The sequence below is a fragment of the Pinus tabuliformis genome, chromosome 5_1 (assembly GCF_031772625.1).
Source record: "Pinus tabuliformis cultivar Carrire ecotype Pingquan chromosome 5_1, CPIR1, whole genome shotgun sequence".
Lineage (NCBI taxonomy): Eukaryota > Viridiplantae > Streptophyta > Pinopsida > Pinales > Pinaceae > Pinus > Pinus tabuliformis.
Window position 1 is genome coordinate 962,800,730 of NC_142305.1, and position 72,089 is coordinate 962,872,818.

The 72,089-nt window shown below is 38.8% G+C and overlaps 1 pseudogene; it reads left to right on the top strand.

Annotated features, from left to right (window-relative positions):
• Window positions 1-8,962: 8,962 nt before the first annotated feature.
• Window positions 8,963-49,484, top strand: LOC149167960 (UBP1-associated protein 2C-like; annotated as a pseudogene).
• The last annotated feature ends 22,605 nt before the right edge of the window (window positions 49,485-72,089 follow it).

Sequence of the window (72,089 nt, forward strand, 5' to 3'; positions counted from 1 at the left end):
CAGTGGTAGCTACAAGGTGGGACCCTGAGTGACACTTATGCATAGTTCCTGGAGGGAAGGCAAGATAGGGCTGCAGGGGACCTACTGGGAAGTTCTCCACAGTTTTCAAGATCAAAGCATGAGAGGGATGCAAGGGACTTGCCAAGCATGATTGTGTAGTTTTGGAGAACAATGCAGGACATGCAACAGAGGGCCTGCTAGACATGACTACGTAGTTTTGGAAAACAATGCAGCACAAGTAGTAGAGGGCCTGCTAGACACGTCTGCATAGTTTCTGAAGGCGGTGAAGAGCAAGACAGTGGAGGATCAACAAGACACGTTTTCACAGTTTTGGAGATCAGTGCATACCCAAGTCTTGGTGCAGTGCAGGATTTCGACAGCCTAGAAGTAGGCTTGATCACTGTGCTTAAGAAATGCGCAGTTCAATTTGGACATGGAGGCAGTTTCTGCACATTTCTGGGAGGCAAACATGTTACTCACCTATGGGATTGTGCAGTGCAAATGACCTGGAGGACAACCTCAAGAAATATGAAGTTCTGAGAAGTAGAGCAAGGTCACTATGGGCTGAGACTACGCAGTGCAGCTTAGTCGGGATCCGGTGGAAGAGGGTTGTTCGGACGGATAGATTTTCAGGAAAATGGCTAAGTGTTGAAAGCAAGTGAACTTGTGGAGACTTGAAAATGTGATCATACACTTAGCATACTTCGATGACGAGACAAAATAGACCACCAATACAACAAGATAAAACATGCCCTTGGTGAGACTGTCCTAGAGGTGAAAGAAACAACTGCGACACTTGAAATAGACCTTCAGACGATCGTGACAACACTTGTGTGACGATGCTGACAACTTTGTGTGTGAGTACGATGGATGTTTACATAGCGAAGACAACCCAAACACACAAGGACAAACCTTTAAACTCACTAGAACAAGATCACAAGCATGACAAAGAAATCAATATGCCAAAAGATGATCGCTGGTCAAAAAATCAAAAGGGTGAAAAGACTTCACAAGAGCTTGTGGGGTGAGCTCAAGTGTTTGCAACCATCAAAGGAAAAATTGAGGAAGGCTCCGAAATTTTGATGTAAGCCAAAAATTTGGAGGGTGTTGTAGCCGCTACAACAAAGGGATATCCTCGAATGGCACAATGGGAATCACTATTTCCCACTGATGTCATCGGTCCCCTTGACATTCGACACCAACACAAGTTTTCATGTAAAGGTGGTACCATACTTAATTACCATTGTTGTTCTTTCATTTAGTCGAAGATCCCCGCATCACTAGGAACCTCAACCAACAATTCTTACATCATGATATAAGGGAGGTACCCAAAGTTGAAGACCCATACATACCTCAACACCTCATTCAGTAGTGCTTCACATTTTTATGCATGGGTGAACGAAATTTAGTCTATTTGTCAAAGAAGTGCCCTTGAGGGCATCAACAATTATCATCATCAACCATCAACATGTCAACCACCATAATGTTGACTGGACAAAACCATTTCTTGTCTGATTGTAATAATTTGTCACTAGTCATGATAACGAGCATGGGACATGCCCGCCTTGTATAGACATTTTTTTAGTCTTCAGGTTTTCTTTAGAGCATGGTCATCCTTTATATTCAGTCAAGGGGTGTCGCTACTCATCTCCATAACAAGTTATTCTCTCTCTCAAAAAGTTGATTAGATTCTCCATCAGAACATAAAACATGATGTATTTTGGCTATATGTTTTCTCCTAACCTCATACATTAGGGGGAAACTGTTAACACCATAAAATCGTACACATGTTTGCACAATCCAGAAGACGCTAAAAAACGTCCAACGAAATGCACAAGTGAAGATTTTCTAGTTGAAGACATCATGGAGTTTAAAAAAATAATTTCTCCTAAGGTGAAAAGTTTATAAGGTTAAAAAATTGAGGACAACACGACTATTTCTTTGATAGTCGAGCATCGCGTAGAATTTTCTTCGAAAGTCATGCAATCGAGAAAATGGATGACTCAGTGAATTCAAGACCACTTCACACACTTGGCGGCAATTCCCTAACATGATCTTAGTCCAGGACAACCGAATTCGAGTCACCCTAAAGATATGCAACCCTTAATGGAATCATCTTGTGCTACTCATGAGTCATTGTCATGCATGAACCAAGAGAGGGAAGATGGATTCAAAAAATTCTATATAAACAGACCATGGGAGAAAAAAAATATGAGACATTGTTATGATGTCCAAATTGCTATCAGAGAAAACCAACATTCCATTGTTGAAGCCAAAGAAAGCAAGAGCACTAGCATGTTGGCCATATTGCTTCTAAGCAAGCCAACATCCTAGTGAGAGGAGAAGAGTCCACCATTGGAGAGTCTTCATAATTATTTGAGAGAGAGAGGAGAAGATTGCAAAGAGATTGAGGAAAAGAAACTCCTTGCTGAGGATTTTTGAGCACCATAGCTCAAATAATTCTCTTCAGCTTTTTAAGATTCATCTATTGTATTCAACTTCTACCACCAACAGTTAATAATGTTGAAAATGCAACAAGATGATGGAGCTTAGTGGAAAGGAGTTGCCTTCACTAAGTGGGCCCGCAGGCTATTTTTGGCGCAAAGTCTATTTTTAGACATATGGATGATGGTCTATGAGTTGCAGGATGCTATTTGTGGATGATTGGTCATGTTGGTAAAAATAGATGTACTTCTATTTTTAGACATATGGGCGGTTTCTATTTTTAGACTGCCAAGCTAAAAATATAACAGTCGAATATTATTCGCTCTTAATAATATTTGGACTATAAAAATTATCTTATCCTCTTGGAACACTTCAATTCAAGCTATGGATGTGGCACATGCAGCTGCCAGAAGGAAATACGCTTTTCTTATGGGTCAGTTGAGCTATTGCATGATGGACTTCAGTTAGAACTCAAGTGGTTGAGTTTGGTGGAGTTGATTGAGGAGTTGATGGAGTTGTGTTCAGTTTGACTTGGTTGAACTAGTTGTATTTAGTCTAACTGCAGAATACACTAATGATGAGTGATGTGAATTAGTTATTAATTAATTCACTAATTATTAACTCATAAATCAACTAAAGAATACATCAGTTAACTCAGTGCATGGACAGTTCAGTGGAGACACATGTTAGAGGTGAGTGAAAGGGCAAGACAGTTGTCAGTTGTGACTATAGTTGTGCATGAGATTTGAACAATCAATGGATTGAGTATTGCCAATGAGGATTGCGTAGTTCAGCCAAGGGAAATACGAGTTTGGATCCGCCATTCTCATCTATTCTCTTGCAGGATTGCGCAGTGGAGGTAGGAAAACAGTGGAGGAGATTTGAGGCATCAGATCTGAGCTAGTTTGTGTGTAACAGGTGGAGATAGTACTGAGTACTTGTGAGGAGTATTGTACTATGTATTGTTACATGTTCTCAATCATTATAATATACAGATAGTGTGGGGTTTTCAGCTGTATGCTTTCCCGGGTTACATACTGTGTTAATGTGTGCATGCGATTGATGTTTCATTGTTTTTAATTCCGCAAAATTGATGATCAACATAGAGGAGGTTATGTATTATGCATGTATTTCGCAATAGTGTATAATCGGGATAATCTCTGTGAATAAGTGTCATATTATTCAAAATTTCTACATAGTATCAGAACAGAGTTGATCATCAGATCTATTATTCAGAAAGTGTTTACATTTTATTTCTTCAGGCAGAGTTTGTAATCGGGCCAGGTAGCTTCTGGATTCATCCTTCTTTTGGAAGGTGAGATATCTGGTAAAATCCCATACAGTCAATCTCTGTACGAGAAATACTTTGTTCTCATGAATTTTAGATCAGAAGCGGTTGAGTTTTGAGCTGGTGGAATTCAAATTTGCAGCAGTGTTTTCTTGGTGTCAAAGTTGAAATGTCTTTCAACGGATTGTGATTGGAGTATGCTCTTGAAGGCAGCTCAAATTATATTGCATGGAAGGACAGGATGGAGGCGGTGTTAGATGACAATGGGTTGAAGGAGTTCATAGAGGCTGAGGTCCCAAAACCTACTGATGTTGCTGAAGCTGTGGCTTGGCAAAAGAAGACAGCAAAGTGTCGAAGGATTTTGTTGGAGGGCGTGAAGGATCACATTGTATCCAGCCTGCATGGAAAGGCTTCTCCATACTTGATGTGGAAAGCGTTGACAAATATATTCCAAAGCAAGAGCGACTAGAGGAAGTTGACGCTCAAGGATAAACTCAAAAACATTAAGTGTGAGAATGGAGACAGTATGCCCAAGTATCTCACGAGGTTCACCCAATGACGGGATGAGCTGGGAAGTGTGGGGTCACTGTCGATGATGAGGACTTGGTGAGCTTGGCTCTCCTTGGTCTTCCGAAGAGTTGGCATTCCTATCAGGACTCTGTCAATGGTCAGGAGATATTTCCAGGATGGGAGAGACTTTGGTCGGATCTTGTGCAAGAGGAGATCGCGGAATACCAGGGACAGATCTTCATCAAAGGCATCTAATGAAGAAAATTACGCTTTGGCTGCGAAAGCAAAGAAGGGGAAGGAGAAGGGTTCTCTTTCCGAATCCAGTTCTTCCAATGATGGGAAGAAGGTTGACAAGTCGAAGGTGAGATGCTTTCGTTGTCATGAGTTGGGCCATTATGCTACTAATTGCCCAAAGAAAAAATCCAAGAAGGGATCTGGGGAAGGATCTGAAGGTGAGGCACTTGCTTCACAGTTTGAGTTGGATTTCACACTCTTTGCATGCATGGTTTCATCCATGGTGGGAAGTGGTTGGTTTCTTGACAGTGGAGCTTCTTTCCACATGACCGGTGACAAGAGTTTGTTCAGTACTTTGGAGGAGAAAGATCTCCAGATACTCATAGCGATGGGTAATGATGAGGGAGCATGGAGCTCGCCTATAGGCACAGTTATTTTTCAGGTATAGGCACAGTTATTTTTCAGAGGGAGCATGGAGCTCGCCTTACCTTGACCGACGTCAAGTATGTACCAGGACTGAAGAGAAACTTGGTGTCGATCGCGATGCTAGAAGACAAAGGCTGTGATGTAGTCTTCAGTAAGGGAAAGGTTTTCCTTAGACACATCATCACTAGACAGGTGAAGCAGATTGGTTCACGGGTCAAGAACCTGTATGCTCTTGAGGTTCAAGATGCATGCAAAGCCTTGAGTAGCGAGGCGACTGATGGAGACTTGGTGGTTGAGAGGGAGCGTATATTACCTCTCAACATGCAGAGCCAGAAGAAGTCTCAGACGATTGTGGAGGAGCCACGATTGGTGTAGCAACTTTAGGAGGTTGTGGAGCAGCCACAACAAGGGAAGCTGAGAGGAGATCGAGTAGAGACATCTACTGATGCAGAGACCTCTAGTAGGGGGAAACTTCGAGCCAGGTGGGCTGAGGGATCACATGCAGCCATACCTCCAGGTAGGAGGTGGGGTGATATAGAGTGATCGTCCTAAGGAGGAGGGGCAGGATCCTTGAGGTACCGAACCTCTTGGATGAGACCTTGCTACGAGAGCCCCGATGTGGAGTAGCAGGAACTGACTGATTGGTAGAGACAGATGCGGATGGAGTAGCAGAGAGAGTGACAGTGTAGGGAATCCCAGGACAGCGCATAGCTAGCAGGCTGCAACAATGCGAGAGGCACAAGTGTTTTGCACAGTGCTAGGTGGCACAGAGAAGTGTGAAATGGTGTGAGATGCATGGAGATGTTGCAGTAGCGCAGATGTTAGAGAGGGAGAACTTGTCAGCAGCAGGTAGAGCTTCAACATATGAGTATGTTCCTAGCCCAACAGAGTGGTCAGTTGGGAGTTTGTTTTTGTTCCAAGTGTTGTTGGAGCAAGTGGACCGGGCAAATGTGTTGCATGGAGAACATTCCAGAGTTGCAGGATAGGGGTTGCAGATAATCCATATCTTGTTGAGAAGGAGTGTTGAAAATGCAACAAGATGATGGAGCTTAGTGGAAAGGAGTCGCCTTCACTAGGTGGGCCTGCAGGCTATTGTTGGCGCAAAATCTATTTTTAGACATATGGATCATGGTCTATGAGTTGCAGGATGCTATTTGTGGATGATTGGTCATGTTGGTAAAATAGATGGACTTCTATTTTTAGACACATGGGTGGTTTCTATTTTTAGACTGCCAGGCTAAAAATAGAACAGTGGAATATTATTAGCTCTTAATAATATTTGGACTATAAACATTATCTTATCCTCTTGGAGCACTTCAGTTCAAGCTACGGATGTGGCACATGCAGCTGCCAGAAGGAAATACGCTTTTCTTAGGGGTCAGTTGAGCTATTGCATGATGGACTTCAGTTAGAACTTAAGTGGTTGAGTTTGGTGGAGTTGATTGAGGAGTTGATGGAGTTGTGTTTAGTTCGACTTGGTTAAACTAGTTGTATTTAGTCTAACTGCAGAATACACTAGTGATGAGTGATGTGAATTAATTATTAATTAATTCACTAATTATTAACTCATAAATCAACTAAAGAATACATCAGTTAACTCAGTGCATGGATAGTTCAGTGGAGACAAGTGTTAGAGGTGAGTGAAAAGGCAAGACAACTGTCAGTTGTGACTATAGTTGTGCATGAGATTTGCACAATCAATGGATTGAGTATTGCCAATGAGGATTGCGTGGTTCAGCCAAGGGAAATACAAGTTTGGATCAGCCATTCTCATCTATTCTCTTGCAGGATTGCGTAGTGGAGGCAGACAAACAATGGAGGAGATTTGAGGCATCAAATCTGAGCTAGTTTGTGTGTAACAGGTGGAGATAGTACTAAGTACTTGTGAGGAGTATTGTACTATGTATTGTTACATGTTCTCAATCATTATAATATACAGATAGTGTGGGGTTTTCAGTTGTATGCTTTCCCCAGGTTACATACTGTGTTAATGTGTGCATGTGATTGATGTTTCACTGTTTTTAATTCCGCAAAATTGATGATCAACATAGAGGAGGTTATGTATTATGCATGTATTCTGCAATAGTGTATAATCGGGATAATCTCTGTGAGTGTCATATTATTCAAAATTTCTACAAATAAAGGGAGCTTTTCCCCTTATTTTGTTGACTTGTTTGCTCCATTGAGAATTGTTTGTGTGTTTATCTCTTTGTTTTAGTTTATGTTTGTATATGCATTATTTTCACTATTTGCAATGCTTTGTTTATCTAAGTTTGTTCACTAACAAAACCAACTCTGGTTGCGATCCTTTGCAGGGAACAACCAACTACTAAGGAGGTGTTTTTTGGTACACCATTGCCACAAAAACACTACCACAAAGACATAGGCCAAACTCAACTTTATTATAAAACATAGGTCAAACATATATAAAAAATTAAATAGTCTAGACATGTAACTCTTACATTGTTGGATGGTTTTGGATTAACTCCACTATTTTATTTCCCCGCCAAAATGGTAGCTTTTCATTCCCTTAATTCTTAAACAATTGATTTCCATTTTCCCAGTTCCTTGCTTTTTTCTCTCAATTTCTGTTATGTATCACGCATTTGAAGTTGATAACCCCCAATAGTTGTGATAAGGGTATTAGGGGCTCCCTTATCACAACCCATAAACCATAATTCATTTAAACCCTTAGCCAAGGGGTCCCAAGGGTGTAGTTGTAGGGGAATTGGGACCAAATTTGGGGGTTCATAACATTAGGAGAAGTTGAATGGTATGACCAAAAAGGTGGGAGGGGTATCTTGTTGTGTATTGAATGGGGAAAGGGGAGGTCCAAGCATGGTTTAGTAATATCTATAATCCTAGCATTAGAGAATGAGAAAACCTGTTAGGACATAATGTCATATGGGCTAAGGGGCCTAGAAGGAAGCAAATGAGAGCAATTGATAAAGGAACCCCCAATAGTGGAAATAAGAGGATTAGGGGCCCCATTATCACAATCTATAAGCCCTTAACCCATAACCACTAAATTCCCTATCCCCTTAACCCTCAAGCCATAATCCCTTAACCCATACACTCATAACTCATAACCCATTAACCCCTTGACCCATTAAACCTTAAGCCACTAACCCCTAACCTAAAATCCACAAACTCCCTAAGCCCTAACCTCTTATACTCTTAACCTGTCCCTTAACTCCTAACCCCTAACCCCTAATCCCCACTAGTAAATATGGGTAACCTGACGTCGTACTTTGAAAGTTGGGTCATACTGTCAAATTTTACTTGTAAATATTTTTTGTATATACTTATTTAAAAGCAACAACATTTGTTGGATATCTGACAAACACAATTATCATCAGATATCCAATGATAATTTTATTCGTTAGATATGCGATGCAATTGAACGTTTTTCAGATATCCGACATTTGCTCAAGTCAATGATCTATCTATTGAAACACTAACATTTGACAAAGTCAATATTTTGCCAGTTGGAAAATGTCTCTCTGGTAAACCGTCATCTAAAGTCTAACAAAATGGCTATTTTTTTCATAATGCAAAAAATGTGTTATTTTGTTAATTGCATTACAAATAGTTAAACACTATTGAGGATTATTTTCGTAACTTTTTACCAACGACAGATTGGCATATTAGAAAACACAAGATTAATTATGTTAATAGGGTTAATTAGGGTAATTAATTTCAATTTCCCTACCTTTCTTTTATTCACTGTTCTGGCCTTCAAAGAATCGATGGGGAACTTGCACCCCGCTCCCAATTTTACTGCGAAAACTGTGAACGAAGCCAATACCCCACCTTGTCCGGAGATCGAATCCTAGTAACAACTTGGATTTCGCTCTTATAGTCACAAACAAGATTTGTCGAGAGTGAGAGTGAGGAGAAAAATGAGAAAAAGAATCCAGTGCCGAGATCGACATTCTGGACCATCGTTGGATCAGTTATGCTTTGATTTTTTCTTCCATTTTATAAATGGGTTTTTCGTTTCACACGCCCTCGCACTTTATAGTCAATCGTTTTCCCCACTCTTCAATTCAATATATAATGGCGATGGATTCTTCATTGGAGGTTTTGACTCTTTCAAGTCACAGGAAGGGCGAGGGGATTTTGAAGAACCATCTCCAGCTTGTGAAGAGAAAGGGGGCCACATTGGCGGGATTGGGGTAAGTAAAATTGTTTTCTCTGAAAAAGCCATGAATTTCATGCCCAACATCATTGCTATTTGCATGGATAATTATAACGATGAAAACTATGAGGGCGAGTTTGCTGAGATTCAATTTGTTTTATGTTGAGGGCGAGTTTGCTGAGATTCAATTTGTTTTAGGTTTTATAAAGCTTGCAAGATTGATTCGATGGTCCTTGATATGATGGGATGCGAGATTTCGAGGCATTTCAATTTATATTTTCTCGTGTAGGTATTCTAATGAAACTAGTGAAATTGTGTTTTTTAAATCTCTAAAAGATGACCTTGTCGAGTATTTGTCAATGGAACTTTGGAATGTGAGCACATTGTTGTTTGTTTATTTATTTATTTATTGGTATTATATGTAATGAAATGTAATGTTCACTCGTGAGAATCAAAATAGTAGACTAGTTGATAAGTTCGTTTTATGATTGTGATGATGATGATCTATCATATTCACTTTGATAGATTATGTGGGTGCTAATACACATGGTCGTGTACGGGTTGTTGGAGGACAGGTTCTTGAGAATATTGGAGAATTTAATTGATATGATAAGTAATGATCAATTGTAGTCTTCAAACCTGGGTTTGTAAGTTTGAAATAATCATTTATGATTTTTTAAAATTATTTTTATATTAGTTAATATTTGGGGATTTTAATAGGATTAAATCATTAATATTGATATTTTTTTAGAATATTTATATAATAATATTTATTAATAGGGCTATAAAGGGTTATAATTTTTTTAATAAAAACTAATAATTTTATTGTATAATATTATTTTATTAAAATAATTTTTAAATTATTTAATTTTATATATATATATATATATATTTATAATTTTTTTTAATCAATTTTTTTTCTAATTTTTGCCCTTAGTCAAATTCGCTGTTACTCGTTAATGGCTAGTTAGCATCTCTCTACATCTATTTATTACAATGTCTGGATCTCGTTCCTCATCTTGTTCTGAAGATGAACCACACTGGCTGGTTCGAAACGCGTCAACGAGAATATCTCGTATGTGGTTTTTTCCAAAAGATGTTGTTATAATTATTATGGATCACATAAGTCTTAACTCAAAAACATGCCATAAGTGGTTAATATACTGATTTCTTGTCGTTTGTAGCAAGACATCTTAGCATATGATTCATAGCTTTCTAAAGTACCAAAATCAACCATACATTTGCTAAGCACATGTTTTTTTTATAAATAGTAAGCATAATTTTTCTTCTAATATATTCTTTTGTCTTATTTTATCTATTTAAATTGTTATGTCAGTCCATAGGACTCAATTATAAAAATTATATGATATTCAAGTCCTTAAATGCATTAATCCTTGGTAAATAAGATATTCAAAAGTCATTGTTTTCTCTGTACCTTATAGGTATACTGATGTATCTTTCGGACCATTGTTGCTTGCGATGCAGGCCTTTCTCTAATTTAAGTTTATAATATGTTAATGTCTCAAAAGAAAATTTTGATACTTACTAAGTTCTGGTCTATTGTACTAAGTTGTTATAATCTACTTTGTTTTGTAGTTATTTCTTTGTTGGACTGCGTGTCAATTGAATCATAAAATTTTTTCCTATATAGAGGCCTTATGAGGTAGATCTTTCTTATCAACTAAAGGTCATTAACTTTTGATATGTGACGATTGCTATATCACTGAGAATTTTTAATCAAGGGTTTATAGTATGGGATCTAAGCTATTATTGAATATACTGCATTGAATATTGGTCTTAATTCATTTTTTGTGCATTTGGACAGGGATAATTCTTATTGGGAAGTGATATTTTTTATCAGCCCCAATGATAAACTACATAAATTTTGAGAAAGTTCACTAAGTGTTTTTAATTTTATTATTTCATTAGTATAGATCCATCTTGTTTCTTAAACAAGAGGGATTAAAGGTGGATGTTAAGATGAAATTATGCTGGTTTATTTTATTATTATGATATATCACTTTGTTTTATAATTTTTTTACTGCTTTTCTTTCATTTAGTTTATTAACATTATGTTAGGTTAAGTATCTCATCCACACTTTTGCTGTAGAGTGCACATTGCTTCTCTTGGTACAATTATGTTTTTGTATAAAAAAATTCCTTTTCCTAAAATAGATCAATCTTATTTTGTAAAATGTTAAGCTAATTTTCATCTTGACATGGTAAATGTTTTATAAATTCCCAAGGTTAAGTAGCCAATGGGTGAATGGTGGCCACTAAAAGTTACTTGTCTTATTTTAGGATCTTTGTTCCTAACTTTCTAGGTTCATCGAGCTTTCTTTAGTTGTTTCTAGTTGATTAATTCACCCCAAATATCAATTAGTTATAGTAGATTAATTGCTTCCCTTGATTCTTTCATAGGGTCTTAAGACTTCAATGCTTTCAATTGAATTTGGTTAATTCTGTTCATTGCAGGAGTCTAGCTTTGAGGTTGAACCCTAGTGATGCAGTGAACTGAAAAAATTAAAGGAGTATTCAATATCTTTTGTTAAAAATCCTACTTTAGAATGATAATCAACCTCTTCTTCACTCGTCTTGATATTTTTGAAGCCTGATTCACCATCCGGAAACATATACATTCAAAAAATGTTGCTATAACATTTTTTATTTCCTAATAAAAATGTCATAATTTATATTTAAAGATAGAATCGAAATTGCATTCATTAGGTGCTAGAGAATTATACCCATAGAACAGAGCAAAAAACTCTGGTTTTATAACCAAAGATTCTGACCACCCATAGGCTAAGTATCAAGATTCTAAAACCATCTAGTGAAAAACATGTGATCCAGATCTTTTTAACTTCAAGGATGCATTCAAAATTGCATATAAAAGAGCATATAAACCAAGTAACTTAACACATGGAAAGGAAGAAAAAATAATAAAATAACCATAAGATTAAAGGCACACAAACGATTTGATTACAGAGTTCACCCAATTCGGGCTATGTCTCCGGGCCCTGCTCAAAGTGGCGAGGCCTTCTTCCATTAAGTGGCATCATAGAAATCAGTGACAAGCAACTTTGCAAAGATCACCCTTATATCTCCAATTTAGATGATGGCATGAAAATAGAGACCTCGACTGGAGAAACAGACTACATGGTTGGATTCCTGGCACAAAAACGTGCAAAATAGATTATAAACTTGTCAAATTCTATCATGGGCACCTTTGGCCCTCTAAGGGAATATTTTCATCACCTTGTGGATTCCTGTGCTCAGGGTTCCACTACCTCTACGGCAGGGTTCCTCTGCCGCTTAGGGTTCCGCGCCTGGACCTCTGCCACTTACGTTTCTCTACGCGGACCTTTGCCACTGGTCGAATGAGGAATTGTATGGTTTTTATATAATAAAGAGTGCAAGCATTTCAATAGATGGGTCGTTGGCCTGTTGATCCGCAATACTGTGATAAGGCGCGACAGGTATGGAGGTTTCGTGTTCAAGTCACTTTCCTACGATATACGATGCATTTGTTTTTAACAAACACAGTTACATGTTTTAACGTTGGTAGTTACAAATGGTTTGTGGTTTCGACAGTTATATAACATGCGGTTACATGTTTTAATGTCAGTGGTTACAATATAACACGCAACGTTGTTTAATATATATTTTGGTTGTGGTTCCGAGGGGGGTTGAGTGGGCCTTCTGGGGGTGGCCCGCCCCCACATTAATCTATATGTCATATATAATATCGTTGGGTGGGGTGGTGGGGTTGGTGGCCTGCCATAAAAAATTATATATTTTTTGGTTTTTGTAACATAGAAGTTCAAATTATCCCGTCGGTTTTTAAGGGATATTAAAAAAATTAAGTAGGCGGAAAATTCACTTGTTTCGGTGGCTAAATTTTGTGCGCCGAGACTTTGCCGAATTGTTGCCTCATTAATGATTGCTAATTGGCCAAGTATTGACCCAAATTTTCACCAACTGTAACTTGAGCATACAAAATTTAATTTGAGTGTCGTTTGCACCGTTGGAATCAGGGCGACAAGCACTACGATATGGTCCTAGTTTCAATTCCATCTGAGGACTTTTATTTTTGAGCTATTTTCAAGGCCACTTCTATTTCTTGATCCACCTGGATCATTCCTCCCCACTGAGGAGCTTTTGGTCCTCCAAAAGCATAAACACATCCTGTACACTCCCTGTGTCCTTGTTAAGCCACACTTCCAAAATTTGCATTGCATGAAAATCTGGTACATTCTTTGCAATCACATACAAAACCACACATGACTCAATCAACCCCATACTTACCAAGAGTTTATAACACACCCTCTTTGGTTAAGTTTACATTATAATAGAAACTAATACCCCAACTATCCACAAAAGGCTAAAAGACATCATCGTTTCTTTAATAGGCAATGGAAAACACATCATCACTTTTACAATTACTCGCAACACACAATTTAAAAAATGTGGCCATGAAAAGCTACTATTTTTAGTAAAACCATCTCTTACTCAATAAAGTGGACCACCATGAATGTGGCATATTCGTTTGTTGAACATGTTCGTTAGCTGGCTTCTTTAATGACTCTTTCTGGGCATGGAGTATCTGGCACGTGGTTCTCTGGTGTCCAACCTCGTTGCAGTGACTACAATAATTCTTTCTCCTCCAAAATTTTTGGATTACCTTAGAACACTTATTCCTGGTGCGCCTCTGATGAGTGCTCATGGAACCCTCACTATCACTAGAATGTGATGAAGTGCTCTCATCATCTGTTGTTGTTTGGTCACTGGCTATCTTGGAGCATTCCTCAACTTGTTTTTTGACATATCCAAGTCCTGCATAATGAGGCAATTCCTCCACATTGATGGGATTCACAATGCCTTGACCATTAATTCTGAGGTACTTTCCTTGATACCCCATTTTCTTCAACAATTTTGATCTAATTCCTGTAGTATGTTTCTCAAAAGCAGCGAAATCATCATCATAAAAAGTACATGAAATTGAAGAATCACTTTTTACCTCAGGCTTGTTATGCTGCAACTTTTCTAAGGCCTCCTCCTTGGCTTGTAACTGATGTTACAACTTTTTTTTCTCCTTATATGCTTCTTGTAGGAGTCTCCTTGGTTTAGAATTCTCCGCCTGAATTCCTTTGGTTGATTTCTTTGAGTTCTTGGAGCCATGTCGTATTTGGTGCCCTTTTCATTTTTGGTACAACATCTGCTGAAATCTTTGTCTCATCACCTGAATCAGAACCCAAGTCGATGGGTCCATCTACTGCAATCCCAAGAGTTGCAATCTTCATTTTGTCACCTGATTCTAATCCTAGGTCAATCGGTCCACCTTCTACAAATATCGTAGTTGTGATCTTCTCATCATCCTCTGATTCAGATTCTTGGTCTTGCTACACAATTGCAACTTTCTAGTACTTCTATTTTCTGTCGTTCCTCTTAGGTCTCAATTATGGATGCAATTTCCAACAATTCTCCTCATCATGCCCTTCTTTCTCACAATGAGTACAAGAGGGCCTTGCTTCTCTCTCTTGGCTGATTTTATCCTCTTTGGGCGGTCATCTTGCTAATGCTTCTCCCTACTTTCAAGATTACAACCTTCACACTAGCTTAATCAAGAGACTTAGGTTTGAATAATAACAATGAATGACATAAATAACTATGCAAAGAGCTAATATATTTCATCAATGTCTCAAACGTGTCCAGTAGAATATTCAATGCTAATACTTGTTTTTTAAACTCCTCTGTAAAAATTTGACCTTTTATTTGCTTCAAATGCTTCCATTCCATCACGGCCTTCTGTTTGTAACCCAATGGGTAAAATTATCCTCTTAAAGAAGAAATGAACTCAGACCAAGATGAATGAAGTTTATGACTACTCTTACCACCTTGCTTCAGTTTTCTTTCCCACCAAACAAGAGTAGTGCCACTCAATCGAAGGGATGCTAGTTGCATATAACAATACACTTCAACCTGTCTTATCTAGTTATTTATTTTTTTTGCATTAGATTCTCCACTAAATACAGGTAAATCAAACTTGACATCCAACTTGAAAAAGGGATTTTTAGATGCATTCCTATGATTCCTGTTAGAATGATGAGAAGAGGAAGAAGAAGAACTTTCACTAGAGGATGGAGAGGGAGGAGGCTCTTCTCCTCCACCTTCATGATTTACCGAGGCATGATCATTTGGTTCCTTCTTCTCAGGCTTGATTGTATTCTCATATTCTGTAAACAACTTGTCAACTTTCTCTGCCATGGTGAAGAAGATCTTGCGATAATTTCACTCTTCCTCCAATCGAGCTTCCTCATGTGCCATGTTTTGTCTTTGTGGTGCACACCCCACTTTGGGATCAAAGGATTTAATTTTTCCTTCACCTCTTTGGAGCTTGTTACTGGTTAGCATTCACTCATGCAATCTCGCATCAATGAGACTTTCTCTTGATACCAAACTTGATGCAGATCTTTTAAACTTCAAGGATGCATTCAAAATTGCATATAAAAGAGCATATAAACCAAGTAACTTAACACTTGGAAAGGAATTAGAAATAATAAAACAGCCATGAGATCAAAGGCACAAAAACGATTTGATTACAGAGTTCACCCAATGTGGGCTACGTCTCTGGACCCTGCTCAAAGTGGGAGACCTTCTTTCATTAAGTGGCATCAAAGAAATCAGTTGCAAGTAGCTTTGCAAAGATGACCCTTATACCTCCTATTACACAGTATTTTGTCACACCTCCTGTTCACTTCCTGTTCCATAACCAAAGTTCCAAAACATTGAAAATTGTGCATCACATCCATCATGATATACAAACCAAAACCTCCCTAAAGAAACAAAGGAAAATTTCCTTGGGTCAATTCTGAAGAAGGTTAGCTAAAACCCTAATTTTTATGGCCAATGCATTTTTCTCCACTGCTTGCTCGTGCTGATGGTAGGTTTCTCTGCTTTACCGTAGCACTGCCAACATGGGTTTTGATATGAAAACCCATGCTAAACCTCTTCTTATAGGTTTTCCCAAACTGGAGGAGAAGCTTTGTGCACTAGAAACTTTGAGAACAATGAGATGGATATTGGTTGTTGTTGATATGGTTGAGCTCTCCCATTTGGACCTCTTGATCTTATCATTATGGGATTTTCCCTTGAGATGTGGACCTTCCTACCTCTTTTTTGGATCCCTAACTCCCTCTCCCTTCCTATAAATAGAACTCCCTTCCATTCCTAAATGGTTGGTCATTGATTTCCTGTATTCCTATACTGAGATTATGCCCAAATGCTGAGTATAGGAGTGCTTGAAGAGTCTTTGCTTGGACTTGGAAATCCACTAAAAGGAGGTATCCAACATCAAGGCATAGGTTGTATGCTTCCATTTTTAGCTTATTAATATATACATCTGATGTTCACTTTCCATAATTGTGTAAATGATTTTAGCTTAATATTCCTTGATCTATTAAGTAGTTTATGTTTGATGTATGCCATATATGCTCTTGTACCTTGTATTTCTCTTTGGTATTTCTTGTAGATACTCGGATGTGGAGAAAAAGTAAGAAGCAAGCCTAAGCAAAGGAATCAAATTCATCTCTAAAGGATTAAGCGATTAGCATCAGAGTGAGGTAGGCTACTCTCTCTCTGCATTTATTAAACATAAGCTAGGAAAGTGTATGTTAGTTTGTTTAGTTTGTTGCTAGACCCACTCATTGGGTTAGAGAGACCGCCTCTGTTCGTAGAGGGTATTTACCTTCACAACAAAATGGTGACTCCACTAAGGATGAACCCATAATATCTGGTTTCATGTTGATGATGTGGGATTCATTATGGCCCTCCTTCGACAGATCACTTCCTGTCTACTTTAGCTCCTTATCCAGGAAGATAATTTAAAAACTCCCTTTCAGTACCTTAGAGCTTGCATGCCTCAATGGGAAGCTCTTCACATTCGAGACAGGTTTACATCATTGACCTTTGATCGAATGATTCCACGGGTGTTCGGCTTCAGCTTCATTATTCACATTTGTGGATTTGGTTGATTGTACCTTGAGAGCCATTGTCATTATTGGTGGTTTCTCTCATGCCTGTTAATGGTTCCACGGGTGATGGTAATCAAGTGGTTTTATATCATGTTCGAGTTTGAGACATCTGTTCACATGTTAGAATTTGTACATTGATCGAGTTGAGATATGGCGCAAGAACCTGGATTCTGTCTCATAAAATTCAGGTTGCACGAAGTTATGAGTTCTTCATGATTGTACACATGTTTTCCTCTCTACAACTGCGACCATGCCATGGGTCCATATATATGATACTCTTTGTTCGGATGGCTGCGACCATACCACGGATCCATACACATGATCCCTTCTATTCGGATGGTTGCATCGATACCATGGATTCATGTATCATCAGATGCCTATTCATGTGTCACTAGGCATGATTATCAAAGATGTAAGATGTGTATATGTATATGTATATGATTGATTTGCAGGTCTCTTGATGGTGTTTTTCTAGTCCTTTGCACTGACTGTAAAGAATATAAACCATCATCCCTAAATGGTTCTTATATGCAAGCGGTATCACCCCCGCCACATGTTAATGACGTGGCCACTTGTTCCATGCCTACATCTACTGATGATCTAGTAGGTGATGTAGTACATCATGTACTGGAGGCATTGGAGCCTGATTTTTCATTTGGATCCCTGGACATGTATCCCTTCCAGAGTGTTGTTCTCCCATCTGATGAGAACCTCTTGGAAGCCATGGCTTCTTTTGGTCTGTGATCAAAGGTGTTAGACTAGAGTTCCTTGTATTGTGTCGAGCTCGTTAAAAATTAAACAAGGACCATGAGGCACGAAAACGTGCAAAATCGACTATAAACTTGTCAAATTCTGTCACTGGCACCTCTAGCCCTCTAAGGGAATATTTTCAACATCTTGTGGATTCCCCTTCTCAGGGTTCCACTACCTCTGTCTCTTAGGATTCTGCGCCTAGACCTCCGCCGATGGTCGAATGAGTAATTGTATGGTTTTTATATAATAAAGAGGGCATACATTTCAACGGATGGGCCATTGGCCCGTTGGTTCATGGTACCGTGATAGGGCGTGATGGTTAGGGAGGTTCCATGTTCAAGTCGCTTGCCTACCATATACGATGTAATTTTTTTTAACAAACATGGTTACATGTTTTAACATCGGTGGTTACAAATGGTTTGTGGTTCTGACAGCTATATAACACATGGTTCCAATCAAACAGGGTTACATGTTTTAACGTCGATGGTTAGAATATAACGCAACAACGTTGTTTTAATATATATTTGGGTTGTGGCTCCGGAGGGGGTTGGGCGAGTCCGCCGAGGTGGCTCACCCCCCCATTAATCTATATGTCATATATAATATCATTGGGTGGGGTGGTGGGGTTGGTGGCCCGCCACCCAAAATTATATATTTTTTTGTTTTTCATAACATAGAAGTTCAAATTATCCCATCGGTTTTTAAGGGATATTAGACAAATTAAGTAAGCAACAAGTTTGCATGTTCTGGTGGCTGGATTATGAGCATCGAGACTCTGCTAAATTGTTGCCTTGTTAGTGACTTCCACTTGGCCAAGTTTGACCCGAAATTGACCAGCTATAAATTGAGCATGCGAACTCATATTTGAGTGTCTTTCACACCATTGGAATCAGGGCGACAAGCACTACGATCTTGTCCTAGTTTCACTTCCATATGAGTATCTTGAATTTTCAGATATTTTCAAGGTCACTTCTCTTTGTGGATCCACTTGGATTGACATGATTCTAACTAAACTGCTTGAAATAGACATCTAAACACAATTCCAACTATAAAATAAAGAGAGGAGGGAAAACACAACCTAAATGTTGCTTCAAAATGATAACAAGTACCAAGTAAGCCCAACCACATAAATTATAAGTGAATTAAATAGAGTAGGATCCCTAAACTGAAAAACTTGTAAATGGACATAAGATGACACATCACTAGTGTCTACCTTGAGAAGAGGATTGTACACCCTAGTTAATTTTTTTGACCACACAACAACCCACCTCAAATCAAAGCCTCTCCTTTGAAAGCTTATCAAAATCTTCATTTAACTCCCTAAATATTTTCATGCAATATTAAAAATTATAGGTGGAGGCAACTACATTCAGTTTATCCCTCAAAGTCATGCAATTTATTACAAAATAAGAATCACCATACAACTGAGATCAATACATAACTTAAAACTAGCAGGAGAAATCATCAGTCTTAATAATTCTAATAACTCAGAACAAAATGCTGTTGGAGCTTGTCAAGGTTATCAGAATGATTTTGGGCCCATTATGTTCTGTGATGAAATCATTCTTCACAATGACATTTTTATCTTGTTCTATATAGAGATAAACATAGTGAATATTGAGTTAAAATAACTAGCCAAATAAGATTTAATAATGACTTTTCATATAAGATCTACTCTTCTTGAAAATAAACGTGTAATGTTATCTTGCATTACTCTCATGAAGGGGCCTTTAGAATTTAACGTAAATCATGCCTACATTTAATCCTTAGATTTATTTTTCTAAAGGGTTGGGAGAGGTGTGTCTTTAATAGAGGATGATCAAGAACATACTTTGTTATTCATCTATTCCTTTTGAGAAATTTTTACAGATCCTGAAGAGAAAATTTAATGATAGGGTATTATTTTCCAAAGTAGTGGAAATAGATAATAAATATTTAATGTGAAAATGTATAAGAATGCATCATAAGTTGTAACTGGGTATTTCATATTTTTTTGCTTTAGAGGGTATACCATGGATCTTTGTTCAAATGTTGGCTTTGCAAATTTTGCATTTTGAAAATGGTTCACGTTGTTTGCAATTCCTCCTCTATATGGTTATTGTTGTAGTATTAGCATAGATCCATTTCAACTTCGGATATATTAAGTGCGAGAGGTATTTAAACCTCAATTTGTAAACCTAGATATGTTTGTATGTGTGTGTATTGCACGGATACATATATGGATACAACATTCAGAATGGATATGACAAGTTTCTAGAAAATGAGAATATGATATAATTAGGATATAATAGACAATATATGATATGATTAGCTTGCAACATTCCTAATGATATGATATGATTAGGATATAATAGAAAATATTAGGAATGTTGCAAGTAAATAACCTAATCATCAGAATTTTTTTTGCATGGATTGGCTTGGACAATTGCTTCACAAAATATGCGTGAAGTGAGTGCATGATGATTGGGTGCTTGTCATTTGTATGAATATAAATATTTTTCATATTGTTGTTTATTTTGCAATGCTTTTATTTTATGGCCTTGAAATGATGTGATGCTATTTGTTGGCTTTTGTCACAATGTATTGTTAATTACGTTAGTATTGGTCATGATTTGTACCTGAGTTTCGTGATATTGATTTAACATAAAGGTTGTTTTTAATATTCACTCAAAGGGAAGTTAACCATGGTTCAAAATCCAACCTGTTTTTTACAACTGCAAAGTCCAGACTATGTAGTCTCTCTTGGAGACTTTATAAAACAAGCCATGCTTTTGAATGGAAAATTGTTTACTAATAATTCCAATTGTTGTTAATATTTTAGGCATTCGAACAATATGGAGAGATTGAAGAAGGTTTTGTTATCATTGACAAGGCAACTAGAAAGTCAAGGGGATTTGACTTTATTACATTTAAGCATATGGATTCTGCTCAAAGGGATTTGTAGGAACCTAGCAAGACTATTGATGTATGTGTCAGTCTTGGTTCCAAATATTTGTACATTTTGACTTAGAAGTTTACTATGAAATGTTGATTGTATAGATACTTTTAAAGTTGTGTCTGCTTTGGAGACCATGTGACTATGTCTGTCATTGATATGAGAGTCATGCTGTAATGTGTACTTTTATTTTTCAATAGTATATTAGTGTTGCCCAAAGGCATGTGCAAGAAGATGATTTTAACTTTCATGTATTGCAAGAAATTTTAGTCGATGGAACACCCACCATTGTTCTATCTAGGTGCAATGTTATTCATGTTGTTTAGTTGCTTCTTTCTTGTGATATGATTTCTAGTGAAAAGTTAAGATTATTGGAAACTGAGTATTAATATTGGAAATTTAGTATATGCAAATTTATGAGTTTTATCCTAGTGGAATGTCATTTAAATTGTTCCATGCCATAAGATGATTTGTAAAAAAATCATAATATTTTCGGAAACTAGGCAATAGTTTTGGAAGGGCTTCTATTTTTGTTAGTTGTGTGTCATTATGTTGGCAATTTGACTAGATGTTGCTTCATTCAGAGTTTAAGAATAGTTTTGTAATGTGGGGTGATGACTCTGCAGGGTTGAATTACTATATGTAATCTAGCAACTACTGGCACCAATCCAACACAAACTACCGATTAGTCATATAGAGGCTTTACATTGGTGGCCTTTGATATGAGACATCAACCGAGGCACTCGTATCGATTTTTTCACCGTATGGAGAAATAAAGGAAGTTTTTGTTGCATATGAAAATAATATAAACAAATCCAGGTAATTTAGTTTTTGGCTAAAAATCAAAATATTAAGTGGAAACTTTAGTTTCTTATATTTCTGCCATCTAAAAGTTATATAAGTTATATATATATATATATATATATATATATATATATATATATATATATATAGCTATATATATATATATATATATATATATATATATATATATATAGATATATATATATAGATATATATATATCCATATATATTTATATAGTAAATATTGTTTTATATTTCTACTCAGAAACAATTTTTTTTCAAACAAGGGTTTTTCATTTATGACATTTAAGCCTGATGAAGTGACCAAAAGGGCTCTTGAGGATTCAAACATAAATATTGATAAAGGAATGAAACTGTGCATTTTTTAATGCCTCTATATATTTTTTTTTTGGGTAGTTTAAAGGATAGACTTGACTTCTTTGGAAAATTATAGTTGGGAATATGTACTTGCTTTTTCACATGTAGGGAAGGTTAGTTATAGTAAAACTTGAAGTTGAGGGCCAAAAGGAGAAGGCTACTTCACAACCTATACCATCCTCTCAAGTACAATTTGGACCACAGGTACAACCAGGTTATGCAAAAATTAACCCAATCTTTCCATCATATCTAAGGTCACAGCTACCTCCTCTTACTCCACAAGAATATCCTACATGGCTACCTTCATATGCTCAACATTCTTCTTAAGTTACACAACCTTTATATGGACCTACATTTGCAGGAAAACTTGCATATATAGGGCTATATCTTGCTCATGGAGTTGTAACACCAATGAAATACAACCCCCACTATAATCAATGTACATTCTTTCAACCTCCATAGTCTGGTCAACCCAGATTGCCTACAATAGGTACCAGAATTGTTCCTATCCTTCCATACTATATTGGCATCTCATGAAGTGATTCTTGATGACATGATGATCAAAGATTGTCCTCCTTATTGAGGATTAAGGCAGTTAACCATGGTCTTAGTACTTGAAGGTCCAATTTTATAAGAGAAATAATTGAAATTCTATTTTAATTTTTTGTGCTTAAGAAGAGTCACTTTTTGGAGGTATGTATATTTGGGAAGCCCACACTAGTCCTGTTAGCACTCCAGGAAACTCTTCTAGGTTGCAACTCGGAGATGCCTGGTAACATATAATCTTCAATATTGTTCTCAGAACTATTGGAATGGATGATGGTTTGGTTCAAGTCAGATGACCATTTCAACTCTATTCCCACTCAAGGCATGCATGAACACCCTCAACAACACAAGGATTTAAACCACTAATGCTCAATAATTTGTAGATTTAATGGATAGATGGAGAATACTAACTGTATCAGCAGATTACATATATAAACATAAATGAATGACTAGCTACAGGCAGTAAAAGAGAATACTGATTGTACTGGTAGATGCATATATGACCACATATGAATGGTTAGCTACAGGTAGCAAAAAGGCTTTTCAAATCTAAGTTATCAAATCATAGATAAGATAACAGTTATCTGGCCTTAGACACAAAGGAAACATGAAAAAACTGTTCAAGTGCAAGCATAGAACAGTAAAGAGAATGGATGTTGAACATATGATGGCAAAAGAAGCTTGTATTGCTAGAATAAAGATGAAGAGCTTGAAGGAACAAAGTAGCAACAGTCTCCAGAAGTTGAACCCTTGTTACATCTTACTAACAGCTATTTATAGCATGTTTACAATGCTCTTGAGCTCTCTAGAAGGCTCGGAGTCTTTATTTGCCTGATATGCATTGTTTAATTGCTTTGATGCCCTCTAGGCAAGCATGGCTTGGCAGGTTTTCCTCCTTCTGACAAAGGAATAACAGTTTTAAGATATTTTGGCTGGTTGTTGTGTTGTCTAGGAGTTCTCCTGTGCCAGAGAGCTCCACGATCATTCTGTTTGTTCTATGGATGTGCTGCGCTATCTATTGATTCTTTCTGTCCTCTGTCCTTGTCTCTTAGCCTCTATTGGGTGGTGGAAAGGGTCTGCGTGCCTTTGTTTTATCTTTCAACTACAAACTGTGACTGTTTCTATTATCAACAGAAAGCACCATCATACTGCAAAATCCCGCTGTTCCCTGTCCTTTTCAGACTTCAAAAAGTCCTCAAAGATGGTTTATATCCTCTCAGGTCCACCCTTGTCACTGTCACAAGTCGCATTTGGCCCTTTCCATAGTCTTCCCTTTATATTTTGAAATGTATTAAAAAAAAAAATGTATACGAAATAGCTTTGGCGCAGATCTCAAATATTATATATTTTGCTTCCTAGACTCTTTCGGGTCCGGGTCTCATCGCATATCGCAAACCCAGGTTCCCTTTGTATTTCGTTTATACAACGAAAATACACCAAAAACCATTGAAACCAGCCCTCTGCGGATCTCAAAATATATACGTTCCTAGCTATAATGTCATCAGGTCTAGCTCTTCGGGTCACCTGTATGTATGTGCGAAGGTCCTGCCCCATGGTAGTACGCTGATGCGATACAGCGATGCGGTGCGATCACAATCGCTGATCGCTCATTCCTCGGGCCTTATATATATATATATATATAACATAGCTTCCGATCATCGAAGATCACTAATCGGTGGTGTCATGCACCCACATTAAGCCTGCCCGGCCGATATGCGATTTGCCACTTAGATCTTGGTCGTTGATCGACGATATCTAATGGTGGTTGTGTGCTACCCAGTTTAATCCTGTCGTAATTCTTTTTTTCATGTTTCTAGAGTGTTTTGAGCCTCCTGATAGTGCATTTCTGCCCTTCCAAGGGCTTTCCTCTTGCGCCAATTTTGATCATTAGATGATCTTTGAGCCAAAATTGAAAATGTCAAGGGCATTAATGGATCCATTGGCATGTTTCTAAGAAAGTTTGGAGACTTCAGAGCCTATTATGGATCCATTTTTGGGCCTTTTGCCAGCAAGGCTATTGGCTCCTTCTGGGGACGAAATCCTTCCTGTGAGGTTTCAAGGATCTCAGATCAATGCCTTTCCTGTAAAACAAAAATTAAATCTTCCTTCTAGTGTTCCATTAGGCATGGATTCTTTTTAGCATAAAAATAAAAACTAAAAGAAAAACATATTTACAATACCAAGGCTTTAAGGCCTTAAATGAAATAGAGTTTTAGGAACCGCCTATTTACTGGGCTACCAAAAGTATCTCATCCTTCTATATTGTGCAGGATGAATGTATTGTTGTGCTGAACTTGAGCGATGGAAAAAGGACCTGTCCACAAGGATTCAAACTTGCCATGATTACCTCTCTTTTCCTTAAATGCATCCCATTTAAGTACCCAATCACCAACTCGGAACTTGTCCACTTTTGCCTTCCTGTCAAAAGTTTCTATGATTGCCTTCTAATGAGCATTTGATTTCTCAACCAGCTACTCTCTTCTCTGATGTAGTTTAACCAGGTTATTCATTCTTCTTACCATATCATTATCTTCATCTTGTTCTTCTTGCAAGAACTTAGCCACAGGGAGAATGAGCTTGATGGGGAAAACAACATCAGCACCATAAACTAGTTTGAATGGAGAATTCCCTATGGAATTTTTGATGGTAACTTTGTCAGCCCATAGTGCAAATTTCAACTTGGAATCCCAGCTCTTTTGTTGTCGTCTAACAACTTTTTGATTACCCTTACTAGACTTTTTTTAGATGATTCTGCTAGGCCATTGCCTTGAGGATAATATGAGGTAGAATGCACCACTTGAATGCCCATGGATTCAGTCACATCCATCAATTCTTTTGCCTTGAAAGCTGTTGCATTATCAGTGACTAGTATGGTTGGGCAACCAAATCTAGTGAAAATATTCTCATTCAAGAATTTTATGACAACCTGATGATTGGCATTCTTAGTGGGTATAGCCTCAATACACTTGGTGAAATAATCAATGGCTACTAAAATCCATTTGTGTTGGCCACTGGAATGTGGATTGATTTCACCTATAAAGTCTAAGCCCCACTGCGGGAAGGGACCATTGACATGTACTGGCTTCAGGGGCAGAGATTTTAGCTGCTGTCTTCCTACAAACCTTTGACACTTGTCACAAGCTTTTACAAAAGAAAAAACATCAGAGAATAGAGTAGGCCAATAATATCCAGCCCTCAAGATTTTGTGAGCTGTGGTTTTCTAATAATGAAGCCCCCCACAGATGCTAGAATGGAACTGGTGTATGACCTCCACAGATTGTTCTTTATCTAGACACCTCAAGAGGATTCCTGATGGGTCTTTCCAATAAAGCAGATTCTTATCAATGCAGAATTTTGCTGATTTGAGTTTAATGGCACGAGCTTGATTTGAGCTAAGCCCTGGAGGGACTTCTAGCTTTTGCAAAAAATGAACTATGTTGTAATACCATTCACATGTAGCTAGATTTTCAGCCAAAGACTGATTTTGATTTTGCTCTTCTATTGTTCCCTCTGTTTGTTCATTATCTGAATTTAGACCTATAAAATTTATATCTAACAAGCTGCAATTTTCTTCAGCCATAAGCTTAGCCAAGCCTTGGCCTTTGACAAGCTTAGTGGGCTTCACCTCTATGTCAAATTCTATGAATTTTGCAATCCATTTTTCCCTCTTTCCATCAATATCTGGTTGAGTTAAGATATATTTTACTGAGGCTGAAGGTACATATACAATTACTTTGGAATTCATAATATAAACTATGAATGCTTTCAAAGATTTAATGAGATCATAAGCTTGTTTTTCAATAAGGCCATACCTTAATTCAACATCCCTTAGAGTTTTGCTGAAAAAGGCCACGGGGTGCTCTATGCCTTCCTCATTTTTCTACAATAGAACCGTTGCAATTGTATTATAAGAGGAAAAAGAGAAGATGCAAAACCCCTTAGTGTAATTTGGGCTTATTAGAGTGGGAGCTTTCATGATAGCTTGCTTGATGGCTTCAAACGAGCTTCTTGAAGCAGCTGTCCATTTTATTTCTGATCCTTTCTTCAGCATGGAAGTGATATTCTTTACTAGCTCTGCAAAGTTTGGAATGAACCTCCTTACAAAGTTAATCTTACCTAGGAAGGATTGGATGTCCTTTTTTGACCTTGGGATAGACAATGTCTGAATGGCTTGAACACTTGCTGGATCAATCTTCACACCTTCAGAAGAAACAATATGTCCCAGAAGTTTGCCTTCTTCTAGAGCAAATTGTGACTTCTTTGGGTTTACTGAGATTCCAAATTGTCTGCACTTTAGGAAGACCTTATTTAAATGTTGTAAATGGTCTTTGTGGCCACTAGAGAAGACTGTTATGTCATCAAGATAAATAAGGACAAACTTGTCCTTCTCTCCCACAAAGGCTATGTCCATGGCCATTTGAAAAGTAGCCCTAGCATTCATTAGTCCGAAAGGCATCTTTGAGTACATGAAAGTGCCCCAAGGAGTAGTGAAGGTGGTATTTTCCTGATCTTCAGGGTGTACAGCTATCTGATTGTAACCTGAAAATCCATCTAAGAAAGACATGACTCTAGCCCGTAAAACTCTTTGCAGCAAGTGTTCCATCTTGGGCAGGGGATAGTTATCTTTTTTAGAGCACTTGTTTAGATTTCTAAAGTCGAAAAAAAGCCCGATTTCTCCATTTTTCTTTCTTACCACCACAAGGTTGGATATCCACTTTGAATACCTTAGGGGGATTATGATTTTTGCATCCAACAGCTTCTTGGTTTCTTTCTCAATCAAAGGTAATAAGAGAGGACTGATAGGTCTTAACTTTTGCTTAAAAGGTCTGGTGTTCTTTTCCAGCGGGATCTTATGCTGAATGATGTATGCATCATAGGTTTTAAGATTACTGTATTCCCAGGCAAAAATGTCAGTGAATTGCTTCATGAGGGTGCAATACTTGGAATTCTGGGCAGAGGACAAATGCGTGGACAGATTTATGTTTTTTGGATGGGTTGGGCTGCCTATATTATATTTACGGACAACAGACTCATTCTCTGTTTTGGCCGCATTATAGGGCACATCATTATGATCGAAAAGCCTCTCTAGAGGCACCAATCCTTTTGGTATGTGATTGCTGGGCAGTTGGACGATGCTTCTTTGGCCGATTTCGCTTTTCAGCTTGGACTGGCCGCATTCTTCCATGGTTTCATTTTCCTGATCGATGTGCATTTCAGAAAATTCCCCAACGACTTGCAAAAACCTGTTAATTTCCTCATCGTCTTCAAAAACCCTCCAATATTTGACATTGTTAGGCAGAGATGGTCTGTATTTTATCTGAACTTCATATGTCAATTTAGGAGGCCAAGGAGGAATAAACATGCTAGCAGAGACAACAAGGGAGTCGGCAAGCTGGTTCTTCATTCTTGGAATATAAGAAATGTTGAAATCATTAAAAGAATCCTTGAGCCTCCATACCTCATCTCTGTATGCCTTCAGCCTTGGATGCCTAGCTTGGAAAGTTTTATTTACCTGCTGAATAATGAGGTTTGTGTCTCCAAACACATTCAGGCCTTTGATACCCATTTCTTTAGCAGCGATCAAGCTCGGAATCAAAGCTTCATACTCAACGATGTTGTTTGTGACCTGAAAGGTCAATTTGAAAGATAAATGAATATATTATTGTGTTGGGGACACAAGGACTATGCCCGTCCCTGCAACTTCTTTAGAGCAAGCTCCATCAAAAAACATATCCCAAATCTGTGGGTTTTCTTCCTCTGCGATCTGGAAAACTGATTTCTTGAGCTGCATGGAGGCCAACTGAGATTCTTCAATATGGAGAATGCATGATCCAAAATCGGTGTCAACAGTGTAAATGGGATGATTAGTGGGATTCTTCTCATCGCTGATGATATAAGCCAACTGCGCCTCTCTGTATAATCTCTTGTTCTCACCTCTGAAAATTGGGACAGTAGCATAAGACAAATCATTTTGTAATGATCCACCTAGTCTCTTGATCCAACCTCTAGAAAGTAACATGCCAAACTTGGGGGGTACATATGCTACCACAATATCCATCATCATGCTTTTCATGGGTAGCTGAGACAAAGTGATGGCTAGGTCTTTGATTAATCCCAAACATTTCACTTTTCTAGAGTCAAAAGAGAACAGGTCATGATAAGGCTTGGTAATGTCTAGACCCAGATCATCCATGACAACCTTGGGCATTAGATTATGGTTGGCTCTAGTGTCCAGACGACAGTTGTGAAGGATTTTATCATGAATAGTCAGAGAGACATAGAATGATGGGGAGTTTTCTTCACAATTTTCAATCATTGGGCTGAGAATAACAATTGTCTTGTCATCTTGGAGATTCACATAGTCAGTGGAGGCTTGGATGGCTTTAGGCTCAAGGGCCTCGAGGATGGATCTTTTGAAGGACTCATTCTTGAATAGTTCAATCAGAGGCATGGGTATCTTTAGCTTCTGAATTTCTGATTGAAAATTGAAAGGAGAAGGAGAATTTTCAAGACCTCTTACCTCATGAGCTGGAGCTTGGAGGACGATGGGATCAACTGCCAATTGTTTTTGCTTATTAGCTTGCTATACTACAGGGACAACAAATTTTTGAACAAGAGTTTCCTTGGCATTATTTATCTTTGACCTCAAATTATATATTTGCTGATCTACTGTTTGTAGAATAGCTTTACCATCCCATTCTTGGCTGATCTTGTAATTGCATAATGACTTTTCATAGGCAACTGAGGTAAAAAAGGAAGCATTTCCTTTGTCTTCCAAACAATGGATCTCATCCTCTTCTTCAAACTGCTCTTCTTCCATGACTGTATTTTGAAAAGGAGCCCTCACCCTTTGGTCTTCATTTGCATCTTTGTTTCTTTGCAAAATCTGCAACTGCTCATTAGCTCTTCTATATGGATTTGGATTTGGATTTCTAGGAGCAAAGGTATTAGGCACTCTTCCTTTCCCTGGGTGCTGCTCAACCTTTAATTTGGAGATTTCGGAGGCTAATGAATGGATCATTTTGGTCATTTTACATATCTTAAGATCAGAGGATGATGAAGACTTGCCCCTCTGTCTTCTTCTATCAACCTTTCCCTCCAGCTTCTCTGCAGCCATGATGTTTGATTCCACTTCCAAGGCTGCATCCTACATGTTAGCCAAAGTACCACATCACCTTTCTCTCAACAGTAGGCAGAAGTCAAGGTCAAAAGCACTAGCATAGGTGAGTTTAGAAGAGGTAGTAGCGGGTTTTACTTCAGCGGGTATCTTGCACATAAATCAGACAACAACTCACCATTTTCTCTCTTTAAGTTTCCAAACTCAGTGTGGTAGTAGAGGAGGTCCTTTTTATCCCCCCAATGCTTTAGAAATGCATCATCTAAAGCTTCAATATCTGCTATAGATCTTAGGGTTAGTTCTCTAAACCATTTTCTAGCCTCTCCATCTAGGCTTTGGACAAAGACTATCATCCACACATCATCCTCACTAATGTCCAGATTATCAGCATAGCTATAGAATGACTCAATATGTTCTTTAGCAGTAACACCTTCAGTTCCAGTGAATTTAGGCCTATATTTATGATATTCTCCAGTAGGCATGGCATTCAAAGGAGTGGGCAGTATTAGAGGCCCATACCTAGCAGCTATGATTCTTTCCATTTTGGTAGGCGCTTGTGGACCTACCATAGCTGTGGTAGCTAAAAGAGTACTGGCAGTCTGAATGATAGAGGGCTGAGGGGTGACTGACAAGACTAAAGGAGTCTGATGGATAGGAGGTGAAGTTTCCTTAAGGCTTAAAGCAAAAGGAGAACTTAAAGAATAAGGAGCTTTATGAATCTCTGAGAGTTTTACTTCACTGCTAGTATTAGATGTTATACTCTAAACATGTATTTGTTCTATTACAAGACTTTCTTGAAGAGATATAAAAGATTTTTTAGGTTTACCTGAATCTGATGCTCCTTTCTGCAATACCTTTCTCTCTTTGATGATTTTTTTAGGGTCAGGCACTGGGTCAGTTTGTAGCTTTTGAGGATTTCTTCGAGTATGCCTCACAAACTCAGCCAGAACTATAAAGTGGAGTCACCAAGAGGTTCGACCTCCAGTAGAGTCTCTAGATAGATGATTACAACCAAAAAAGTGCCCAGACTTTGTCTATCATCAAAGCTGGATCTATGTCGTTTCCCAGGGAAGCTGAGCTTTAGTTTCCTCTCCGTGGTAATGGTGCCAATTATGTTAGCAATCCAGGAAACTCTCCTAGGTTGCAACTCAGAGATGCCTGGTAACATATAATCTTCAATATTGTTCTCATAACTATTGGAATGGATGATGGTTTCGTTCAAGTCAAATGACCATTTCAACTTTATTCCTACTCAAGGCATGCATGAACACCCTCAACAACACAAGGCTTTAAACCACTAATGCTCAATAATTTGTAGATTTAATGGATAGATGGAGAATACTTACTGTATCAGCAGATTACATATATAAACATAAATGAATGACTAGCTATAGGCAGTAAAAGAGAATATTGATTGTACTGGAAGATGCATATATGACCACATATGAATGGTTAGCTACAGGCAGCAAAAAGGCTTTGCAAAATCAAAGTTATCAAAGCATAGATATGATAACAGTTATCTGGCCTTAGACACAAAGGAAACATGAAAAAATTGTTCAAGTGCAATCATAGAACAGTAAAGAGAATGGATGTTGAACATATGATGGCAAAAGAAGCTTGTATTGCTAGAATAAAGATGAAGAGCTTGAAGGAACAAAGTAGCAACAATCTTCAAAAGTTGAAACCTTGTTACATCTTACTAGCAGCTATTTATAGCCTATTTACAATGCTCCTGAGCTGTCTAGAAGGCTCGGAGTCTTAATCTTCCTGATATGCATTGTTTAACTACTTTGATGCCCTCTAGGCAAGCATGGCTTGGTGGGTTTTCCTCCTTATGACAGAGGAATAACAGTTTTAAGATATTTTGGCTGCTTGTTGTGCTGTCTGGGAGTTATCCTGTACCAGAGAGCTCCATGATCATTCTGTTTGTTCTATGGATGTGTCACGCTGTCTATTGATGCTTTTTGGCCTCTATCTGTTATGAAACCAGCTCAAGAAAAGATAGAAAAGATAAATCCACGCCTTAGAATTCAGCCTCTTCGAGGGTGCAACCTCCTTTACATTACATAAATGAACAATTCTTGGATGATTCAGATGACAAAACCTCCTTTCTATATATAGGAGTCTAAGGAGTCACAATATAATCCAGCCGACCTAACAATAATAATATAAAGCCACAAAAATAACAATAGAGGGATTCTATGGGGCACAGTAATAACAATATGGGGGCAATAGGGGCACAACAATATTAATAAGGGGTATAAATATAATAGTAATGAGGTAATCACTAGTATTATATGGACACAACATGCCCCTCCCCTTCAAAAAAGTGTTGTCCTCAACGCTTGAGTAGTTCTAGATACTTCTACATAAAATTCTCATCCTCCCATGTGGAATCTTCAGCGGATAAGTTCTTCCACTTGATAAGATACTCTGAAATTGATCGATTTCGTAGCTGTCGAGTTCTTGTTTCTATGACTTCTTCCGGTTCCAATATAATTTTTCCTTCCTCGTCAAGTTCTGGCAATATTGTTTGAACTGGGAGCTTTTCGCCTATAACCTTCTTTAAACATGAAACATGGAAAACTGGGTGCAATCGAGAAGCTGCAGGAAGCTCCAATTTGTATGCCATAGTACCAATCTTTTGCAACACCTTGTATGGACCATAATACTTTGGTGATAATTTATTATCCTTCTTAGCTTGCTTGAGGGACATTTGCTTATATGGTTGTAGCCGTAGGAATACCCAATCACCTACATCAAAACTTCTTTCACTGTGATGTTGATCTGCCTGTTGTTTCATTCTATTCTGTACACGAGGTTATCCTTTAAGAGTTGGAGGACTTGTTGTTGATGTTCGATGTGATGTTCCACTGCTTGAACCTTAGAATTTTCTCTTAAATATGATGTGATGGATGGTGGTTGATACCCATAAAGTGCCATAAATGGGGTCATTTTTGTTGTTGTATGGAAGGAAGTGTTATACCACCATTCAGCCAGAGGTAACCATTTGACCCATTGTGTCTGTTTATCAGATACAAAGCAACGAAGATATCCTTCCAAACATTTGTTTACTATCTCAGTTTGCCCATCAGATTGAGGATGATAAGATGAGCTATGAGCTAATTGAGTACCAAGACAAGAAAATAATTCTGTCCAAAAATTTCCAGTGAAAATGGGATCTCTGTCACTTACAATAATCTTTGGGTTTCCATGTAGCTTTTGAATTGTTTCCATAAATGCAGTAGAAACTGTACTGGATTTAAATGGATGTGATAATGCACAAAAGTGTGCATACTTGGTAAGTCTGTCAACTATCACCATGATGACACTTTTTCCTTCAGACTTGGGTAAACCTATGATAAAATACATTGAAACCTCCTCCCAACGTTGGCTTGGAATGGATAAAGGTTGTAATAGACCCGCTGTCTTAATTGTTTCCACTTTATTTTGTTGGCAAACCAAACATTCCGCCACAAACTTTTGAATATCTGATTTAAGGCCATCCCAAAAAAATTCCTTCTTAACCCTGTGGTAAGTTTTAAGAAATCCTGAGTGCCCTCCTACAGGAGAAGTGTGCAATTCCATAAGAATCTGTTGTTTTAGCTGGGAATTCTTACAGAGGTATAAGCGATCTTTGTACCATAACGAATCATTTTGCCAGCTAAATGTATCAGACGTACTAGAATCTTGTTGTAGCTTTCGAATAAGTGCCCACACTTCTTCGTCATTCTTCCATTCCTCCCTTGCTTTGTTTGTCCAATCTAGTTGGATAATAGAAATGGCACACAACAATGCTTCCACATCCTCATCCTTTCTTGAGAGTGCATCTGCCACCACATTTTGCTTTCCTTTTTTGTAGATGATTTCAAAGTCATAACCTAACATCTTTGTGACCCACTTTTGCTTCTCTTCAGAGGATAATATTTGTTCTAAAAAGTATTTAAGGCTATCATGATCCGTTTTTACCTTGAAGTGTCTTCCCATTAGGTAGGGTCACCATTTCTTAAGTGCATGGAGTATTGCCAACATTTCCTTCTCATAAATAGCTTTGCTTAAAAACTTTCCCTTGATTGGACGACTTTCAAAAGCAACGGGTCTTTCATCTTGCATTAGAACAACACCAATTCCATTTCCTGAAGCATCACATTCCACAATAAAGTTTTTTGTGAAGTCCGGTGTAGCTAAGACTGGTGCTTGGCACATTGCCTCTTTAAGATGTTTAAAGGCCTTTGTTGCTTCCGAAGTCCATGAAAATGCATCTTTCTTCAATAATTTTGTTAGAGGTGCTGCTATTCTCCCATAATTCTTAACAAACTTGCGATAATACCTTGTCAACCCAAGAAATCCTCGTAGATGCTTTATGGACGTGGGGATTTTCCATTCCTTAATGGCTTTAATTTTGCTAGGGTCTACCTTAACTCCTTCATGAGATACAGTATGACCCAAATATTCCACCTCCTGGACTCCAAAGAAACATTTGGATCTTTTTGCATATAATTGTTTCTCCTCCAATAGTTGTAGCACCCTGTCAACATGTTCAACATGATCCTTCCAAGACTTGCTGTAGATTAGTATATCATCAAAAAATACTAACACAAATTTTCTAAGGAATGGTTTGAAAATTGAATTCATCAAACCTTGAAATGTTGAAGGTGCATTGTAAGGCCAAAAGGCATGACCAAAAATTCATAATGACCCTCATGAGTTCTAAATGCTGTTTTCGGAATGTCTTCAATCTTCATTCTGATTTGATGATATCCTGAACGAAGATCCAACTTGGTGAAGTAAATTGATCCATGCAATTCATCCAGTAATTCATCAATGATAGGAATGGGGAACTTATCTTTAATAGTGAGCTTGTTGAGCTCCCTATAATCTGGACACATGCGCCATGATCCATCCTTCTTGTGCACCAATACTACTGGAGCAGAGAAAGAAATTTGACTCAGTTGAATTATACCAGCCTCTAGCATTTTTGCAACCATACGTTCAATTTCACTCTTTTGGACATAGGGATATCTGTAGGGCCTGATGTTTGGAGGAACACTTCCTGGAATCAGATGAATAGCATGATCATGATCACGCACAGGTGGGAGACCTTTGGGAGTCTCAAATACCTTGGAATGATTGTCCATGACTTTTTGGAGATCTGGAGAATTAGATGATTCCGATGTGGAAACATCTAGCGAACATAATTGTGCAATTACACCTCTTTGCTCCTTTTTTAGAAGCCTTGTCATACCATTAGAGCTTATTATATTTCCTGGTTTCCCTGCAATACTCCTTAATTCAACTTCCTTTCCTTCCGCGGAAAATTTGATGAAAAGTTCTTGAAAATTAAAAGCTATTGTACCCAAGGATTGTAGCCATTGGACTCCTAGTACAACATTAGCCCCCCCATTGGAAGAAAGCATTGGGCTAGTCAATACATATTATCCCTGATAGCTTGATATTATGGCACTTTCAGAGCAATTTATTGTTCCTCCATTTTCAATCATCACTTGACACTCTGGTGCTGGATATAGGAAGCAATTCAATTCTTTTGCTATTCTTTATTGATTGAATAAAATTGTGGGTGTTGCTTTAATCAATCAACACTCTTACCTTTTTCTTTGATTTGTCCTTATCTTGATGTTTTGGTAATTCCCACCAATGCATTACAAGATATGGTCAGATTTATTTGTTCTTCATCTAGGCTTTGTTCCTGGAGTATATCCTCTTCCTTTGACCTTTCTTGCTCCTTTTCTTCTTCCTCTTCACAATCTATGTAGAATAATTTCTTCTCAGCACACTTATGACCTTTAGTATATTTGCTATCACAACTGTAACAAAGCCCTTTTGCTCTTTTTTCTTCCAATTTTTGTGGTGTCAACCTTATAGGTTGTGGAAGACTAGGGGCAACAACACTTCCGTCTTTATAGTTGTGAGTGGTATGCTTCCTGGTTGCCATAATTTTACTTTCCATTTTTCTTGCTAACCTGAATACCTTCTCTAATGAATCAGGTTCCCAAAGGCGAACATCATGTTGGATATTATCTTTTAAAGACCCTATGAACACATCAATTCTATGCTCCTCTAGAATATCTTTTACCCTTATGTTCAATTTTTGGAACTCCTCAATGTGCTCCATTATTGAACCCTTTTGTTTGAGACTTATCAATTGGCTAAAAACAGTGTTGCTTTTTGTATCCTCATAATGTGCTATCAATTCTTCCGTAAAAATTGCCCAAGTGATAAATTTTTTATGAGAGCAAAGCCGTTGATACCATACAAACTGATTTGGTTCCAAATATAAAGTTGCCATACGTACCTTTTGTGTGTTTTGCACATTATTGAGATCGAAAAATTACTCCATTTGTAATATCCATGTTGCGGGATCCTTGCCATCAAACTTCCTCATATCGATTTTTGGAATATGGTGGGTCTTCGATCCAACATTAGAGTCTATGATATCATGATTAACATTTCTTTTGTTCGCATCATGAGTTTCCTTTACTAACTTTTCACCATTAGTAAGTATTTCTTGTAGAAAATTTGTCAAATCTGTCTTCATATCTGTCATGCTTGCCTTCAAGTTTGTGTTCAAATCTATCTTCAATTCTTCCATGTCTGTCTTCAAATCTGTCTTCCACTCATCCATATTAGCTTCCACACCCTTTATCTTAGATTCCATGCCATTTATCTTAGCTTCTGTTAGCTTTTGTGAACGTGACATTTGTTGCACTTGTTCTTGTAATTTTTATATATCATGTAGCATTTCTTCCTCTTCTTCATGAGTCATGCTAGAGCTTTCGGGTTCCTTACTAGGTGTTTGCATTTTCTTTCCTCGAGGCATCAGTTACCGATAATAATTCCTTCAAAATAATTTTCAAACCGATCTTAAGTAAAAATTTAAGAAAATCTACACACCTTTTTTCACTTTGTAGGAGCTTGATATTGCCTCTGATGTATCTCTGTACTTTTCAATCATCTAGTTCTAAATTTGTGACTTGCAGTAGCCCTCTGTGTTCTCTTTCCAATGCCACAAGTTTGACCCAAACTGGATTCTCCATGGAAGAGTTACAAATCTCCCACAGTGACTTGATTATAGACTAGTTCAGTAGAGCGAACTTGTACGACGTGGCACGAGTCACTGTTTTTATCTTTGGATCTGAAAAATGCATACAAGAAACTAGAGTCCGTTCTCTTTCTGTACCTTCTTACGAAATTTCAATCCGAGCCCCAGAGAGAAAGTTATGACGATTTTACCTAGGTCACCTGTTTGGAATGTAATTCAGGATTCTACAAAAAGACCAACTTCCTCAGATCATATCTCCGCAAATATAGTGCAAAAAGATCTGAAATTCAGACCCGAGGTTTAGCGCGATTTCTTCTCAAATGGTTTTTTTTTAGAACTTCTGAAACATCACAGAAAAAAAGTTATAGCGAAAATTCCACGATGACCTGTTTGGAGCAGCGAAACCCTAGAATCCAAAGCTCTGATACCAAATGTTATGAAACCAGCTCAAGAAAAGATAGAAAAGATAAATCCATGCCTTAGAATTCAACCTCTTTGAGGGGGAAACCTCCTTTACATTACATAAATGAATAATTCTTGGATGATTCAAATGACAAAACCTCCTTTCTATATATATGAGTCTAAGGAGTCACAATATAATCCAGCCGACCTAACAATAATAATATAAAGCCACAAAAATAACAATAGAGGGATTCTATGGGGCACAGTAATAACAATATGGGGGCAATAGGGGCACAACAATATTAATAAGGGGTATAGCTATAATAGTAATGGGGTAATCACTAGTATTATAGGGACCCAACACTGTCCCTGTCTCCCGACCTCTATTGGGTGGTGGAAAGGGTCTGCGTGCCTTTGTTTTCTCTTTCAACTGCATGTCTGTGACTGCTTCTGTTATCAACAAAAAGCAAAACCATACTACAAAATCCTGCCATTCCTTGTCCTTTTTGGACTTCAAAAAGTCCTCAAAGATGATTTATATCCTCTCGGGTCCGCCCTTGTCGCTGTCACAAGTCGCATTCGGCCCTGTCCAGAGTCTTCCCTTTATATTTTGAAATGTGTTAAAAACACAAAAATGTATGCGAAATAACTTTGGCGTGAATCTAAAATATTATATATTTTGCTTCCCAGACCCTTTCGGGTCTGGGTCTCATTGCATATCGCAAACCCAGCTTCCCTTTGTATTTCGTTTATACAATGAAAATACACCAAAAACCATTGAAAATGGCCCTCTGCGGTTCTCAAAATATATACATTCCCAGCTATAATGTCATCGAGTCTGGATCTTTAGGTCACTTGTATGTATGTGCGGAGGTCCCGCCCCATGGTAGTACGCTGATGCGATACAGCGATGCGATCCGATCGCAATCACTGATTGCTCATTCCCCGGGCCTTATATATATATATATATATATATATATATATATATATATATATATAACATAGCTCCCTGCTGATCTGATCATCGGCGATCGCTGATCGATGACGTCATGTGCCCGCTTTAAGCCTGTCACCTCTGCCCGACCGATATGCGATTTTCTACCTAGATCTTGGCTGTTGATTGGCCAGATCTAATAGTGGCTATGCAATGCCTAGTTTAAGCCTACGATAATGCTTTTTTTCATGTTTCTAAAGTGTTTTGAGCCTCCCGATAGTGCATTTCTGCCCTTCCAAGGGCTTTCCTCTTATGCTGTTTTTGATCATTAGATGATCTTTGAGCCAAAATTGAAAATGTCAAGGGCATTAATGGATCCATTGACACGTTTCTAAACAAATTTGGAGACTTCAAGAGCCTATTATGGATCCATTTGTGGGCCTTTTTCTAGCAAGGCTAACAAATCCCATGCATAAGATCTCATGTATACTACATATATTCAATTTTTATACCTAATTTACCCGCCCCACAAGATTTTGAATCTTTATAGTTAAGTTATAATGCCCATTTTCTTCCTTTATATATCATTGGAGTTCTATATTAAATTTTTTGGGATTCAGAAGAGTTAAATTGTAGAGGTATGTATATTCATGGAGCCCATGTGAGAAATATGCATTGAATTTTGTGTTGGCTCCATCATGTTCAAGTTCTTTGTTGAATTGCCTACTCTACATGATTTTGATCTTTAATAATCATAATAGTTATAATGCTTATTTTCGTCAAATTTTTCTATATTTGTATACAATTTTTAAGTTCTTCATTGATTTATTTCATCTCCAAACTTGTATTAGAAGAGCCATGAAACATGGGGACTTTCGGTTTGTAGTTTGGTTAGTTTGAAGTTTAAACAATCAAATTTTCTGATATTTTTTGTGTTAAACAAAGTATTTCGGTAGAAATCACATGAGAGAATTTTTTGGCCGACGCGTTTCAAACCAACAAGTGTGGTTCATCATCAGGACCAAATGAAGATGCAGATCATGTCAAAGGCTTAAATAGAGAGCATTGTAGAGACATAATTTCAAGTAACGGCTATATTTGAACAATAATGTTTAAATTATAATATTAATTTATTAATATATTAAAAACAGATATTATTAAGTAACAACTATATTAAACGACTAGTTTTTGAAAAAAATATTTAAATAATGATATTATTTCATTAATTTATTAAAAATATTAATAGGTAACGACAAATTTTTTATGTGGTTGAGCGTATTAACCATGTGAAATTTGCTTCCTTGTTCTAAAACAATTATGTTCTACATCTATTGGACGGTTGTTTGTGCCAACTAAGGCAATGAAACCTACAAGACTTTACAAAGTTTTATAATTTAATTAAAGTTTTAGAATTTAGAATTTATAAAGTTTCAAGGTCTAATTCTTTAAAGGGTGCTAGCTCAATGGAAGAGCACATGCTTTACAAGTAGATGAATGGTGGTTCAATTCCATCATGCCCTAATATTCATAAGGAATGGTGATGATCACTATCTATCCCTATATATGTGTCGATAATGAGGGTCGTTAAAGGCCCATCATCAAAAGTCATTTTTTATATATGAAATGGCGGCGATTAATAAATGTTGTCATAAATATGCATCAATAGTGAGGGTCATGAAAGGTCCATCACCATAGATCATTATTGTTCATATGAAATGGTGACGATCACTATCCACTATTATAATCATTGTTTGTGATGAACCTTTAATGTCACCACAACACCTATACTTTTGGTGATGTGCCATTTGGTGATGTTCGATTTTTGGAGATGGAAGCTATTTTGATCATCACCAATGAGCTTATGGTGACATTTTTGAACCTCACCAAAATACGAAAACAACTAAATATCATCTCCTTAATGGGTTACTCTACATGTTGGACAAGTTATATGTTCCTAAAGGTGAGAGGTTGTAGCCTATGATAGAGGTCCACACCCCTAAGGTTGTGTTGTAGCATCTACAACACCCTCCAAAATTTTGGCCTACATCCAATTTTGGAGCCTTCTTGGGTTTTTTACTTGATATTTGCAAACATTCAGGCTCATCCCATGAGCTCGTGTCGAGTCTTTGCACCCTCCTCACTTAACCGTTCACTAGACATCTTTTAGCATGTTGCTCACAATGTCATGCTTACACTTATGTTTTGGTTATGTTCAAGGTCCATCTTGGTGTGTACAAGTTGAATTTGCTATGTAAGCATATGTCACACTCACCCATGAAGTTGTATGCAATGTCGCGCAAGTGTCATCACGGTCATTCAACAATCTATCTCAAGCGTCACAATTCGCACCTGTTGGTCAGTCACACTAAGCATATGTTGTCTTGTTGGTTTGAGGTGTCTTGTTGTCAAGTCATGTTGAGTGCGTTCGCAAGGTCATGTATACACAAGTCCGCTTACTCACACACTTAGTCATTTTGCCGAAAATTTGTCGACCAGACCACCCTCCATTAGCCAGACCTTCGCTGAGCTACACTACGCAGTCTCAACCCTCAGTGATCAAGTACTATTGCCTAGAATTGCAAAGAGCTTGAGGCTTCCTCCCAAGTAGTCAGTGTGCAATCCTGGAATCAACCTGGCTGATCGTCACCCAGAACAACGTAGAAGTTTCCCAAGAAGCCATCTCAATCTGCGGTTCCTGCAAGGCAATCTATCAAGCCTCCTATTGGTCAACTGAAGAGTTTGACCAGGCTGTGACCCCAGGCTTTGCTCCTCCAAAAAATTATGTAGAAACTATTAGCATGCCCACCTACGGTTACTAAGGAAATTGCGCAGACATGAGGGATAGGCACCCGTTTCTTGTCACTGCACTGTCTCTTAAAATTTGCACAGTTCTGTCAGCCAGCCCCCTATCAGCCGGCCCGCTGCTCCTCTTGAAAACTACACAGTTTTCTTGTATTGTCTTCCTACTTCTTGACACCCCACTCAACCCAGAAACTGCACAGACATGTCTCTCATGCAAGCCTCCCAATTGTATGTAGTTTTTTCCAGTAAGCTCCCACAACCCGCTCCTAGCCTCCCTTAAGAATTTGCACAGTTTTCACTACTAGTGTCCCTTCCGTTGCCCACATTGCCTCCCTGAAAAAATTGTGTAGTTGTGCCTCTCAGTTGATCTAGATCATGCAGAATATCATTGATATTCCTAGTGACCTTTGCACAATTTTTCTTGACAGTGCCCTAGAGCCCCACATCCCAGCCTGAAATGTGCTCTGCGCAGTTTCAAATCCTTGTCCTCTCTCTTGGTCACCTGCACCGAAAACAAAAGATGATGCATCATGTTAGACTATGAAATTTTTGGATTTGATGTCATCTCGTCATGAGTGATTGCAAGTACAGGTACATGGATGAGACATGGTGCAATGATGAATGAGATGAACAAGGAGCACATTCTAGGAGACGTGTCTGCAAACAGATGGACACATGACAGATTCCAAGTACCAATGAAGGGGATACATGCATGTGAAACATCAAGTGAACACTAAGACCATCGAAGACTCCGCACACCTTGCCATGCAGAGGTGAATATATGATACACTAAGAGCACACTCATCACTTAGCAGCAACATACTAGCACTGTCATGTCAAGTCATGTCAGGAGTCATCTTGGCCACATCACCACTATGGGCCATACTATTGTAATCCATGTAATGTAACATGGAAGTCCAAGAGACCCACATACAAAGTTGAAGAGTCATGTAAGTCAAACAGTCATAAGGGAAGTCGAAGAGTCACAAGGGTCAAATTCACCCTTGGCTATATATACCCCTCATTTGTACATGCGAAGGACTTTTCACCTTAGCTCCTCCTACATAGCCTTGAGAGTGTGTACTCTTTTCTTTGAGGAGAGAGCAGTGGCTCCAATGCCTCTATTGGGGTTAGTGATGTAATGGTGTATGAATGTGTCTTGGAATTTTCACTTAATTCAAAAGCCTATTAGCAGGCCAACACGTTTTCACACATGTATTGTATTTTTTTGTAATACTATTCTTTGGACACTTGTAATGCATGTTGATTTAACCCGTATTAAGACAGTGGAACTATTTCAGTTATTTTAGTACATACACCGTTGGAAATGTGTTGTATAAGTTGTTAACATTGTCTTACCCGTGTGGAATATTTCGCTCGACACTCGACAAATTCATTCTTGTAAACTTGTTTCAACGACTGTTGCACTCGTGTGAACTATTCCACTGGGTGTTGTCCATGCTATCTATTCACTTCGTATTTGTGACTGTCACATCCGTGTGGACTACGCCACTGAAAGCTACGCATGTCTTGTTGTGTTTTGTGTCTCTAATAGAGTTGGGACTATTCCCTTTCAACATTGAGACTCACTCTCACCCTCTCCCTCTGTAGTGAAAGAACCTTGACACAAGAGACACTAAGCACTCACCAGGCACATGAACCTCACTGTTTGAAGACAAAGTAAACCACTCTCATGTGCTAACAAGTAAGAGTTAAAGGAAATATTTAAGATAATGGAAACAGGACCATCATACTGGATGGTATTCCTACACCAAACGGTGTGAATTCTAGTTGGGAATTCATACGGGGAAATCCTGTGAATGTTGGCGGGTCCAACACCATCAACATTTTTGGATCTAGAAGGAGGGCCGCAAGTTGTTTATGGCTGAATGTCCTTTCATCCCCACCCATCAATCATCTAGGAAAGGAAATAACTCACACTCCATCTCACCTACGCGCAACTTTGAAATTGGTTACTCCTCACCTTCCAAACATGAACACGAAATTTGGTATTAGCACCTCCGCTTTGTCTATCCCATCACTCGTTAATTTTCCAAAGCAGTCAAACTGATCCTAGGAATACAAGATATTCCATACACATCAAAGATGCCAAATACCACTCCCACAAGATTTTTTGTCTCATTAGTGGAAGAAGTTCTTGCCACTCTTAAAGGTCTAGCAGAAGTTGTTGAGAATGGAGAAGAACCTCCAGTATTCTGATGGGGAGAATAGGACACCCTTGTGATCTTGGGCTCAGATGATGGTACAGGAGGTGGAGGGGAAGAAAATGGAGGAGGCGGAGGTGGAGACGAGCCAACAAAATCATAGCTGGAACTATCAGATTCTAAAGAAGAGGAGGAGGATGAAGAAGAAGAAGACATGGCTGACCAAAACTTGGAATGGATGACTCAGAGAACATTGGCTCTCCCAAGTTCTTTTCACATGATGCTAAAGTGTTCAAAGAGGATGTTGAAAAAATATGACCCTGAAAGAACAATGAAGGCAAAAGACCACTTGGAAAACTTCTACCTGCAACTACAAACACTCGAGGTACGACACGACGGCGTTGCATGCAGATTGTTTCCGTGTACCTTGGATGGCCGAGCAGTAGTATGGTATTACAACCTTCCTGTTAATTCTATCCTATTGACAATGCTGGACCCGCCAACATGTAAAGGGGATCTCCCCGGTAAGAAGTCCCAATCAGACTTCAAACCGTTTGGTGTAGGAGTCCTAGCAGTGGGTCGCAAGGTAATGCCTTGACCGCAATGTCACACAGAGGCAAGTAAGATATCTCTATCAGTAGTAAGGGTGTGACTAATGTAGTGAGTCAAGGAAGGTGAATGAGAGGTTGTAACACATGGGGGGGGGAGAGTTGAGTGCGCCCCTTAGCAAACTGTAGCAGTACTCAAATGAGAAGGGAACACACGAGAGAAGATGCATCACAAGATGGAAAGTAGATCAGTCAAAAATCCAAAGTGATGGTTAAACCAACAACACATCTGCAACAAGATTCATATAATTTCATACCAGTTCATACAAAAATACGTAAGTTAAACAACATATATTGCTAAGCAACCGGAGTAGTCCAACTATAAGAACAACATATGCCTGAAAATGTGTTGGCTCTTATTATATAAAGAAGTGTAAGTCCCAATCATACAATACATCCATGTAAACCTTCTAACCCCAACACTGAAGCATTATAGCCACATCCGCCTGCTCCTCCAAAGAGATGAACTAGCTTCGTGCAGTGGAGAAGCCAAGGCGCATTACAATACTGTCCAAGCTTTCTTCAAGATAGTCTTAACAGAAGCTTGGCTGACGAAAATACCTTACAATGAGTTATGAGGGACTATTTATAGCAAAGGGTGGGGTGACCCTTGACATTCCCCTTTGTGACAGTTCAACTACCCTCATGACTCTTCACCTACTCTATGACTGTTACATCCAACTATTGACACTTGACTTACAATTGACATGACTCAACATTACAATGCACATGTACTCATGTGAGACAAAATGGCTTGAGAAAGCCATGCAAGACATCACTGACACTCGGTCCGTTGTGATGAGACCAACTCTTTGACATGCCTATGATGGTGAAGGTGGCGAGATGATGCCAATCTTGGTCGTCCGTGATGGTGTGCATACACCCCATGGTGACATATTGCTGAAGCGAACTCTTGCCTCTATTGTATCCAGTGCATTGGTTCGGTTCCTTCATCCAACTCGTCTGCTAACATGCACATGGTCTTCTTGGGTGCGACTGAACTAGAACACACTGATGCATAGTGTCTGTGTTGATCTTCAAGTGTGTGCTGGTGGTCATGCACATCAACTTGCTGATGTACATGTTCAACTCAAGTTGGACTTGCTTCTTGTCTGCGCCTTGGTGAGTGTGCTGAATGGGTTAGATTTCATGCGTGCGCACAATGACATGCATGCTGCTGAATCCCTTGCATGCGATCAACAACACTACTCACCATGTCTGCTCCATGCCAACTGCTGGGATGGATATTTAACTTGTACGGGCGTAGTTTCATCTATGAGTGCATGTTGTGCCCATTGTTGTTCTTGTTCCTGCTGCAACTCATTCATCTGTCTGTGCAGCTTCATGCTCTTCCTTGAGTTGCTGCTTTAGCACATGCAACTCCTTCCTTGTTCCATTCTCTGTCTTCATGCGATATTCATGTCACGCCGTCACCTCATTGCCTAAGTCTCCCAAGTTTCTTTCATCATTGGTGGATCTGCTTGATCTTGCAACTTTGTTCCACCTCTGTGTTGTCAACAACCTTCCTCTTGCATTCATTGCATTTGCTACATTTGTTGTGTTCACTACATTCGCTGCATTCGTTGCATTTGCTGCATTCATTGTATTCACTGCGTTCTGTATGTCACCTTCATCTGCTATTCATGTTGCTACTTGCTATGATATCTTGATGTTCTTGTCTACGAACAACTTGATATCTTCATGAGTAGGCAAGCTCATAGGCATTTTATCGACTACATCTCCAGGTCTACTCTGAACGGTTTCTTCGACCCTGCTCTCTTGGAAACCATTGTACCTGCATACTAAGAGGCAGGCGAATACCTGCAATACCTGGAGACATGGAAACACTCATGGAAAGCAATCTATCAGCAAAAAACCAAAATGAACTGGAGAACTGACTCACAACATACCTATGTGACTGATCATGAAGGTTGTGCAATTTCAGCTAGGAGGTCGGGAGACTGATTGCCAAGACTGCACAAGGCATAGTACAGGATGTTGGGACACTGACTGACTGCTGACACTGCACAATGCACAGTCCAGTCTGGCTGCTGATTGTTGGAATTGCGCAATGCACAATATCAGCTGCAATGGTTGCAGGCTCAGTGAGTGCATTGCACAATTTTCCAGGCCAGCAGTCATTTTCCCTTAGAAATGCGCAAAATAGTCCTAGAGGATAGTCACTAGGAAGAAATGCGTATTTCCTGAGAGAAAGACATAGCCTTACCTCTCAGGATTGCGCAATGCTGTCTTGGTGAGGCTGAGTCTGGGCCAAGGTTGCCCAGACTCACCGACAGGAAAGTGAAAGCGAATGTGAGTGTGAATGCATGGTGATATTGAGTGTAAGCATAAGTGAATGACCATGCATTAAAACAACGAATGACAAATTCAGAAAATGGAACAACATGCCTATGAGTGAGGCGATCACCGAATCAGTGACCATTTGTGAAAAACAGTTTCATGCATGCGACAGTAGTGAGATGTTGAGGAAAACTGAAACGGTGCTCAGAAAAGCTAATATACCTGTAAGCGATAGTAGGCATCCAAAGAAATCAAGAAAAAAATACTCATACAAGCTAACACAAAAAGCGATAGAAATGCAACACAAGGCATGGGAAGCGGGCTTACCCCAAAGCAACTGAGCTGAATGTGCCGATAGCTCCTGGATGTGATGTGGGATGTCAAAGCTACAAAGTTGATGTGAGGAATGAGCTCTGCAGCATCCATTTGATGAGTTTTGATAACATCGAGGTTGTGACGCACATGCCACAAATCTAGGGAAATCGCCACTTGGTGGGAGGTTTCTGAAATGATCCTTGCATGTAACCTCCAACTGCTAGAAAAAGATCCCTGAAACATGTGATGCCTTTGCATGCTGTCTTGGAGAAGTAGCCCATGCATGCAAGCCAGTTTTGCTAGGTCCTAGAGGGAACCGGTTAACTTAGCTGCACATGCAAGAGACTGCTCGATTGCTGGGAGAAAATGTGTATTTCTGCCTAGGAGCTGGGCTGGCTGCCCGGGAGATTTGCACAATTTCTGGGCAAAGTAGCTGACTGTTGCGCAGAGAGTGTTGCTTGGAAGAATTGCGCAATCTTGGAGCCCAGTAGGCTGCCAGACATGATTGTGCAATTTATGGAGGGAAGGTTGGTTTCCCCACAAAAATGTGCAATTTTCTTGGGGAAGCTGTTCGGCCTATAGCTGGACCAAGTTTGGGTGATCAGCTTGTGAGGGGAGTGCATCGGGCTGTGATTGACAGGCTGTCTTTGTGTAAGAAAAACATTGAAGCTTGTGAAATTGATGAAGCAAGGCAAGCTGCTATGAAGGTTGGAAGGGAGGCTCCAAAACGAAGCTAAGGCAAACTTTTGGAGGGTGGTTGTAGCCACTACAACATATCCATAACTGGGGTATGTTCAAAAAGAATGTTTCTAGAAAAATTTGATGATGACAAGACCCCTACCATGTTTCTCAAAGAGTTGGGTAGTCTGAAGATGGAGTCAAAGAGAAAGTGAAATATTTTAAACAGAATTTTTTATGCATATTGAACAAGTTTGCAGCAGACACGAAACCTCATGACTCCATCATTGTCGACTATTATACATCTACATTTCCAACCAGTAATGTGTATTTCATCAAGAAAGCTACGAAGCAAACGTTACTTGAGAACCACGAAGATGCAATTTCTATGGAAAAAAAACTGCACGTGATTAGAGTCATCAAGGATGATGAACCAACAAAAGACTCCAAAGATGTGAGTAGGAAGCCCTAGGATGTTGTGAGTAAGGGTAAAGAAAAGGAAGCAAGTGATATTGAAACCCTTACTTGTCTTGTTAAGAACTTGACAATAGATGTTTTTTAGCTAAAGCAACGAACCATCGAGACATATGCGAGCAGATGACCTCCGAGACAACAGAAGGGGAGCATGTCTTCAGGCAACAACCGCTTCCTAGCTAAAACTGCGCAGAGCTCCAACTCAGTGTTCTAGACGAAACTGTGTACGAACGCAAAATTTTGCTCATTCCATCTAGACCGTCACCTGAAAGGAACTTGTTTGGAACATAAATTAGTTGTGGACTTAGTATGCAAGCATATGCCAAATGTGGTAAACAATGTGTAGTGTCAGCTGGAAGATGAAGATGATGAGTAAGATGCTACATATGATGAGGCACCTAGCATTGGGCAGGTGATCAACATGTATCAATGCTCGCAAGAAGCACATAAAACGAACACCGAGAAGAATCCCACAAAGAAAAGTGGTCGATACAATCTCAAAAGTCAAGGGGATCCCTCTATGATTGGGGCGATGAAAAATAGGCTTGAAATATTGAGGAAGGTTGATCCACCAACTGTCCAAAAGAAGAAATCACAAAGTAAGCCTTGGAAGACACCTACAAACAAGAGTACGTCCATGAGGAGTAAACTTCAGAACACTCCCCCAAACAATATGAACATGATTCTAACCCCAAACATCTCGGTGAGTTTACCTGCCTTGATTACAATATTGCGGAATATATGAAGAAAACTCGTGCAAACATCTCTTTGTTCGAGTTAGCTAAGATCCAGGGTCAATAGGATATTTTGTTGCACATATTGGGGAAAACATCCGCAGACAGCATAATCTCTACTAGCAAGGGAGCAAGCACATCTCCTGGTTCACTCAAAACTGTGCTCAACACACTCTAGATGGAAGAAGCAAACTTTGTTTTCCATCCGTTCTTGCTTTCATTCGAAATTTTTAACTGTAGTGTTCACAATTGTTTTGTTGATTATGGTGCATCATCCAATGCCATGTCACTCTCCATTGCTAAGCAGATCAATGCACAATAGATCAGGACATCTGTGCAGATCATCCAGCTAGATCGAATGTGCATACCAACCATTAGTGAACTTCGGGATGTGATCATATGATTATCTCATGATGGCCGAGCTCATCAGTGCATCATCATTGTCATTGTGGACATACCAGAAGCATATGACTTACTACTTAGCAGAGACTGGTCCAACAAGTTGAATGGGTACTTTGCTACAGACTGGTCAAACTTATGGCTTCCGTACTAGGGAAAAAGCAATCTGATGCAGGTGTTATTCGAGAGATACATGAAATACAATGTCACTCCCATCAATGGCAAGAACAAACCGTTGGCTTTTGTGGAACTCATGTTCGACAACTGCCTCTTGGAAACACAGCTGGGGTGTTATCTCTATCTCGGATAGCCAACCCCACCCCCACCAGACACGTAGTTGGGTCTCCTTCCTTGACCAACTGATGGAAATGAAACTTGTACAATACATTGTAACACTAGTAGCAGTAGCAGTATACTAGCGCATCAAGTGGTCCATGTACAGACGAGTTGTGAACCATGTATTTTGATGGATCAATGACATAGGATGGATCTAGAGCTGGGTGTGTCTTGATAGACCTAAAGCACAGGAAACATTTGATCTCAAGGCACTTGGAGTTTGAGTGCACAGACAACATTGTTGAATATGAAGCACTCATATTGGGCTTGCACAAATCCATCAAGCTCAATGTTACCACGCTCAAAGTGGTAGGTGATTCAGAAATCATGGTACGATAGGTACGTAACACCATACACTATTTGTCACCTCATCTCAAAAGTTATCAGCAAGAGGTATGGCGACTAATATCTAACTTCCAAACATTCAATATCATTGTTGTGCCAAGAATACGTAATGCAGCTATTGATGCATTGGCAAAAGCAGCTGCTAGGATGTGACTGCTTAGGGATAGGTTTACTATTGAATTTTTTTATAAGCATTCTATCACTAATAACATAACTAATTTATGCATTTTTGATGATGATCAATAGATAATGCACTTCATGGCCAACACTAATGTCTTCAAGGATGCAACTTTTGATGAAGATGAGCATGAGCAGTCTTTGTAAGCTGCAGCTAATGAAAAGAAAGGAAACCTCATCCCCAAGGGTATGGTATCTCTCAAAAATATCTATGACTTGCAGAACCGCTTTCAAGGGCCAAGGAGCAACATAGTTCCACCGTGATGTATGAACATATTAACTTGGGGACAGAACAAGAGCCAAAGTTTGTCAATCTCAGTACATGTTGCACACAACAGGAGCGGCAAGCCTTTGTCCACTTGTTGAAACAGTACCAGGATGTGTTCATGTGGACATATGATGATAGGAAAACATACAACACACGAATAATACCACGTGTGATTCCAATCAAAGAAGGGGTCAAGCCATTTTAGTAGAAGCTGGGAAAAGTACATCCGTCACTTGAACCCCTCATACAGAAAGAGCTGACTAAGTTGTTGGATGCATGGATCATTTATAGAGTTCATCATTCCATGTGGGTTTCTAACTTAGTTCTTGTACGTAAGGAGTCCGGGGAGATCCTCTTATACGTTGATTTCTGAAACTTGAATTGCAGCTTGGACAAATAAAACTACCCCATGCCGTCAATGGAGCATATTTTACAGATAATATCTAGGGTAAAAATGTTTTCCTTGCTCGATGGTTTTTCAGGATATAACCAGTTTTTGGTAGCAGAACCTGATAGAACAAAAACTATCTTCTGTACCAAGTGGGGTATGTTCGCATATAGGAGAATTCCATTTGAGCTCATAAATGCAGGCGCAACCTTTTAGCACGCCATGGACATCACCTTCCGTGGACTTATCAGATAGAGCATAGTGGTGTACCTTGATGATGTGACTGCCTTTTCCAGATAACGGATAGATATTCGAGCGATGCTGGAAATATTGGATTTTCGTGAATCCCAAGAAAAGTATATTTGCAGTGTTTGAGAGGAACCTCCTTGGACACATCATTGCCAGAAGTGGGATGAAGGTCTATCCGAATTTATTTCGGATGATCATATAGTTTCCTCACCCAACCAACAAGAAAGCCATGTAGTCCTTCTTGGGAAAGATAAACTTCCTTTGGAAGTTCATCTTAGATTATGCACAGATAATGAAACCTATGCAATACATGATCAATAAGGATGTAGTCTATAGCTGGGGTAAGAAGGAAAATTATGCATTCACCCATATCAAGCAGGCTATTGCAGATGCGCCTGCACTTTACAACCCATATTTTAACAAAGATTTCTTGTTATACACCTTCGCCTTTGACAACTCGCTTGCTGTAGTATTCACTTAGAAGGATGAGATGAACGATGAACGTCCCATCTCCTTCATGAGCGCAAGCATGGAGGGACCCAAACTCAACTACCCCACCATTGAAAAACAAGCATATTCAGTATACAAGGTGGTGAAACACTTCAAACCTTATTTACGGAAGAACCATTACACAGTCTTTGTGCCACACTCAACAGTGCGATCACTGCTTGTACAATAAGAGCTCAGTGGAAGACATGCGAACTGGATGACAGGCTTGCAAGAGTATGATCTTGACATCAATCCAGTTCACACTATCAAGGGTCATGGTCTCTATAGACTCGCAGCTTAAACAGTCCATGCACAAGAGGAAGAATAAGAGCTCACTAGTTGGGAGCAAGAAATCAAGATGTATGATGTAGAATGAGCACCACCCACTTTAGGGGTGATTTTAGGGGCGAATGTTCGCCCTTTGGCGAAATTAAGGGGTTTTAAATTTTTAGTAGGCGATTATATTGTATCATAGTACATTTTTACAAATCACCTCAAATAGCCCACCTTCTTTTAAGGGAGAGGGTAAAAAAGGTAAATTTAGCCCTTGAAATTAGGAGCTACAACCTTCCATTCGCCCATTTTCAAGAATAGGTTTTATTTAAGTGAATCCATTCGCCCATTTTCAAGAATAGGTTTTATTTAAGTGAATTCTATGGGCCAAATACCATGTTTATAAAAGAGGTATGGTAAATTAATAAAAATATAAATAAATGAGAAGTATGGTAAATAAATAAAAATATAAATAAAATAGACGTATGGTAAATAAATAAAACCTCTTTTTATATTTAGTCCATAACCCTCCTTATATTTATGAAGGCTCAAGAAAGAGGTTTTATTTAAGTGAATCCTCTGGGCCAAATACCATATTAGTAAAAGAGGTATGGTAAATTAATAAAAATTATAAATAAACGAGATGTATGGTAAACAAATAAAACATTTTTTTATATTTACTCCATAAGTCACCTTATATTTACGAACACTCAAAAAATGCCTTATATTTAGGTGAAACCTATGGGCAAAATACTATGGGACAAATACCATGGACTAGATTGTTATTAATACCATGCAAAACAACATTATTAACCCTAATATTAGTATTAATAAAAATAAAAATGACACATGGTATTGACCCATGGTATTTACCAAAATGGCACATGGTATTGACCCATGGTATTCACCTGGAATGTAGCCTATTTAAATGGGGGAATTAAACCAGCATAGATCCATCTTTACTCTGGATCTACTAAAGCCTATTTAAATGGGGGAATTAAACCAGCATAGATCCATCTTTACTCTGGATCTACTAACCCCCGAGAGGTATCAAATATTGTGATATGCAAACTAGCATAGAGTGAAAAAATATTTGATCCCTTACGGGGATCAAGAGTAAAAATGGATGTTGTAATTTAATGTATGTTAAACATTTTAGCTTGGTTAAAATATTCTCCATGCTTGGTGAAAGATTCGCCAAAAAATTATATATACATATTATATTATTGATAAAATCGCCTTCCATTTTTCCTATATACCATGGAGATTCGCCCATTTATTATACTTATAAATTTAGGGGGGTTCTTAAAATTTTCCCTGACCCACTTCATGTAGAAACTCTTGGTATGAAGATGTATGCTAGTACCTTGAGCATGGCACCATACCCTCTCACTTATCCATGAGATAGAAGAGGGCACTTCGCCTCAAAGATTTATCTTATTAGTTGGTGCATGGAGTGCTTTAAATAAATCACAGTAACGAAAATTTTCTTAGGTGCCTAGAGGCACCTAATTCAGAGAATGTCTTGCATGATCTACATGACGGACCAGCTGGATGCTACTTCGCGGGAAATAACACTACACACAAAGTTATTTGATCCAGTATCTACTCGCCCAAATTATTCAAGGAGGAACACACTTATGCCCACAAGTGCCCGGTCTGTCAGCGATGCGCCGATCGAATATGAAGGTCAGTAGCCCCATTACACCTTGTTGCAGTGACTGAACTGTTCCTATAATGGGGCCTAGAAATCATTGGGGAAATCTTCCCACATTAATAAAAAAAACACCGCTACATATTAATAGCTACATATTACTTCACGCGGTGGATAGTAGTTCCTCTTAAGAAATTGAATGATCAGGAAGTCATCAACTTCCTCCAATAGAACATCATCTCACGATTTGGCATTCTGGTATCACTTGTGTTTGACAATGCAACTTACTTTTTGTCTTTAAATCTTTATGATATTGAATTGCAATATTGTATCATTCTTAAACACTCATCTAACTACTACCCATAGGGAAATGGTCTCACAGAATCTGCAAATAAAAATCTTATCCACATTATCAATAAGACAATTTACTCTGAACAATGTAATTAGCACTCCGCTTTGATAAATTCTTTATGGGCTAACTGCGTAACAACCAAACCCTCTCTGAACACTTCACCATACTTCCTGGTTTAGGGGAAAGAAGCCATCCTTGCACCAAACATCTACTTTCATGCGCTCCAATTGTCCCAAGAATCCCATGGCAAGCCTTTTCTACTAGTTCAACATAGGATGGATACACTTCACAAGTTGCAAGAAGAAAGGATGAAAGCAAAAGAAAAATTCACACTCCACCAGAATCGTATCAAGAGATGGTTCGACAAAAAGTCTCCAGGGCATGCTAACTTCGATGTGGGTGACTTAGTCTTGAAGTGGGACAAACCCCATGAAGACAAAGACGAACATACGAAATTCCAGTCCCTGTGGATTGGTCTGTATACTCTTCAGGAGAAGCTTGGCCCACACACGTACTATTTGCAATCACTTGGCAGGAGGATTGACAACCTTCTTGTCAACGACCAAGATCTCAAGCAATACAATGAGTAAGTCGGGTCTGTGCCTCACGCCATGTACATAGTCTGTTTACTTCTTGTTGTCTTTTCACTTTGATTTATTATTTTTGTTCCATTTTGTTTTGTTTTCTTAGTATCATTCTATTTTTTGTTTTGTCAATAAGTGTTGCCCTCTACTGAGTTCTGGATTTTGAATGAATATGTGGCTGAGATCCAAAGAGTCTTGTGACACTGCAACACTTGGCCAGTCCTACATCCATCTTATCTATGCTTGGTTATAACCTTCAGCTGACGAAGCCTTGACGGAAAGTATGATCTATCTATAAGGGAAGCTCTGGCCCAACCATGAACCTATGTCCACATTGGGAAACCCCATGCCTGTACTTGATCTTTTGCTATGTGTGTTCAAGCTCATCCAACTAGTAGAAATGGAGAAGGGGAAAATCTATATTAGAGGTCTTACATGATTCTCTGAAGGAACAACCTCTTCTATTCCCAATAAGTCGCGATCCCTCTTTCGCCCCAAAATAAATAAGTGTCTATGCATAGTCCTCTTTTAAAAATACAAAGGTGAAAGAAGAGAAAGGCTTCCTGTGCAGAGAGGTGAAGCATGCAACTCCACCAGGGTACTGACAAGGCTCATTGGCAGTGGACCAATGCTTGTGTTCCTGCATGACTCTGCCGGGGTACTGTCTAGGCCTGCTGGTAACGGAACAACACCATAGATGAAAACTTATACTCTGAAATTTTAAACTCATGAGCCAAACTATCCTTCCCGATTTTGAAACACTATGATCAAGCTAGAACTTGTTGTTGTGTCTCACTGAGTTGGAAAAAGGTGAACCATGTATGTCCATAGGGCAAGTGGGGAAGCCGAAGTAACTCACACAGTGATTCAATACTCCATGATAGACCAAGGCCCTGTGCTATCAATGGACCAAAACAGAGAAGCTGATATTCAACCAGTGTGTCGCCAAGTGTTGTAGTGGTTGGAACACCCTCCAAAATTTTGGCCTGCATCTAATTTTGGAGCCTTCCTAGGTTTTTTCCTTGATGTTTTCACACACTCACACTCATCCCATGAGCTCATGTCGAGTTTTTGCACCCTCCTCTCTTGATCGTTCACTGGACATCTTTTAGCATGTTGGTCACAATGTCATGCCTGAAGTCATGTTCTAGCTATGTTCAAGGTCCATCTTTGTGTGTACAAGTTGTATTAACTATGTAAGCATCTGCCACACTCACACACAAAGTTGTATGCAATATCATGCGAGTGTCATCACGGTCCTTCAACGATCTATCTCAAGTGTTGCACTTCACACCCATTAGTCAGTCACACTGAGCATATGTTTTCTTGTTGGTTTGAGGTGTCTTATCGTCAAGTCATGTTGAGTGTGTATTCACAAGGTCAAGTATAAACAAGTTCACTTACTCACACACTTAGTCATTTTTCCAAAAATCTATTGATTGGACCACCCTCCATCAGCCGAACATTCGTTGAGATTCGCTGTGCAGTCTCAACCCTTAGTGATCAAGTACTATTGCCCAGAATTGCACAGAGCTTGAGGCTGCCTCCTAGGCAGTCTGCACTACTATTGGCTTGAGGGGGCCTGACATAGGTTCAAAGTTAATTAGCCAAACAAATCCCTACACCACTGGCCCTTTCAGCATCAGCCCGTGGAGTGCGGACCGAAGCCTCACCTGAAGTAGTATGGGGGGATGATGGAACCAAGCTTCCGCACCTTGGTTGTGATGTCACTTGATATCTTCTATCCTTGAATTTTTGCAGGTGATCTTGCTCTAGAGCTTGTAAGACAAAACCCTCTATTCCAGCTTTCAATACCTTCGCGAAAGTATATGATCAACCTTCGTGCAGCCCTAACCTGGGCCTTAGGTAGCCGTGCAGATTCCTCAATTACCCTAAGTGATGTGCTTATTTTTCTGAATACTTAAGTTTATCGCCGCGTAATCAGATATTCGTAATTGCATTTAATTATTCAATGTAATTGTATTCATTCGTGCAACATAGAAGCATAGAAAAGGAAATTCATACACAAATATCAAAACCCATCAATAGAACAAATACACAGTAATTGTAGGATAAATCCCTTCTATTAATATCTTCCAAGTGTTACAGACATTGTTCACCTTGCGCACATAGCTGTAGGGGTCCACGAACTTAGTTGTGGACTTCTACCCAAGGCCTCTGCGCACTCAGCTGCAAGCCTCTACCTATGCTACAACCCAAGACTTAAACTTCTTGCTCTAAAGTTATGACTCTCTTACTTCTTCAATTGATCGATTGATGCTAACTACTTAGAGCGTAGCTCATTTTATACAATTCCATGGTCGGCGGACCATGGGTAGATATTTTACAGCCAACTTTACTTTACAAAATTAAGGGCGAACTACCCTTTGTGACACATAATACCTTCGCACTCCGCGACCACAAAATGCGAAGTCTTTACAATAATATTAAAAAAACATGGGCTTTTAGCCCCAAAACTTCCCTTGGGGGATCCCACTCCCAACAGGCCCCCAAAAAAAACATTGTGACTCGCCCTTGAGTCACTCAGTAGGCGTGGAGATCTTTGCGTGAATCCCATCCAAATCAACCCTGATGATCGCAACTTTTGCTGTGCACTGAGTTGTTTCCTGCTTTGTATCTTTGGCTTTCTTCTTAGTTACTGCCCCTGCGCTATCAGCTTGAAGCTATTGTTGCGTCGCTTGCAAAGTCACAAGCTTGCCTTCAATGTTGCCAATGACTGCATAAGCTTCCTCCAACCAGGGCTTTAGTCGCACCTTCAGCACTGCTTCCTTGTGCAGCGCTGCGTCCACCTATTCCTTCAGCTGCTTAGCTTCCTATAGCTTGGCTAACCTCTGTGTTAGTGCGACGGTTCACGCTGTGACCTTAACTTCATTATAGTTCTGTTGGAGTTTGTGCACTTCCATCTCAAGCCTCTAGATGTTTAGGTCCTCCTGCAAACTAGTGAGGACCTCAAATGATTGTTCAAACAACTGGGTGTAGTCGGCTACTGCACTCTCCACTGCCACGACTGCTTCTGTGACAGCGGCCACCCACTGTTCCTTTACCTCTGGTGGTGTTGAAGGCTGAGCCCTCAACTGGAGCTCTGTAATATGCAAGTTCAACTCCAAATGAACCCGCGCCATCTCCGTCTGAGTGTTGTGCACCCCTATGGCCAATTTATGGATGTGGACCTCGACTGGCTCTTCAGTTTTCAGTGCACTGTCTTTGAAAATTGCGTAGTTCTATCAGCCATTCCCCCTGTCAGCCAACCTACTACTCCTCTTGAAAACTACATAGTTTTCTTGGACTTTCCTCCTGCTACCTGACACCCCACTCAGCTTGGAAACTTTGTTGACATGTCCTGTATGCCTACCTCCTAGTTCTGCACAGTTTTGGCTAGCAAGATCCTGCAGCCTTCTCTCAGCCTCCCCTTAGAATCTGCGTATTTTTTACTGCGAGTTTCCTTGCTGCTGCCCACACTGCCTCCCTGAAAAAAATTTGCAGTTCTGCCTCCTAGCTGAGCTAGATCCCGCAGAATGTCACTACTATTCCGGACCACTCATCCCAGCCTCCTAGTGACCTCTGCGCAATTTTCCTTAATAGTGCCTTGGAGCCCCGCATCCCGTCCTGAAATGTGCTATGCACAATTTCAGAGTCCTGTCCTCTCTCCTGATCACCTGCATTGAAAACGAAAGATGATGCATCACGGTAGACTAGGAGATTTATGGATTTGATGTCATCTCGTCATGAGTGATTGCATATACAGTTACATGGATGAGACATGGTGCGACGACGAACGAGATGAACAAGGAGCGCATTCGAGGAGACTTGTTCGTGAACGGATGAACACATGAAGGATTCCAAGTACTAGCAAAGGGGATACATGCATGTACAACATCAAGCGAAAACCAAGATCACTGAAGACTCATCACACCTTTCCATGCAGAAGTGAAGCTATGATACACCAAGAGCACACTCATCACTCAGAAACACTGCAGCTTGACATGGACACCACCATCAACATGAACATACCAACACTGTCATGTTGAGTCATGTCAAGAGTCATCTGGGCCCCACATCACCACTGTGGGCCATACTGTTGCAATCAATGTAATGTAACGTGGAAGTCAAAGAGACCCACATAAAATTTGAAGAGTCATGTCAATTGAAGAGTCATGTATGTCAAACAGTCATGAGGGAAGTCGAAGAGTCACAAGGGTCAAGTTGACCCTTGGCTATATATACCCCTCATTTGTACATGCAAAGGACTTTTCACCTTATCTCCTCCTACACAGCCTTGAGAGTCTGTAGTCTTTTCTTTGAGGAGCAGAAGTGGCTCCAATGCTCCTCTATCGGGCTTAGTGATGTAATGGTGTATGAATGTGTCTTGGAACTTTCACTTAATTCAGAAGCCTATTAATAAGACAACACATATTCACACATGTATTGTATTCATTTGTAAGAGTTTTCTTTGGACGCTTGTACTGCATGTTGCTTTAACTTGTATTAAGACATTTGAACTATTTCGGCTGTTCTAGGACATACGCAATTGGAAATGTGTTGTATCAGTTGTTAATGCTATCTCGCCCATGTGGACTATTCCGCCAGACACTCAACAGACTCATTCTCGTAAATTTGTTATAACGACCATCACACTCGTGGGATTATTCCGCTAGGTGTTGTATGTGTTATCTGTTAACTTCGTGTTTATGACTGCCACATTCGTGTGGACTACTCCGCCAGAAGCTGCACATATCTTGTTGTGTTATGTCTCTAACAAAGTTGAGACTATTCCCTTTCGACTTGAGACTCACTCTCACAGTCTCCCTCTGTAGTGAAAGAACCCTAACACAAGAGCCACTAAGCACTCACCAGGCACACAAACCTCGCTGTTTGAAGAGAAATTAAACCACTCTCATGTGTTGACAAGCAAGATCTAAGGCAAATATTTAAGATAATGACAATTGTGCCATCATAATGGATGGGACTCCTACACCAAATGGTGTAAGGTCTAGTTGGGACTTCATACCAGGGAGATCCCCTGAATGTTGGTGGGTCCAGCACCGTCAACAGGTTGTAGGGAATTTTGGTATAAGGAAGACAATGGCCAACTTACAAAAGTATGTACACTGGTCCAAGATGCAAGAAGATGTAGCTAGGTTCATAAGATTTTTATTTTTATTTTTTTTTGTACCAACAAGCCTAGTAACAAAAAATAGGGTCTATACCCTTCCTTACCTATAAGGTTTACGAACAACCGGGAAGGGACAACAATACTTGTTCATGGTAGTTAATATGTTCAACAAGATGTGAGTTATCATGCCCTATAAAAATACCATCAACAGGAAAGAAGCAACAAACTTGTTCTTTGGTTGGGTGTAGGTGCACTTTAGGATACCTAGAACCATAGTTTCAAACAAGGAAACAGTATTTATCAATGCATTTTGGACTACATTGTAGGGGAATATGGACACAAAGTTGAAGATGCTTGCAATTTTCTATCCACAGATATATGGGAAAATAGTAGTATATAGGAATTTGGTGAAACTTTGGAGGGGTCACCTCTAGAAGCATCTAAATACTTGTGATCAAATACGATATGTATGCAACACTCTTATGACAGAAAAATCCACACTTCTATTGGTAGGTCCCCATTTAAAACTTGTTTTGGATACCTATTGCCTTCACCTTTGGATATTGCATATGGGAACTGAGGAAGAGTGAGGGGCAATTTCATAGGGGATGCTTTAAGGGTAGAGAAATTTGTGGGGAAGTTAAGGAAAATCCATCTAAAATTATAGGATACATTGAAGAAGTCATAGGAGAAGTATACATCCATGCATCATCAACATTGAACAAAGAATTTATTCAAGGTGGGAGACAAAGTATGGTTTCAGTTGAATAAGAAAAGATAAAGGGTATTGGTAAGAAAAACCAAGTCTCTATGATATGGTCACTTCGAGATACTAGAAAAGGTGGGAGAAAATATCTATAGACTACATCTACCCCCATGCATGCGCATTTACTCAATGGTGAATGTGGAACTTCTAAAACTCTATGAGCCTTCCATGCTGGATTAAGAAGAGAATTTGGTCCTACTTTCAATAGATATTTTAACTCAAGATACTCCGGCATAGTTGACAAAGGATACAATTTTGTGGAAGAGGCCCATAACTACAAGATCAAGGTAGTATGACTTTTGGTGGATTGGATTGAAAGGACAACTTCCAAGCAATTCTAAGTGGTACTTTAGGGAGAAGGTTAAGGAAAAATATCCTCACCTCATTCAGTAAAATATTTTTGGGGCCAAAATCCTCCCAAAATTGGGAGTATGATCTAGATTCGATCATTATATTATTCCTTATCCATATAAATTCCTTTAGGGTGGGAAAATGAGAGAAATCATCATATAGGAGAAAATTTAGTGATGGGATTTAGTTTGGAGAATTGGGTTCAAAAACCTTTTGGGGCTATTTTGAGGCCTAAAATGAAGTTGTTTGGGGTTACAAATTTCTTGCTTAAGAATCGATCCCCTCACATTGTTATACATTTGAATACCTTTCTAATGATGCATGAATCACATTAATTAGAGTGTAGATGAAAAAGTTATGCCTCCAAAAATTTGACCTATCATGTTTGACAACCATAATTTGAGAGGATGCCACATCATCTGCTATTACTTATGGAAAATGGGCTAGCCATGTGAGCCCTATGAAGAAAAATATAAAAGGGCTGAGTTATAACTCATATTGAGGGGTGAATGAGTCTAGTGTAACCCCTAATTGGCTAGTGAGTTGTGTTATCACTAGGCCACTAGGAGGAAAACATGTTCATTTGTATTCTAGTGCATTTTATTCCATAGTAGAGTAGAGTAGATGAGAGTGGATAGAGAGAGGGCATCATAGAGAGGGTTTTTATTATGTATAAACCCACCAACTAGAGGTCCGACTCCTTTGTATTTGCACCATTTCCATTTAGAGAAAGATATAGCACAACAACCTGACCTTCCAACTATGTCTTCTCTTGAAAGGATTTCCCAAACCATATCTTGGTGTTATTGTGGTTTGTAAGTGGATGTTTTATCTGTTCTCTATTTTTTTAATTTTATATAATGCATGCATAAGTAAAAATTAATTTAATAAATCCAAAAATCTAAGGAAAATTAACCTGCATAGTATATATTTTAGATTTCAATATATTTTTATCAAATTTGTTGTGACAAATTGTCCAGTGGAATATCCATGATAATTTACAGATCAATGGCACTGGATGCATGTGTTATGAAAATACAAATCAACATAGGATTTAATCTTATTAGGATAGGGGGGTTTTGATGGATATTGTGGTCTACCAAAATCCTTACCAAGGTGGGTACGATGTAAGGGCTCAAGATTTTGGTCAAATGCAAATGGTTCATCAAATCCTTGCCATCGATAAAAAAAATGCCAACAAAAATGATGAGTTGAAAAACCGTAAAGTAGCTCCTTTTATCTATGTCTTGGATTGTTTAAGATTGGAAACTGAGGGAGAAATTCCATCCTTGGAGAAGCACAACAAACGTTAAGGAGATCACTCTTCCACCTGGGAAAAATTAAATTTTCACATGGAAATATTTTATTATTAATGTTGGTTGGGGCCGACTAAAAATTTTCAAGTCACCCTAGAGGAGAAATTCGACTTCCTAACTCCCGTATAAATAGACCTAAGTTGACATCACTTGGAGGAATCTCATCACACATCACATATTCTTCGTTTGGTTCATTCTCTTCTAAAAATTTCAAGGCCAAGTTCACATGTCCGAAAGGAAGAGAAGGAGTTCTATTTTGATCACATTGACTTTTGTTTTTGGGCATATTTGTCCAATGTTGACTTGGGGATGATTTGAATTGGTTGACCAAATTTTCTAATCTATTTTGGAAGGCTGAATTCAGGGAGACTATGACTGAATTGTTTTGGGCACCTTGACCATCTTTGACCACAGATATGAAGCTAAGGTTACCACAAGTTGAATATTGACTTTGACCGAATTACAGGAGGAATCTTGGATATGTTTTGATTTGGTTTGACCTATCAAGGAAGGACGAATTTATTGCTACTATGACTGAAGTTTTCTGAGCACATTGGATTGTTGACTTTGATTGGTTAGGGATGTCATTGACTTTGTTTACTGAACTCTGACAAGGCCAAAATTGCAGGATTGGTACTTTGACTAGATATGACTTTTATGCTCATCATTGATTGTATATTGATTTTTTGACTTGGATGGTCAAGAATTTTACCTTTGAATAATTGATGGATATACTTGAACTATGTATCTCTATTTAAAATTTGATTAATATCTAATAGAAGAAGAATATGGTTGGGTTTTCCCCTGGTATTTTACCTAAATATCTGTGTCTCATTGATCTTCGTTGTCTTCTATTGTGCATGTTGTTTAATTTTCTATATACAATGCTTACTGTTATTGGGTGACTAAAAATAAATTGAAAATATATTTATATTAAAAGAAGAAATTGTTTAAGTGATTGTTAGAACATAGAACATTATGAAAAATTAAGATGGCATCAGAGCTAAGGTGAATACAAGCCCTAGGAGACAAGAACAATCACCCCTTTGAAGAGATCTCATTTGTTGTTGAAGTTCATTTGACTTGGTCAAGATGTCTACCTCATATTTCAATATTGAGGAGAATACGAATGACTCATCCAACTTTGTTACTTGGAGAGCTAGGGTGGATTTGACTTTGGAAGAGAATGATGTTATGGAATATGTTGAAGGCGAGGTACTTGAGCCTCTGGAGAATTCAAATACTGTTAAGAAGATCATTATTGATCATTTGAAAGATCATTTGATCACTTATGTATCTAAGTTAAACAAGTCCAAGGAAATGTATGATAAGTTGATTGGGATGTATGAAGTCAACAACTTGAGCCATATTGTTGCTTTGAAAAATCAACTCAAGGACATTAAGATGAACAAGGGTGAGACCATTCAAGTATTATTCATGAGGATATCTCAAATAAAGGATCAAATTTTATATTTTGGTGAAATTATATCAAATAGAGAGTTGGTGCTGACCACACTTGGAGGCCTCCCTATGATTTGGGAGACATTTATCACAACCATTAGAAACAATGAAAAGTTTCCCACATTTGATGAGCTATTAGGCAAGTTCACTCAAGAGGAGTCCAAGATGATTTCTAGAGGGAGAATTCAAAAGCACGAAGAAGGAGAGCATATTGCATTTTCTTCTCAAGCCAAGAAGAAGAAAGAGAAAGGAAGGCCCTGAAATTGGAAGTCAATAAAGAAACTTGGTCAAGGATTCAAGAACAACAATCAAGGATTCAAGAACAAAAATAGAGGATTCAAGAAGGACATGTCCAACATCCAATGCTACAATTGTCACAATCATGGTCACTATGCCTGAGATTGTCTAAAAGAAAGAAGTGATCTGAGGAATGATCAAAGAGAAAAGAGAGGAGGAGCCCATGCCAAAGAAGAGACTCGCCATCCTCCCAAGAGATCAATAAATTCAAGGTATGATAATAATGAAGCTAAAACTATATCTGAATACTTTCGTATTTCTACTCTTTCTAGTTCCTCTCCTCTAGATTCTTTTGATAACTGGTTGGTAGATAGTGGGGCTTCTAGGCACTTCATTGGTTATTATGAAGTCCTATCAAACCTAGTTGAAAGGGAGTCCAATTTGAACATCATTCTTGGAGATAATGCTAAATATATTGTTAAGGGGGCTAGGTTTGTTTCGTTTCATTTGGATTTTGGTCAAACTATACATCTACAAGATGTTCTGTATGTGCTGAGGTTGAAAAATAATATTGTATTTATATCTTCCTTGGAGGACAAAGGAATGAAAGTTTCTTTCATAATGGAAAGGTTTGTGCCTGACCAAGATGGTCTATCTTGAGGGATGCCTTCATGATGGGGTCAAGAATTGAATGCCTTTACAAAGTCAATGGAAGACTAATTTGAGCATTGATCCATGATAGTAATAATCAATGATAGTTGTGGCTAGGAAGATTTTCCCACCTTCATTATCTAGCTTATCCAAATGTGAGAAATATGGTTTCTGCAATGCCTAAGGTTCGAGTAGATCTCGATGGAGTTTGTCAAGGATGTGCAAGTGGAAAGGATGTGAAGGGTACATTCCCTTCAAGTAGAAGTAGGACCAATAAAATACTTCGACTTATGCATTTTAATCTGTGTGGACCTATGTCGATGACCTCTCTTCGTGGCTACATGTACTATATAATCTTTCTGGATGACTTCTCCCACAAGAAATGGATTTTATTATTAAATAAAAAGGACCAAGCATTTGACATGTTTAGATACTTCAAGGCACTTGTGGAAAATCAAACCAGAAAGAAAATCAAGATTTCTAGAACTGATAATGGAGGAGAATTCACTTCAAATGAATTCACTGACTTTTGCAAGGAAGCTGGAATAAAGAAGGATACTATCATACCTTGTAACCCGAACAAAATGGTGTAGCTAAAAGGAAGCACAAGACTATCATGGAAGCAACCAGAGCCATGTTGCATAATCAAAAGTTGCCAAAGTTTCTACGAGGAGAAGCTTCTAACACTACGATCTATGTTAAAAACATAACTCATCATCGAGTCTTAGGTGACAAGGCTCCTGAAGAATCCTTCACAGCTATCAAACCTAAGGTTGGACACTTGAGGATATTTGGTTGCCCCATCTACTTTCATGTGCCAAAGGAGAAGAGGACCAAGCTAGAAGCTTTAGGAAAGAAAGTTACTTTTGTTGGTTATTGTGAAAATTCTAAAGCTTATAGAATATATGTATATGGTCAAAGGAATATAGAGTTTAGCAAGGATGTGACATTGATAAATATGTATCTCTTAAGAAAGCAAGGGACACTTCTCCCCCTGCCAATTTTGAGAGAAAGGATGATGCCACAAATGTATAAGAAGAGCCTCCTATTCCTGAGCCTGAGCCTGATCTTACTGATGAACCCATGGCACCCATGGTTCCCTTGGATCCCCCTCAGTGTGATCATCCCTCTATTGGAAAGAGACCATTACAGCTTCGTGACACATTACATGATGCTAAGAGATATGTTTTAGCAAGAGGAATATTCAAAGAAAGCAAGAAGCCGTGCTAATATCAAGGATATGTTGTAGCTATGAGTAACATTATACAGGATGAACCATGCACCTTTGAAGAATCAATGAAAGAACAAGTGTGGAAGGATTTTATGGCCAAAGAATATGAGTCCATCATGAAGAATGATGTATGGGAAGTGGTTTAGAGACCTGAAGGGAAGTCCATTGTGACTTTTAAATTGATATACAAAATTAAGCATAGTGTGGATGGAACTATCAAGAAGCACAAAGCAATATTTGTGGCTACAGGATTCTCCCAAAAATAGGGAGAGGACCATGATGATATTTTGGAACCTATTTCTTGATATACTACCATCTGATCTATCATTTCTCTTTCTGCTAGCCAAGGATGGAAACTTCATCAGATGGATGTGAAGACCATGTTTCTACATGGCATCCTCAAGGAAGAAGTATACTTGGAGCAACCTCAAGGATTTGAGGAACGTGACATGAAGAATCATGTGTGTAGGTTGAAGAAGGCCCTTTATGGATTGAAGCAAGCCCCTAGGGCTTTGTATGCCCACATTGATAACTATCTAATGAAGCTTGGATTTACTAGAAACAATGATAATCTAAACCTCTACTTCAAAATTGTCCAAGACATACCTTTTATTATGGTATTATATGTTGATGATTTATTCTTGATTGGTGGAGATCCTCTTATTCTCCAGTGTAAGAGGGAGATGACCTCTGAGTTTGAGATGAAATACCTTGGTTTGATGCACTACTTCCCAAGCTTAGAGGTGTGGCAGAGAATTGGTGATATTTTCCTTTCTCAAGGAAAATATGTTTTCAATCCATTGGAAAGATTTGGAATGGTGGGATGTAAGTCCATGACCACATCGATAGAAATGAATTTTAAGAAGTTATGCTGTGAAGTTGTAGGACTTGATATGGAAAATCCTTCTGAGTACTAAAAATTTATTAGGGCACTGATGTTCTTAGTGAACACTAGACAAGACATATGTTTTGCTATCAATACTTTGAGCCAATTTATAGTGGACCCATTACATGCACACTGGGTTGCTACTAAACATGTGTTGAGATACTTGCATGGGAATATCAATCATGGATTGAGATACACTGTCAAAAACTTGAGACTTCATGGATATACTGATGTTTTTGGGATGGTAGCATTGTTGATAGAGAGAGAACATTTGGTTGTTGTTTTAGCATTGGGTCTTCCATGATATCTTGGATGAGCAGGAAGTAGAAGTTTGCTTCCCTTAGTACGATTGAGGTTGGGTACATTACTGCTAGCATGGCTCGTTGTGAGGTAGTATGGTTGAGGAAGCTCTTTGGAGAGATATTTGAGAAAGTATTGGATACAATTGTGATATAATTTGAAAACAAGGGTGATATTTTACTATTAGATAATCCCATGATCCGCGACTAGTCCAAGAATATAGAGATCAAATATTACTATATCTAGGATATGGTGTAGAGAAGAGTAGTAAGGCTCCAAATCATCTTGATTAATGAGTAGAAAACTAACATTCTTACCAGACCTTTGTCGAAGGGGAAGTTCTTGGTATTTAAAACACAACTTGGATTGGTGGATGTGAACCTTCTGGTAAGGGGTCATGACTGATCACAAAAATTGAGCTATGGGAGCTCCTGGGGGCATGGGGTATGTTGTCGATTCTAGAGACAACCACTAACTGCTATGAGACCAGTGCATAGAACATCTATATCTGATGTGTCTCTGACAGTTCTTTAAAGAATAGAGACATCGCTTATAAATTTTCTTATATATAAAATCTGATTGTTTCAATCATCAAAGAAAGACATAGTCCATGATTTCTTTTTACATTCACATATACATATGATACCCATAAACATTAATGATAAATCAAGAAGGCCAAACAACTCAAGGAATTACAGATCAATTACTTTAGTAGAAGTATGAAATTAGACAAAAAAGAAAGAATAACCCATCACATGGAGCTCAATAATATCATGAATTCTACACTTTTATGAGTTAGGAAAGACATAATCGATAGGCGGAAGGAATGAAGGCAAAGATTCACAGAGCTCAATTAAAGAGTTAGCTTATAGAGATACATACAAGTATTTGTACTAATATCTTAATTCAAATTAATCTATAAGAAAACAAGAAACACATTTGGCAGCTACCTAACGTGGAATCTGAGAAAAACATGAACATTATGGAATTATAATAGAGGGAAGACATACTGTAATCCTAGAATGAAGGAATCACCATGATTTTCATTAATAATATGAAAGATACATTCTTAAAAAAGTAGAGACGTTCTAAAAAATAACATATAATTTTCTTTCACCAAATTCTGAACATGTTTTCCTTTGTCTAGAGCATATATATACAAAGACCTTAAAACACAAGATGTTAGAGAAATATTCTTTCTTGATATTTTCCATCACTGCAAAAAATCACGTATCAAAATTTTAGCATACCCAAGTGCACAACCCTTCTATTCATAATAAAAAAGTATTGTTAAAATCATAGTGAAACATAGAGTAAAAATAACTAGAAAGTGAAATAAAAGGACATAACTGGCACAATAAGCATAATCTTTCAGTGACGATGAGATGAAGTTGAGGCTTGGTGGGAAGCTGTTGAACCCCAAGGATGAACCATTTGAATTAATGCAGGATTGGAAAATTTTTTGCATTGCTGCCACATGGCTGGAGGAGGTGGAGGGATGGAGTCAAATTGTCGATAAGGAAGTCAAAGATTGATCACCCCTACATAATCTAGTTTGTGTTGAAAGATACCCCTAACCATCTCGAGAAGGAAAAATTATTTCTCAAGGAATTTCGTTATGGTTGTTCCTTTAAGGACCGATGTTTTCTCAGGAGCTACTCCAGTCATGCTTTTAATCTCAGTCATTTTTGGGTGTATATTTTCTATGCGAACAACTCTCCATTGGCCCCCCAAATTTAGGTAACCCAACTTCAAGGAACTGATTGAACTTGCCATCGAAATCTGCCACGTCCTTTTGTAGCTTTGCTAAGCTTTGTCCTACTTTATCTCTGGCTTCTTCTTTCAAAATAACCTTTTAAATCTCTATCACTGCCTCCATTCTATCATCTATATCAGGTGACCTTAACTCCTAGATTGATCTCTCAGTCAAGAACTAAATATACTTCTTAGCATAATGTGAGTTGGTGATGCTAGCTTGATTTCCATTGAGGAGAGAAGGGGAATATTCAACACCGATCTTATTTTGATCTTGTATCAAAGCTATTTGCTCCCAGCTTTGGTTGATCTCATGAATGATCTTATCCCAAACCACTTGCCTGGCTTCAATGAGAGCCAAATTTCCTTTGAACCCAGTCTTAAGGTATTTATTTTATTGAGTGCCACTCTATAGATCCCTCGTGAGCCTTTCTATATTTGTATTCTAAGCTTGGAGTAGCTTCTCTTTCTGGTCTACCTGAACTTTGGTTGCATCTAAATCACTTTGGGCTTTTATCAACTCATTCTCATATAGTTTTAGCTCGGTTATTGCCAGGGAAAGGAAATCAATAGGGTTTTTTGGATCATTTGAGATGACTATTGTGCAGACATGAGAAGTGATTCTATTATGTAAAACTGTTATTGTTAGCTCTAAGGAAGTAACTTTGTTCCTCCTTTAGTTTAGCTCTTGCATTAAAACTTCTTTCTCCTTTTCGATCTGGATCAAATCAGGGGTTTGAATGTGCTCACCCCCAGGCATCTTTAATTATCATCTCAACTCCATATTCTATTTCTAAGTTTCCTGTAAGACATTTGCCATGACTGCATCATCTTAGGGGTCTATTCTCATATTCATGATCAGTTCTTTGTATACTTCCTTCTGCTAAAGAATAGCACGAGACCTAATTTTCCCAGTCTTCACCTTTTCAGAGATTTTCTCTATATACACTTGAGCCCGATGAATTGTCATCTGGTGCTTGTTGATGTCGTTGTACAAAATCTCTCACACATGCATGTGTACATTAACTTTGTTTGCCAAAGGGACACTAGTCAAATCTAGAGACACATCCAAATCCTAGAATTGGGATCCGAAAGCCATGGTTTGGATGGAGAGATGCTTCAATATGATTTTCATCTCCTCCCTCTCTAAGTCCATCGCAACTAACATCCTGCTGTGCTGAGGAGTGATTTTAGAGGCCATTCCTTGGTGTAACTTTTCTTTAGCTCTCCTATTTGTCACTTGGATGATCTTGCCCTGTGAACAACCTATTCCTGCAGCATAAAGGCTTTCCTCAGATTCTAGGACAACTTCCTCGGTTGAGGATGTTGATGAGGAAATTGGTGGTATTTCCAAGTTGACCTGAAAACATGGGTTATCAAACACTTTTGTTTCAAGATGGATGCACTACTGTTCCTTCTCCCAATCCTGCTCAGGCTCCTGTTTTAGCATTTGACTTCTAGCCTTTTTATGAATCGTTCCTTCTTCCATGTCAACTGTCTCTCAAGTGTCAACAATCCTCTTTTGTGCTTTGTCCGTGCTGACTGGGGACTCGGTCTCCATTTCTGTATTAAGCAGACAGGAATCAAAGTTATCTTTCCATCCAAACTCGAGCTTAGAAATCATGCACATAAGTTGAGGCTTTAATCTTTTCCCTTCTCTGAGAAAGGAGGCCTCAGGGACCATAATGCCAAATTTGTCCATTCTCAAACTCCATGGCTTCGAGCAGGGCCTCAACTATTTTGAAGGATTGTCTGGTAGTTATCACAAAAGGACCTAACGACTGTCCCATTTTAAAAATTTAACCTTTCTTGGCTGGTACAAAGTGGAGCAGGTCAACACTGAGGATTTTCTTGAAGAACTCGAGGTTGAATATCCTCATTGCAGAAACACTGGTAGATGATAAGGAGGGAGTTCACACCCGTAAATCTGAATCTCTGTGTGGTCCTCATAGAGGTACCAACCTCTAATGGCAGCTTCCTCGTTGAGTTAGAGTTCTTTTTTCTCTGGGAAGATTCTGGGTGGTGGGACTCCATGGGTGATTTGGTAAGCAATGGCCATAAAAGACGAGAGGAAATGAGAGTACCCATCCAAGAATGGCCTCTTATTTATAGAAATATTCCAGTCAAAGACTGAGTTTCTCTCTTTATTGGGAGAAAACACATGTAAGTGGAGATATTGGAATTCCTCAATATGGGTATAGAGGAACAAGTAAAAAAACAATGAGTAGCAGTGGAAGAAGGAGGACACTCTGAAGTAGTTGAATTGGAAGTGAATGGAAGTTGAAATGTATTTAGGGATGTTCAGCTGACATCCAAGTTGCTTCAACTTATGCAAATATCCCAAGGAAACCCTGCTTATTTTGAGGGTGGTGTCTTCACCCAATAGACAAGTAACAACAGCTAGGACCAATCAAACGGAGGTCTTAAAGAGATTTAATGGAAATTGAGTGTCTAGGGGTAGGGTTTTAACCTTTGGAACGAGAATTTTCTCCAGGAATTCTTGTTTCTTACCAGTTGGGAGTTCGATTAAGTAACTGACTAGGGTGGCATCAATGAATGTGAACATAGTGGAAGATGCAGGAAAATTGAGAGCTGTCTAGATTAAGAGGGGGGTTATCTCAAAGGATTACCACCCCTGAAGTAGAAACAAAGCGGTTTTTCTTCCTCTGATAAGAGTTAGCCAACCAAGTTACGAATTCAGGTAGGTGATGGACCGGAGGGGAAATATGATATCACAACCTAGAATTCATGACCCCAAAAGGGTCCTTAGTCCTCGAATGGTTAGTGAAAAATTCGTAACGAAAGTCTGTGAGTAGAAAGGGACAGACAAGGTCAGCTATGTGGGCTTCAATGTCTATTAAAGGCCCGACATCAGTGCTTTTGACCTCATGAGTGTTGGGGGTTGCAGGCATGTGCTTCATCCCTATAAATAAAACAAATTCAATCAAACAATGAGTTCGGGGTGTCAGGTTATCTAGAGCCTGCACGGGGAATGAAATTGACTTGGGAGGCATCTGTGACCTTTGGGGGTGTGCACAAAGGAATCATGCGCTGCTGTCTAGGCGAGAGGCTATTTAACTGGGGCTGAAATATTGCAGTTGGGTGGTAGCTTTAGGGTTTTAGGGGATTTATGAAATGGACAGGAGTAATGCCCAGGTGGTGGGAGACAGATGTAGTCATGGGAAACAAGTGACCATCATGGATTGGCTCAGGATAACAGGGGATGAGCTTAGGCGGAGAGGTAGGAAATTCCTAACCTCATCACTTACTTACCCATTTACCTCTTTACCTGATACTTGATATCTTTGCATTATCGAGAAAATAGGAGGAGAGCACCTGTCGAGTGGTCATTACATTATTCCAGTAGAGTGTATTGTGGATCGTAAGCAGCCTTTGTCGGGTGTCAGAAATATTTGGGACCATCAAGCGAGCGCTAGCCATTAAATGCCAAGGGTTTGTGCCTTTGTTAACCCCTTCGCTTGTGCGCTGCCAAAGTTGTGGTTAGGTGTCAACAGATTAGGATGGTGGGCGACCTAGGCCCTAAGTTGCACGATTTATAAGCCACGATCAAACTACGGACCATTGGCTTGAACCTTTAATCATCACCTGAAACTTCTTGTATTACTTCTATCCCTTGTGGACTTGATATACATAACCTTTGTGAGTCAAGCTGCCTAAAAAAGATCTCTCTTGCCACCTTACAAATTAACATCTCATCTCTTTTCTTCAAGTGCATAATATGTTCTTCACCAGTCTTGGAAAAGACTATGATGTCATCTAAATATACAACTACGAACTTGTCTTGTTCCCCAGAAATGCTATATCAAAAGCTCTTTGAAACGTGGCTCCTACGTTTATAAGACCAAAAGGCATGCAAGAATACATAAAAGTTCCCCAAGGGGTAGTGAATGTTGTTTTCTTCTAGTCGTTTGGGTGGACTGCCACTTGATTGTAACCTAAGAACCCATATCATGGACATTATCACTGATCCAACCACTTTCTTTAGTATGTAGTCCATCTTGGGGAGTTCGTAGTTATCTTTCAACGATTCCCTGTTAAGGTTCTAAAAATATACACATAAACTTGTTTCCCCGTTCTATTTTCGCACTGTGACTAAATTTTCTACCCACTCCAAATATCTTAGAGGCACTATGATTTTTGCTTGTAGAAGCTTCCTCGCTTCCTTCTCAATAGAGGGGAGTAGGAGAGGATTAATCTGTCTAAGGTTTTGTTTATAAGGTTTCATTCCATTTTTTAAAGGGACCTTATGTTGTATAATGTTAGTATCAAATGTCTTCAAATATTCATAAGACCAAGAAAAAACATCTTTATAGACTTTGAAGAGATTTAAACACCTTTGTTTATATTTCGATGGGATTCACTTTGATAATTTGACCATCTGGGGTT